General features: G+C 47.2%; 4 protein-coding genes and 1 long non-coding RNA gene across 10 annotated transcripts in view; 3 read left to right on the forward strand and 2 right to left on the reverse strand.

Moving 5' to 3' along the window:
- The first annotated feature begins 1,495 nt into the window (after positions 1–1,495).
- Positions 1,496–20,827, forward strand: CIDEA (cell death inducing DFFA like effector a). 5 transcript variants are annotated; one of them, XM_040479434.1, is made up of 6 exons: positions 1,536–1,971; positions 5,909–5,983; positions 10,097–10,241; positions 11,054–11,200; positions 18,169–18,350; positions 20,339–20,827. In XM_040479434.1, the coding sequence occupies exons 3-6, from the start codon at positions 10,110–10,112 to the stop codon at positions 20,484–20,486; spliced, it is 609 nt and encodes a 202-aa protein (XP_040335368.1). In that variant the 5' UTR covers positions 1,536–1,971; positions 5,909–5,983; positions 10,097–10,109; the 3' UTR covers positions 20,487–20,827. The 5 variants fall into 5 exon arrangements, with proteins under 5 accessions (XP_040335366.1, XP_040335368.1, XP_040335369.1 ...); XM_040479435.1 differs by having other exon boundaries at positions 5,923–5,983; XM_040479432.1 differs by lacking the exon at positions 5,909–5,983 and having other exon boundaries at positions 1,496–1,609.
- A 600-nt stretch (positions 20,828–21,427) lies between these two features.
- On the reverse strand, positions 21,428–41,728 carry LOC121033208 (uncharacterized). The gene is made up of 3 exons (XR_005791772.1): positions 41,519–41,728; positions 40,002–40,130; positions 21,428–22,894 (listed from the first exon to the last, which is right to left on the reverse strand). It is a non-coding gene; the product is annotated as an uncharacterized LOC121033208 (long non-coding RNA).
- Positions 25,160–27,570, forward strand: LOC121033207 (uncharacterized). Its single transcript, XM_040479441.1, has 2 exons — positions 25,160–26,262; positions 26,441–27,570. Exons 1-2 carry the CDS (start codon positions 25,993–25,995, stop codon positions 27,068–27,070), a joined length of 900 nt encoding a protein of 299 aa, XP_040335375.1. The 5' UTR covers positions 25,160–25,992; the 3' UTR covers positions 27,071–27,570.
- A 1,277-nt stretch (positions 41,729–43,005) lies between the features above and the next one.
- Positions 43,006–59,119, forward strand: TUBB6 (tubulin beta 6 class V). Of its 2 annotated transcripts, none has more exons than XM_040479439.1 (4): positions 43,006–43,151; positions 43,535–43,643; positions 45,507–45,617; positions 57,603–59,119. In XM_040479439.1, the coding sequence occupies exons 1-4, from the start codon at positions 43,095–43,097 to the stop codon at positions 58,664–58,666; spliced, it is 1,341 nt and encodes a 446-aa protein (XP_040335373.1). In that variant the 5' UTR covers positions 43,006–43,094; the 3' UTR covers positions 58,667–59,119. The 2 variants fall into 2 exon arrangements, with proteins under 2 accessions (XP_040335373.1, XP_040335374.1); XM_040479440.1 differs by lacking the exon at positions 43,006–43,151 and adding an exon at positions 43,965–44,035 and having other exon boundaries at positions 43,530–43,643.
- Positions 59,120–61,272: 2,153 nt separating this feature from the next.
- Positions 61,273–69,673, reverse strand: part of AFG3L2 (AFG3 like matrix AAA peptidase subunit 2) — a 36,058-nt gene continuing 27,657 nt past the window's right edge. Inside the window, exons 14-16 of the mRNA XM_040479438.1 lie at positions 67,502–67,702; positions 65,364–65,558; positions 61,273–62,096 (exon numbers count right to left, since the gene is read on the reverse strand). Coding sequence (XP_040335372.1) covers positions 61,854–62,096; positions 65,364–65,558; positions 67,502–67,702 — 639 coding nt within the window. The 3' untranslated portion in view covers positions 61,273–61,853. The remainder of the gene's footprint in view (positions 62,097–65,363; positions 65,559–67,501; positions 67,703–69,673) is intronic.

Genomic DNA, 69,673 nt, shown 5'->3' on the forward strand with positions numbered 1-69,673 from the left:
GAGTATCTGTGGAAGGAGCCACTAATGATCGGTCTTTTTTTTTTTTTAATTTTTTTTTTCTTAACGTTTTTATTTATTTTTGAGACAGAGAGAGACAGAGCATGAACGGGGGGAAGGTCAGAGAGAGAGGGAGATGCAGAATCTGAAACAGGCTCCAGGCTCTGAGCTGTCAGCACAGAGCCCAACGTGGGGCTCGAACTCAAGGACCGCAAGATCATGACCTGAGCCAAAGTCTGACACTTAACCGACTGAGCCACCTAGGCGCCCCTAATGATCAGCCTTAAGACCATGTCCAGCCCCAGTGGCACTGAGCTGAAAACACAGCTCTGTGGCCTGGGCCTGGAGAGTTCCCAGAAGGCCCTGTGGAGTCTGGGACTCTGGAAGGAAATTGTTTTTGGCTTCAACACACCTTCAGGCAAGTCAAATGAGGTATGTTGATCCCCATGCCCCTAAAGGGGAAGAAATGTGTGTTTGTTTCTGTGAGCTAAATTGAAGGATGCAGACAGAAGGAGCCATGTGTTAGGCAATGTGTTAAAACCAAGGCGAGTCAGGTGATGGGAGGCACAGGTCAGGCTACCACTCACAACAGGGCAGTCAGCAGTTACTAACAATTTCTGGAACCAGTCACTTGACCATGTGCAGGACAGTATGTACTAGGAACCCTATATCCCAGAAAGTTTCCGCCTTTGAAGGGGCTGGAATTGAGGGACTGTTTCACTCCTTAACCTGCTCGTGAGACTTCTTTGATTTTGCAGGTAGAGCTCCGTGGAATTCCTGACACGCCCCCCTGCCCTCTTCTGAGGTCCCAAACAAGCCGACTTGCATCTTCTGGTACGATTATCTGCGCAAGCAGGAGGCCGACAAAATCTCCCTCAGCCCTGGCTTGGTTTTTCTGTTGCCTCCCTTACTCTGAGAGTCTCTTCCCTAGAGCTAAAAGATTGTTAACCAAGTCCAACGGTCCGTTTACTCCTGCATTCTAAACACCCTTCTTACTGCCCCCAAATGCCCATCAGAACAGCCGCGGAGCACCTAACAGGAAGGGAGCCAATCCCCCGGCCCCACTTCCCGAGAATCTAAAGGGCGCTGTGTCCAGGTGTCTGCGGCCACTTCCTCGCCTTGCCATCCGGCTTGCTGAGCTTGGAGCGGGACGTCGGTAGGGGGCTGCAGCCGGGGCGCCCAACCCAGTGCGGCCCTGGGGGTAACTCATCCTGCACCTCATTCCACCGCCACCCCCGCCCCTCCGCCCGTGGCCCCCATGGGTTTGAAAGCAACACATCTGCCTTTTCACAGCCACAGCCACGCCGCCCAGGCTGCCTCACCTCTCAGAATGTGCAAGGCGAACAGGCTAACAACGACCTTTAGGGGACGCGCGGAGCAGCTGGTGGGTGGAGAGTCGTGGGGACCGTCCTCTCGCAGCGGTCTGCGAGAACCGCTTCCCCTCCAGGGGCCCGGAACTGGCACGGACCCGGGCGCTCTCCCGCGGGGCGGGCCGGCCGGGGCGGGGCTGGTGGCGGCGCTTTAAGAGGAGGGCGCGGGCGGCGGAGGCCGAGCCTGGGAGGGGGACCTTAGCGATGGAGACCGCCCGGGACTACGCCGGAGCCCTCATCAGGCGAGTGCAGCGCCAGCCAGGCTCTGGGCCACGCCTGCGCCCCGCGGCCCTGCGCCACCCATCCCCCTGAGCCCCCGCCCCCTGCGCTCTGAACGGTCTGCATCCCCCTGTGCCTGGCACCCCAGTGAGTCCCTCATTTCCCTGCGTCTCTCGTCCCCCGTGCGCCCGGTACTCCCCAGCACCTCTTGCGCCCAGCAACCCGGAGCGCCCCGAGGCCCCAGTCCCAGCCCACACGCCCAGCGGCTGCGCGGGGGTGCAGAGTCCGAGCCGGCCGCGCTTCTCCTCCCCCTCCTCCAGCTGGCCGCAAGTGCCAGGTGTGGCGCTCCCGAGGTGCGCGGGCATCGACGGAACAGGTGACAGTGGTGAGTGCGGGAGTGGCTGAATTTCTTGATGCTGCTGCAGCCGCCGGGGCAACCGAGGGCCCGGTCCTGGGAAACGCGGGCAACGCCTCCACGGTGCTCCCGCGCAGGGCTTCACGGGGACCTCGGGGTCGCGACGGGAGCTGGGGCGCTGCTGGTGAAGATGCTCGGCGGCTTTGGGATGGGCCTAAGGGCGAGCGCGGGCTCTGGGCTCCAAGGGGAGGGTGGGCTGAGCAGAGAGCGCCCCTCGGGCTCTGAACGCTCCCAGACCCCTGCTTGATGAGCCCACCCAGGCTTGTAACGGATGTATGGGGGGAAGCGCTCCCCCTCCTCGCCGCATCTGAGAGCGCCGACACTGCCCAGGGAGGGACCAGGTGCCTTCCGAGGCTTCTTAGTCTTCGCTCCCTTCCCGGGTCTCGCCACCCGCTGGGGGGCTGATGGCACCGCAACACTTCCCCGCCCCCCCCCCCCCCACCCAGCTGTCATTCATCCTCATATCTTGACGTATCCAAACCCGTCCTTGCTGATAAAATCCTACAAATATTGCATGGAAGTAATTCTCAAGTATAGACTTATGGAAGGGATAGTGCTTCTCTAAAGATCTTCAAAGTACTTCAAAAAGGATAGAGAAGCCCTTTGAGTTCTTTAAAATGCGGGTTTCAGAGGTGATCCCATCTGTACCAAAGAGCAGAGCGACAGGGTGGGTTGAAGGGGCAAGGTGGGGAGGGAGAATCACTTTACAAACTAGTGCGATCTATGGAGCTGAACTTGCCGTGCGCAACCCTCAAGGTTAGAAAAAGAGCTAAAGAGCTTCCAGGGACGCCTGGGTGGCTCGGTCGGATAAGCGTCCGACTTCGGCTCAGGTCATGATCTCGCGGTCTGTGAGTTCGAGCCCCGCGTCGGGCTCTGTACTGACAGCTCAGAGCCTGGAGCCTGCTTCCGATTCTGTGTCTCCCTCTCTCTGACCCACCCCCGTTCATGCTCTGTCTCTCTCTGTCTCAAAAATAAATAAACGTAGAAAGAAAGGAAGGAAGAAAGAAAGCTTCCAAAATGTAAAGGCGGTCTGTCTGAACAGCACTGGGCTTTCACTTTAAAAAACAAAAACAATGACGTCAAGTAGTAAGGAACCAGGGAAGGTGGGAAACAGACTTGTTTCCTGCATCTTCCCTAACTCATGTCAGCATGAAGGTGAGCCCTGGGTTTCCTTGTTGTTCTCCACCCCCCCCGCCCCCGCCCCCCACAATCCCACTCCCAGGGGGTAACAATTATTAGTTTAGAATCAGTCCTCTGCACTTCTCCCCCTCAAATATGCAAATATACCCACTCAGCCACTTCTGTGAACCCTGAGGAGGTGGCAGGCTGATTTAAGGACTGCTAAGAAGGCACCCTTGATTCCTGGCTGGTATTGCCTGGAGGAGGAGGAGGCAGAGCCTTCAGAATTAAGTCTGACCCTGCCCTTCCACCTGATCCCTATAACAGGATACCGAAATCCAAAGTGCATCTGTGTAAGGTTTCCACTGGGTCAAGTGTGTATGAAAGTGACTTGCTTGTGAAATGTGGGCAAGTCAAAACGTAAGGAAATGTCTACTCAAAGACACCCTCCTTCTGAGCTCGGCAAACTCTAAACGTGAGTGACTATTTGTCAGGGACGCACAGTGCAGTTCTTTCAAGAATCTACCTGCTTCCAAACGAAACTGGAAGAAAAAGGATCCATATTACTTGTTGAAAGGAAAACCCTGTCCTTCCCTGCCCTTCTTTAGAACCACGTCAAGGCTGAAGACCCACGTGAGCCACCGACAGGGTAAAGGCCATGTTTGTTAGTTACAGTCTTGCTGGACTTCTGCCTCCTCTGTGTTCCTTAATTTAAACTAGCTGGCCTTAACTCTTTTATTAGTGGAGGATTGCATTTTGCCAAAGAAAAAACTTCATCCACATATACATTGTGTTTTAAGGTCAGCAATCCTAAAGTCTTAAACTAGTCATTAGTTTGTTAATCGTCTGTGATCCCTCGAGGCCTTAGGGCAAAAGCTGCCTGAGGTCCCTCAGCACAGCTCCAGACGTCAAGGATGTCCATACCAGTGTGTGTTGTCATACGCAAAGCCACTCAGCCATTGTGTCTGTCCATGCTAACGTTCATGCCGACCTTGAAGTTGTTACAGAGCTGATATGTATTATACTGTGTGCAAAATTGCTGTTTTTGTTGCCATTTGGTAGGTACATCTTTTCTTTCCTTGAACCAGGAACTCTAGGTTTTGTATAGCTGGCATTTCAGTACACATTTTACCACTGTCTTTTTGTTATAAGCGAGGAACTGCATTTTCTACAAGTAAATCTCCCAGGTTACTGATGCTTATCCCTTCCTGGGTCTAAACTGTTATTTTAATAACATTTCCAAGTGTTCAAAGACTTCATGGTCATATACTGAAATCAAGCATTTCTCTAGGCTGATCAAGGCACAGATGTGAGCCAGCCGCCGTCGCTGTGGGGCAGACATCCCAATGTGTGTAGCCCGTAACATGGCTCCCGCACTGCTGGGGAAGGAGGAGGCATCACTGAGGCTGACGCTTCTCCAGCTTCTGCCAGTGGGTTAGACCCTGCACCGTCCTGACCTCTCACTGAGACCCAGCCAGGCCGGATGGGTCCCGTCTATTTTCAGTCCTGTCTGTTTTCAGTCCCGTCTGTTTCTCTGCATTGTTGTATTTGACATCACCACTTCCCTTCTTAAGGTGCTCCTTGTCCCTAGGCTTTGGTAGTAGTGGGTGGTTGGCTTGTCGTACCTGCTTGTGCGCGTTCTCTCACGTGGGTTCCTCCTTTCTACCTAACAAGGAAATGAAGGGCCCTTCTCTCTGAATGTTCCCCGGGGGCAGTACCTTACAGGGCCTCACGGAGCCACCTCATCGCTGCTGACCCCAAAGTATTTCTCTCTGGGGGAGGCTTTGTTCCCAGGTCTGCCCTTTTCCTTCTTATTCCACTTCTGGAATAAACATCGGTCCATACAGTGGCATAAAAACATGCTTGTTTATGACTCATGGAGGCTAGCTTCCTTTTACTGGAGTGAAGTTCACCTCTGCCGTCAGTCTGTGGCCTGGCTACACTTTGCTAAGTCGAGACTTCTCAGTTCACTTGGGGAAAAATACAAAGGCTTCTCTGTTTCCCTCACTTCTGGGAGATATGCCTCTTCACAGTTTTTAAGAATATTCTATGAAGCCTGACTACTCTTTTTGTCTCAGTTCCCCCGAAACAATCTGTTTCCTTGAACAACCTGTTTCCTGGTTTTTCTTTTCCTTTTAGTGAGCTATTTCCTTCCTGCTTATATGGTTGTCTGCACTTTCCCAGGATGGGAGGGTGACCAGTGTGTGCTGTCTAAGGCTTCTCCAAGCTCCTGTCTCAACTTTGATATATTAAAATATTGAGGGGAGAAGAGCAAGACATTTTAGATCTTGCACTAATAGCCAGTGACATAAAATATCCTATTAAGGGGACCAGGAGTGGGTTGGATCAATACCTTGCTTTCTTCATTTAGCTAGCTAGTTGTTTTGCTGCTCCTTTAGCTGGAGCAAAGTAAATATTCCTGGGGGCGCCTGGGTGGCTCAGTCGTTAAGCGTCTGACCTCGGCTCAGGTCATGAGCTCGCGGTTTGTGAGTTCGAGCCCCGCGTCAGGCTCTGTGCTGCCAGCTCGGACCCTGGAGCCTGCTTCAGATTCTGTGTCTCCTCTCTCTCTGTCCCTCCCCTGTCATGCTCTGTCTCTCAAAAATAAATAAATATTAAAAAAAAAAGTAAATACTCCTATAATAGTTGTTAAATAGGTTTCATGTACATAAAATTTCATTTAACTCCTTTTTATATTATCTATAAGATAGCCTGGATCTTGTACAATTTGACACGTCAGATCACTCATCCTCTTCCTAGAATGGCAGGATTTAATTTTCTTGTCTTCAAGGATTTTTTTTTTAGGTGTGCTCCGTAAGCCTTTTCTCCAACAATGACCCAGTGCCCGGTTAAGGAAACATAATGGGTAAGAAGAACAATATGGTGCGTATCTTTTTTTATTGAGGATGGCTGTCCTGAGGGCAGCGTGGGGAGAGGACCAGAAATGACTGCCAGCACTTGTCTAGTCCAGAAGTTAAAGACAATAAGGACTTTGTATAATCAACTGTAGTATGTAACTGGAACACTGGTGCTTACTGAGGCGTGATCGTTCGCATCCAATGAGGAGGTACAGGACCACAACTAACTAGGTCAAAGCTGTTCATGCCCACAAGGTGTGTCATTGGCCTCTAGCACCTGGACCTAAGATTCCAGCACATGAACTTTGTTCTCCCATTTCTCAGATTTTTCTCCTAGCCTGTCTTGTACTCAGTGAATGGATCGCGTGCCAATGGCAGGCTAGGTGCTGTGGGGAAGTAAAAAATGTACAGACAGACCCTGGCCTCAGTGAGTACAGATTCTAGAAGGGCTCGAGGACAACGGCAAGGAGTTCTTGCTTTGCAGGGGGAAGAGAGGCTCATGCTGGTGAGGGTCCGGGGTTCCTCTGCATCATAGGAGGCTTTTCACCTTGTAGGGCAGGCACTGTGGCGCAAAAGTGGGAGCTGGGTTCAAACCCCCGTTCTAGCTCTTGCTAACTCTGACCTTATTCATTTCTTAACTTCCCGAGCCTCACTTTTATTCATCTGACGTGCCTGTCTTGTCAAGGTATTAGGTAATGCACTAATGCGCACGGGTCTGGCATAGAATAGAACTAGTCTCTCTCTCCTCCTCATACAGACTTCACCGTCGAGTTTAAGTTTCAGGTGCCATGATTAGGTTGCCAACAAAGCCAATTCTCAGTGTAAAGCATCTGAGGTAAAATCCTCATTGCCCCATCTACCAGATCACCAGAGACAGGACTGTGAGCAGGGGGCTCTGTGGCACCAGCTCAGCAGAACGTGGGCATCTTGTCCGTCAGGTTGTGTAACCGAGGAACCTGGTGTAACTCCTTGTCATCAGGGCAAAAGTTCAGAGGCTGTGTGCCAGCCCCACCGCTGTGTCAGTTCAAGGCTTGGATTCATCTGGTGGCTCTCTGATCAATCTAATGGGGAGCCTGCATCAGAGGCCAGTGACCTGCCACGATCCCCTTGCCGTTGCCTCACTAGGAACAAATAACGCAGTGACTCTGGCGGCCTAGAAGGGAAAGGAGCTGTCAGTATTCACCGAGACCACTGTGGTCCTTTCAACCAGAGCAGCCCCAGACTGATGATTAAGTGATGTTTATTGCTTGAGGTTAGAAGTCCAGAGATAATTATGTCCTACTTCGTTTCCTTGTTAATTGAGTGACCTTGAGAAACCACTCTGAGCCTCGGTTTTTCCCATCTGGGAAATGGGGTAATACTTTCCTTGTAAAGTTGTGATGATAATTAGTTAGTATGTATAAAAAGTTAGCATAAGCTGGCCATAGCAAGTGCTTGGATGCAAGCAGTTAGGAAGCACTAATATGATGCTAGCTGAATACACTTCAGACCAAACCTGTGCTAACAATCTGGGTCTGATTCCTAGAAAGCCCCCCCCCCTTTTTTTTTTTGCCAAGGATAATATGTAGATACTCACTGAAACTGGCTGGTCATGCTATGAGCATGAACTTAACCTGATGGTTTTTGAGAGCCGGTTCATTACTACACTATCAGTTTCTCATATAGAAAATTACTTGCTAGATCATTGAATTTTCACTTATGTCCATTTGTAGAACTTCAAGTTAGACCACATACTATTGAAAACTTATTTGCCTAGCACTAATCTAGGCATTATGGGAGATACAACAAAGAAGCTTTTTCCCTGAAGGAAATTCCAATCTAGTTGGGAAAATAAAGCTTAGATAAATAAATGGCAATATGTATGTGTGGATGTGTGTGACTGTATGTGTGTAGGTATATGTGTTTGGATATGTATAAAATAAAGTGCTAAGTCCTAGGTGATAGTATAAAAGCCCCTACAATTTTAGCCTTCATGGGGTTAATCTAGACGGTCCATTTTATGTGTCAGAAATCAGTGATGTCCTCACTTTGTATCTTCTGTAAGATTGTCCTAAAAATAAGGCCCTTCATTTCATTCTTCTGAATCTCACTCTACAAGTATTTGTCCAGATCGTCAACAACGACTTGAGTGCCTGCAGTAGGTAGGATACTGTTTAGGTGTGAGGCCAGTGCAGCTGTAGGCTCTCATCCCTCGGGGCCTGGGGGAGATTAAGTGAGGTCATGTGTCACTTCTCACAGCACCTGACATGAAGCGAGAGCCACGTGAACTATTGATAACTTATGTTGATATTCTTTCCAATAATTTCTTTGTGGGTATACCCCTAAATTTAAAAAGCCCACCGTCCTGGGTGAAAACTATGCATTTCTAGACTGTTCTCCACAGAAACTGAACCAGCTCCTAGTGCCACCAGCAAGGCACATCTGTTGCCCCTTATGGAGTTACTTTTAAATCACTTCTTGCATGTGTGTTTGAAAGCATGCACTGGTGTGTCAAAGGTGGTTTTGCATTCCTTTGCCATCAAAAGCTTCATATGCTCCATGGGGCGCCTGGGTGGCTCAGTCAGTTACGTGTCCGACTTCGGCTCAGGTCATGATCTCGCAGTTGGTGGGTTCGAGCCCTGTGTCAGGCTCTGTGCTGACAGCTTGCTCAGAGCTTGGAGGCTGCTCCAGATTCTATCTCCCTTTCTCTCTGTCCCTCCCCCGCTCACACTCTTTTTCAAAAATCAATAAACATTTAAAAAATAATTTAAAAAATGAAATCTTAAAAAAGTGTTAAATAACTACTAAAGCAGTAAGCTTCTCATTTATCCCCCATTTTATATATATACATAAATGTATAATAAATATTTACATACATATTATATACATGTATATTATATATGTATATATAATATACATATATGTATATATACATGTACATATACATATACATATATGTATATATAATATGTATGTATGTATAATTTGACAACCAAAGGTTGGAGGTTTTCTCCCTCAGAAAATTGTCTTGATTTGGTTTTGTTCGTTATTTTCCCTCTCTGTGTCAGTTTATTTTATTTTTTAATAATTTTTTTATGTTTATTTTTGACAGAGACAGAGCACAAATGAGGGAGGGGCAGAGAGAGAGGGAGACACAGAATCGGAAGCAGGCTCCAGGCTCTGAGCTGTCAGCACGGAGCCTGACGCAGGGCTCTAACTCATGAACTGTGAGATCATGACCTGAGCCGAAGTTGGATGCTCAACCAACTGAGCCACCCAAGAGCCCCTGTGTTAGTTTTTTTTAATAGTGAAACTTTGAATTAATCCTTTGTTAAATGTGGAATTTACTCCAAAGTGTCATGTGACATATGGCCCAAAGTTCCTTTCCTTCTCATTATTCCAACAACAATTATTATAGTGTTCTGTTGTTCCTCATCTTTTCTAAGTTAATTTCTAAATGTTAGTTTATTGCTCTAGTGACCACTATATGGATTTTCGATTCCTGGCTTAGTTTTACAATATGTAACTTTTGTGTGTGTACCTAATTCTTTAACTCTACTTGGCTAATTCATAACCTCTTAAGACTTTTCAGCAATAGGGGTACCTGAGTGGCTCAGTCGGTTAAACGTCTGACTTCAGCTCAGGTCATGATCTCACAGTTTGTGAGTTTGAGCCCCAAGTCAGGCTCTGTGCTGACAGCTCAGAGCCTGGAGCCTGCTTCCGATTCTGTGTCTCCCTCTCTCTCTGCCCCTCCCCTGCTTGTGCTCTGTCGCTCTCTCTCAAAAATAAACGTTAGGCAAAAAAAAAAAAAAAGACTTTTCAGCTATAAAACTCATGTTTGCAAAATCGAATTCTTATTTCTTTTTTGAGTTTGATGCTCTTACCACTTCTTTCTCACATATTTACTACAAGGACTTTGAATATTCTAGTAAAATAGGCATAATGATGGCTGTGGTTTTTAATTGTTTGTGTTATTTGTTTCTTGGATATCAGGATTTTCAATGATCCCCAACTACTGATTTTCTTTCTTTCAGATGCAAATATGAAAACTGTTTTAATTTGTATACTTCAAACCTCTCTTTGAAGATTCCTTTTTTGAAGATAAGTCAAAGATATTTTTTACTTTTCTCTTCCATTTCCAGGCCCCTGACATTTATGGGATCACAGACCAAGAAAGTCCTGCTAACCCCCCTCATGCACTCGGCTCGCCCTTTCCGGGTCTCCAACCATGACAGAAGCAGCCGGCGAGGGGTGATGGCCAACAGTCTGAAGGAGCTTCTTAGCAAGGTGCCAGGAACCCCGGGGCTTTCCCATCCCTTACAGGAGGGCCCCTGACTGCGTGCAGGGCTATGGGCTTAGATAGTAAACCAGGGCAGAGACAGAAATGCCACTGTCATGGCCTTGGAGAGTCTGAGGGGAGAAGAAAAGAATGAAAGGGAACATTATTACATCTCTGTACCATAAAAGATTTAGCTACAGACACAAAAGCCTTAAAAACAGTCATCAATTGATAATACAGCCTTTCTTCTTTGACAAGGGAGAATACAGGGAAACAGCAGCCTTTGGAAATCTGTTTTTGGTTATAAAGCCCAGAGAAAAATAGTCCTTAATCTAAAACAGTGTCCTAGATCACCAAATAAGGAAGAATCACAGACTCTCTGGAGTCTGTGGAGTCAGGTTATGGAAGCATAACCCACACAGAGACACCTATGGAAAGAAGAAATGAACATCCAACATGCAGACCCTGAAGCAAGAGAGGGTCAGATGCGTGATGTGAGCCTAAGGCTCTTTAAATATCATTCTGTTGCATTCTTCATTTTATTTGGCAAAATAAGTGAGTAATTATAGAAACTCTAAATTTGATTCGGTGTCTTCATTAATCTCATGTCCTTGAGATCTCTGAAGAAGATTGGTCCATTAAAAATCTTCTCTTTTTCCAAGCCAAGACTGAGTCCGAGATGCCAATGAAGGTAGATCTTTATCTTTAAAGTTTTAGCAAAATCAGATCACTTCTGAATCTATAACTTAGTCAATGGCTTTGAGTGGTCAAAATGGAATCTCTTCCTTTATTCCATGTCTCTGATGTGTTGTCAATCTAGACCCTGGATGCCTTAGTTATCACCAGCGGACTGGTCACTTTGGTGCTGGAGGAAGACGGAACCGTGGTGGATACGGAAGAGTTCTTTCAGACCTTAGGAGACAACACACATTTCATGATCTTGGAGAAAGGGCAGAGGTGGACACCGGTAAGCAAAAACACTTGTCCAAACGGCGACCGGGCAGACTTTTTTACCCACAAAAGTGCATTCCCTACTTTGGTGTTGACTTGTCCTCTTTCTGAATATGAACTTCATATTCACCTAATAATTGGATCTGCTACCCTCAACAGGATTCTTAAATGTGTTTCTAGGGAACTTAGCATCTTAGTGAACCTGGGCTATAGGATTTAAAGCAAGCAGTTCTGGGAAACAGGTTTAGGCCAGTAAGTAGCTATGGGTCCTTTTAAAGCACACAGATTGACCTGGTGACCATTCACTGTCTCTGTCCTCAGGAGGCCAGCAAGCTAACACAGCCAGTGAAATTAGGTGTGTGTGTGTGTGTGTGTGTGTGTGTGTGTGTGTGTGAATGTACAGTGATTTAGAAAGGTAAACAGAGGGGTGCCTGGCTGGCTCAGTCAGTAGAGCATGCAGCTCAGGTCATGATCTCTTTGTTCGTGGGATTGAGCCCCACATTGGGCTCTGCGCTGCCAGTGTGGACCCTGCTTTGGGGTTCTCTCTCTCCCTCCCTGCTTGTACTCTCTCTCAATAAATAAATAAATAAACATTAAAAATAAATAAAATAAAATAAAATAAAATAAAATAAAATAAAATAAAAAACAAACCAAAAAAGAAGAAAGGTAAAGAGATGGAATAAGACTTCTATGTCCAGGAAAACTACAGATTATATACATATCTTAGAAAACCTTCCCACTATAAAACACCTAAAAAAGTAAAGCAAAATTTTAACACGTATTTTATATGCCTAACTGACCTTCCAGAAAGGAAAATCTTCAGAGTCCAAAACTTTTATGGGAGCCAGAATCTAGAGAAGTGATGTCTTACCCCTGAGCACCTCACTCATGGCCATCCACTGACTTCAGTGACTTTGGGCTGCAGTTTTGACAGGTGCTGGCAGGACAGGAGACAAAGTCTTGGGCTGACACAAGGTAAGGGGCCAGATTTTAGATGCCCACATAAAGCAGAAGAATCTTAAAGGTCTCTCCCAAGAATCTGTGGCCACCAGCTGCCCTCATGAGGTTTCCAAAATACCCAAGAGAATATCCAAATTCCAAAAATACCCAAGAGAGCTTTTAGTTTCCAGAGCCCCAGGAAGGGAGGCATCAGTGGAAGGAGTTTATTCATTGAGTTTTTGCTCACCTGGTCCCTCCCTCCAGCCCCAGTGACCCAGGGTTGACCATGCCCCCACATAACCAGCAGGAGAAATAGGTTCAGAATGAATCAAATCACAAAACGTAAGGACTTAAAACACTATAAGTGAGAGTAAGCAGAAATAATAAAGTCAGGCCTCCAAAGACCTCAGATGTTGGAATCATTGGATACAGAGTATAAAATAAGTGTATTTAAAATGTTCATGGGGCGCCTGGGTGGTGCAGTCTGTTACGCGTCCGACTTCAACCAGGTCATGATCTCACGGTCCGTGAGTTCGAGCCCCGCATCGGGCTCTGGGCTGATGGCTCAGAGCCTGGAGCCTGTTTCCGATTCTGTGTCTCCCTCTCTCTCTGCCCCTCGCCCGTTCATGCTCTGTCTCTCTCTGTCCCAAAAATAAATAAACGTTGAAAAAAAAATTAAAAAAAAAAATAATAAATAAATAAATAAATAAAATAAAATGTTCAAAGAGTAATCAAAACTAAGAAGGGACGAGAGGTAATCCAAAGGACAAGGTAGACTTGAAAGAACCAAATAGAATTTCTGGAAGCGAAAAACACAACAATTAAACAGAGACAGGCATCACTGAAGATAATAAGAAAAAACCTGGAAGATCTGTCTCAAGAAGGTTCCCATCATGTAGCACAAGAAGGTAGAGGTAGAAAACACAAAGGAAGCTGGAGACATGACTGAGAAGCTCTAATATATGTTTGACATCCTTAGGGTGTAATGTTTTTGTTGTTGCTGTTGTTTTAAACAAGGCTGTACATAAACCATTTTTTAGCTGTTGTTGTTTTTTTCTTTTTAGTAGGCTCCGCACCCAACATGGGGCTTGAACTCAAGGCCCTGAGATCAAGGGTCACATGCTGACTGAGCCAGCCAGGCACCCCTCCATAAACCATTTTTTAAATGACAATTACAACTCCATTAAGAGTTTTGTTCATCAAACGATACAATAAAGTATGTAAAATAATAAGCCACAAGTGAGCAGAAGGTGTTTTCAACATAACCCAACAAAAGATTAGTATTTGATAAATTTGGGGAACTCACAGAAATCAATTATGGAAACAATGGACACTCTAATGGAAAATGGGCAAAAAAACCATGAACTGGTATCTGAAGAATGGACAGTAAAACATAGTAAAAAATTTTCAACCTCACTGGTGATTAGGAAAACGTAAGTTAAAACCACAATAAGATACTCTTTTACATGATTAAATTTGGTATTATTAGGGTTTTCCATTTTTTAAGATGTGGAGCAATGAACTCTCTTACACTCTCACCAGCAGCTGTTTAAAACAGTTTACCTTTATCCCATAGAATTGAAGCACCACCTATGACCTGACAAGCCCTCTCCTAGACGTACAGTCAGCACACAGACACCCAGCCATGTGCTTCTACATAAATACATGTAAATAAATACACAGGTGACTATCCATTGAATGGAATATGCTTCGGCTGTGAAAATGCATGAAGTACAGCTACAGGGATCTATATGAATAAATCTCATCAACTCTGTTGAGTGAAAACATCACAGGATAACCCATTAAGCAAGTAATCTTCAAACTTTTTGACCTCAGGACCCCTTTACACTCCTAAAAATTAATGAGGACCCCAAATAGCTTTTGTTTATGTGGATTTCAGTGGAGTCTATAGATATCCATCAATCAGAGGTTCTCAGCTGGGAGCGATCTTACCCCTTGTCTGAAGACATTTTTGGTTGCTACAACTGGGATGAAAGAGGTACTGGTGGCATCTAGTGGGTGGAGATCAGGATACTATGAACTATTCTACAAGGCACAGGACGGCCCCTGTGACAAAGAGTTATCTGGCCCCAAATGCCAAAGTGCCAAAGTTAAGAAACTATAAGCTATAGGGGTGCCTGGGTGGCTCAGTTGGTTAAGTCTGACTTTGGCTCAGGTCATGATCTCATGGCTCATGAGTTTGAGCCCCACATCGGGCTCTGTGCTGACAACTCAGAGCCTGGAGCCTGCTTCAGATTCTGTGTGTCCCTCTTTCTCTGTCCCTCCCCCACTCACACTGTTTCCCTCTCTCTCTCTCTCTCTCCCTCTCTCTCTCTCTTAAAACTAAATAAACATTTAAAAAAAATTTTTAAGAAACTATAAGCTATATAGATATTACTTATATTTGAGATTAAAGCTGAGAAAATTGTAAATACGTATTTTAAATTAAAATTAATTTTAATTTTAAAATTAAATTTAATTAAATGTAATGTTGAAAATTAAATTACTAAAAATAATAACCCAGTACTGATTAACTTAGATTATATATTTTTATTAAAAAATAACTATTTTCCAAAACAAAAATATTTAATAAGTGACATCTTTTTACATTTTTGCAAATCTTTTTAATGCCTAACCAAATAGTAGAAGATGGCTACATTTTCATATCTGCTTCTATATTCAATCTGTTGTAATACATTGTTTGGGGAAGAAAGTGGGACCTCCCACAGATATGGAGTTAGAAAAGGGAGAGCATTTTAATGGTCTTTTCAGATCATTGAGGATATTCTTCTTTGATATGACACCAAAATCCATTAAGTGGTCTTTTCCTAAAGGCTGCTGCAGCGTGGAATCTGAGGGCATACCAGTGAAGTTTCCGGTTTCATTGGAACCATTGGTTTATCTTGTGCTTTGGCTGGATCGTTTTCCCAGGGATGATTTTATAACCTCATGCATCGGTTCTTTAGAAAATGTTGATTTCAGGGGCACCTGGGTGGCTCAGTCGGTTAAGCGTCCGACTGCAGCTCAGGTCACGATCTCACGGTCCATGAGTTCGAGCCCCGTGTGGGGCTCTGGGCTGATGGCTCAGATCCTGGAGCCTGTTTCCCATTCTGTGTTTCCCTCTCTCTCTGCCCCTTCCCCATTCATGCTCTGTCTCTCTCTGTCTCAAAAGTAAATAAACGTTAAAAAAATTAAAAAAAAAAAAAAAGAAAATGTTGATTTCATTGAGTGACGCAGGTTTCTCAGCTGGGTAGTAGAAAATTCCTCCACTCATGAGAGAAAGAGAACAAAAAAGGCAAATTTCACCTTGGTGTTTATTATGAAAATAGTTTTGATCTCTCAGCCCCCTGAAAGCGTCTCTGGACCTCAGGTGTCTCCAACGTACATTTTGGGAATCTCCACATTTAACCGATTATAGATAATCCGAAAATGTACAAAATTAGCAATATGATGTTTGAGACTCGTGTGTGTGCTAAAAATAAAAGGGAGTGATTCACAGCTTAGATGGTCTCCTCTTGAGGGGAGGTGGAAGAATATAACTGGGGAGAGGCTTATGGGTGATAACAGGTTGCCAACATTTTATCTGGAGTGGTGAGTATACCCATCATCTACCCATGATACATACAGATCAGTATGTGTACTAATATCCTTATCAAATATTTCATCATTTGTCCAACTGGAAAAAAGACTACAGACCAATTATAAAAAACATAAAATTTAAAACATAGTATCTCTGAAGCAGGTGAGGAGATCATGCCAGTAGATTAGAAGAGCATGCGGTGAATTAGACAAATCAATTATTTATTTATTTATTTATTTATTTACTTTAATTTTAGCTTTTTTTTTTTTTGAGAGAGAGCACGCAAGAGTGGGGGAAGGGCAGAAGGAAAAAGATTGAATCTTAAGTAAGATCTGTGTTCAGTGAGGAGCCTGATGCAGGGCTCAATCTCATGACCGTGAGATCGTGACCTGAGCTGAAATCGAGAGTCAAGTTGCTCAACCAACCGAGCCACCCAGGCTCCATCAGACAAATCTTTTAAAAGGCAATCTTGAGCTGGACTACTTTTTGTTTGAGAAATATGTTTTGGGCAGTATAATAGCCCCCAAAAAGGTCCACATCCTGATCCCTGGAGTCCAGGGAGGTGTTACTTAGCAAATGGACCTAGCAGGTATGATTAAGTTAAGGATCTTGAGCCAGGGAGACGGTCCCAGATAACCCAGGGACCAGTATCATCCTGGGGTCTTCACAGAGGGAGAGGAGGGTCAGAGTGAAGGCCAGAAGCAGAGAAAGAGGAGGGGAGAGGTGAGAAGCTGAGGAATGAGGGCTCCTCCAGAAGCTGGAGAAGGTGAGGGGGCCATGTGTTCCCGGCAGCCTCCAGAAGGAACCATACTTGGCGGCTCGTTGTGAACTGCCAACCTCCAGAATGTAAGGGTCTAAGTCTCTGTTATTTCAAACCACTAAGTTTGAGGCCAATTTTGTTTGACTCGGATGAGAACATCCAGCCAAGAACTAGTCACCAGAGGACCCCCTGCATCTTCAGTCTGAGTGCCTCTGAGGCCTGTGAGGAAGCAGCACCCTGGAGCCCTTTCAGGGTGAGGCAGGGGGGCAATCATTTCTTCTTCTTGAGCCAGCGAGTTAGAGAAATCCAGGTCACCAGCAGATTAGCTTTGTGAGGGCTGGGTTTTGATTTAAGACCAGACTTAAGGAAGACATTTAGGGGGAATAAGATAAAAGCTTCCATATGTCAGAAAGGAGTACAAGGCGGTGAGAAAGAACAGTGGGAGGATTACAGGTAAAATTCCCCCTTTTTATTCTGTAATCTTAATTTTTACTTTTATTATTTTATTTTTTATCAGAGAGAGAGCCAGTGCATGAGCAAAGGAGGGGCAAAGGGAGAGAGAGAATCTTAAGCAGGTTCCACACTCAATGCAGAGCCTGATGCAGGGGCTCGATCCCACGGCCCTGGGATCATGACCTGAGCTGAAATCAAGAGTTGGATGCCCAACCGACTGAGCCACCCAGGCGCCCCTGTAATCTTAATATCTAAAAATGATGTTTCCTAACTGCTGGAAAGCACCCCCTAAAGGGGCAGCAGAAACTCTTGTGTGTTAAACAATGGGTTTTACCGTCAATATCTCCTGTCTGTGCGGGAGGAGAGAAGGGTGGCTCCACCAAGAAGCATTTGGACACTTTTAGGGGAATTTATGTTTTAACTTCACATATAGTTGATTATTGGCATTGATGAATTTAACATTTATAGCCTCAACTGCCCCCAACCCCAAAGGTTCCGGAGACGTAGTAACTGTACTGATTGTGTAAATTTGAATACTACAAGATCTGTGTGTGAAGCAAGCCTGTAGGGAGAGTCGCCCCTGGGCTGGCATTTGTACCTTGGCATGGCTTCTTTCTCTTCTTGCTCTCTGCAAAGCTTTCTATGGGGAGGACGCTACCGTGCTCTTTATAAACCTGGGGATTGACAGAGGTCTCTGGCTTTCTCCCCTGACCTAAAGGCTCTACTGATGTTTCAGGAGGACCTAGAGGGGCGATTGTAACCCATGTCCCCAGGAGGTCTGTTTCCATCCAGGGTGGTGACTAGAAAACACAGGAAGCCCTGCGAAGTTCTCACCCTGCCCCTTTCTTCAGCCACTTGATTCTGAAACTTTCTTCCCGGCAGCCTCTTGTAAAGTGGAAATAGTGCTCCCTGCTCCTCTTTAAGCCAACGGTGCTACAGTCCTGAGACTGTCCGTGTCCACCAAACACAACCATCTACTGAACCCCTACAGTCCAGCCCCGGAGCCACACCGCACTCATCCCACGTCACTGAACTGAAAGTAGCTTAGGGAAGGATACTTTCTAATGGGTTTGGACGTGATAGCAGTATGAGCGCATTGATGGGCTGAAACCATGCCTTAGGTAATTAGCAGCTCAGTCACTAGCAGATTTTAAACCAACAGAGTCAAAACTAGCAAAAACCCAGAATTACACAATTTGCACATCATAGCCGGAGATGCTCCATAAGTCTCTTCCTCCCTCCATGGTTCTAGGGTGGTAACCACGTCCCAGCCCGCCAGCAGCCAAAGAAATCGGGAATAGCAAGAGTCACCTTCGACTTGTACAAGCTGAATCCCAAGGATGTCATTGGCTGCCTCAACGTGAAGGCCACCATGTATGAGATGTATTCGGTGTCCTACGACATCCGGTGCACGGGAGTCAAAGCCCTGCTGAGGTAACAGACATGGGGCTCAACTGGGTTCTGGAAACCGCGCCTGGGCCATCCCCAGCCTGCTGCTTTGCACTGCCAAGCGCAGCCCCCCGGGGGCCCTGACCTGCCTGGTAGCTGCTGGCGTTCACGAATTCACGATGTCATACGGTACTTTTCCTCTTACACCCAGACTTACGTCAGAAAACAGAGAGTCTTGAGCCAAGGTGTATATACATTTTTTTCTTCAGGGACCATTAAATACTAAATGGAATCAAAACTAAATAACAAATATGAAAAGGAACCAAATTTCTTTTAAAAACTAGGGCTGTGCGCTTTAAAACCTTTATTCTAAGCAACGGCAGCTAAAACGGAGCCATGGCGATTCTGACCCGGTTTGCACAGAGTAGCCACGAACCCCGGAGGAATGCTCTTTGGTATCTTCTGTATTACTGCTAACTTGAACCTAGCAGCAAGGTGGCATGGGCCTGTGCCTTTTCCACATACCCACATGCCCTGGCAAGGGCACTGTCGCCCCACAGGCTGAGGCCAGTCTGGCAGATGCGGGAGCCTGTACAAGACAGATCCCCAATCCATACCCGCACCTTTCTGAACAAATTCTGTATGTTCACCAGGAATACTCTGTGGTTGTAACCAGGCTGGACACCTGCCCTGAGGCCTGGACTGAGAGGGACATCCATGGTCCCACCCAGCTTTGCCTCTGAGCAGCCAGCTGTGTGACCTTCAACGGGTTGCTTAATGTCTCTGAGACTTGGTTTCATCATCTTTTAAAAGAGAAGGTTGCTCCTAAGTGCTTTGATTGCATAGGCTCTAAACACACCTACTCCTGTCCTCTAGTAAATTCGTATTGATCCTCTAAATAACCATTTCCTGTGGAGGGGTGGATGGAGGGGGGAGAGACAGAAGGTCTAAAAAGGTTGCAGCGGCTGACAGCAGCTTTGGAAGGAAATGCTTTGGAAATGAGACTGGCCTCCTCTGATGGGGCCCCAGGCCCTGGCACAGAGGGATCTCAGGCAGTGGCTTCTCAATGGCTTCCATTTCCCTCTCAGAACCATTAATGGCCAACTCATAGACAATTGTCACTGTGCCCGTGTTGAAATCTCAATACCTGACCCCCCGGGGGAGCTTCCTCTTTTAGCTGAGATGGGAGAAAATAGCTTGATTGATTGGTTTTCTAAAATGAGACAGGAGAGTTCTAACAACTTGGAAAAGTATGATGAAGAAAGTAAACCTCACCTAAAATCCCACCTCAACAAAATCTTTAAGAGGCAAATTCAGTCTTCTTGTCACTATTTCTTACCATCTGACATCTGGTGGCACCACAAGCAGCCACAGAAGTCACCAAAGTCCCCACATCAAAGGCCTCACACCAGGGTCCTGTTGTGGGATCCCAGGGCCAGGGGGCTCTCCCGACCAGCACAGCTGACCCCCAGGCCTTGTGACATGACCGGTCTTTAAAACTGGAACGGAATCCTTTAACTCTGGACTCGGTAGAGAGTAAGAATTCGAGTCAAAGCCACTTTTTTAATCTGAAATAACAGGAATGCCAGCCTCAGCCCTGAGGCGTAGAGGCCACAACAGGGCCGAGATGGGATGTCCCGGCCACCCTAAGCAAACTGGGTCACAGGACCAGTCTCCTTCAGCTTCTCCTTTCACACCTGACTTGCCTGATTTTAGTAACAAGCCCCAACACCCACGGTGGCCAGAGGACAGGACTCACTGTGTGCTCTCAAGAGCACCGTCAGCCTACTCAGGGCTTCCTAGCTCCTGAACAACAGGCCACGTTTGGAAGCGGCTACAAGGAAGGTGGTCTTCGGCCTCGTGCATCAGCATGTGCACTGTAGCAGGCCCTGGTGGGCTGGGGGGTGGCTCCTTCAGTGAGCGGTGCCTGCTCTGAGCGGATGTTTGGGGGGAGGTGAAGGATGCCCGCACTGTCTGCCCCTCGCTGGCCCAGAGCTCCAAGCCTGACCTGTGCCCCGTCCCCTTTGTTGCAGGAGCCTGCTGCGGGTCCTGTCCCACGCCGCCCAGGTGACCGGACAGTTGCTCATCTACATCGGCACGTACATGCTCCAAGTGCTGGGTGACATGGACGAGCAGAGCCCTCCCCGGTCACACTCCAGACGCGGGTTCACAAGTGGCTAAGGATGCACGCTGCAGGGGACCCAGCCGGCTCTCGACCCAAGTATTCGCTCTCAGATGATGAATTTTGAAGATGCTTCTGTTCTAAACCACGGGCACTTGCACAAGGCCGGTCACTTGTACTGGGGGGTGGCACGCAGGGGAAGGTGGAGGGGTGGAGGCACACGAAATGGGGGCTGCAGGAGGGGACGCCCTGAGGGGAGGAGATTCGTAGGGGCCTCCGTGGGGACAGGAAGGACCAAAGGGCAGGCTAGTGTGGTGGCCCCGGAGCCGCACAAACCTGTGTTAGGCCTCAGCTCCTCACCTCCTGCAATAAACCGATCGATTGCAAGAGCTACTTTTAATACGGGTAATTCTTCCTTGTGTCTCTTCCACGTTCCCAACAAACGGCACTCCTGCATATAAGCAGAAGTCAGCCAGGATGCCCTGTCATGTTTAAGTCCCTGTTAGTACTCGATGCCAGTAAGCTAAGGAGATGTTACTCTGGGGGTGGGGGGGGGGGGCGGGGGTGTTCTGTGGGTCTTGAATGAGCCCAGAGGGACCCAGAAGCTTCAGAACCTAAAGTTCTGGAGGGCTTCAGCCAGTGCTTATAGCCTTTTAAAGAAACAAAAACCAAAAAACAAAACGGCCCCCACAAGACTGCTTAAAAACCGCACTAGCGGACCACGTCTTCAGTTCCTAATGTCACCCAGGTTGTCAGTTGGGACCCACGGTTGTGAGTGGCAGGATGCTGACCCAGGCCACTGGGTGGCTTTAGCTGCAGGTGCTGGGGAGTGCAGGCCCCCAAGTAAGGTAGCCAGAGATCCGTCTTTCCATCTGTCTTTTTTTTTTTTTTTTTTTTAATTTTTGAGAGAGAAAGACACAGAGCATTGAGTGGGGGAGGGGCAGAGAGAGAGAGAGAGAGAGAGAGAGAGAGAGAATCCAAAGCAGGCTTCAGGCTCTGAGCTGTCAGCACAGAGCCCAATGTGGGGCTGGAACCCATGAACTATGAGATCATGACCTGAGGCCGGTCGGGACACTTAACCGACTGAGCAACCTCAGGCTCCCCTGTCTTTCCATCTCTTGGTCCTGCTTTCCTCTGGGTTGGTATCATCTCCAGGCCGGCCCTCCTCATATGAAAGTGAGATGCCAGCCCCACAGCAGGAAGTCCTGGGGTTGCATCCTGGGGAGAGGGTGTGCCACACAGGGCCATGGACCTGGTCCTGCAGACAGGGAAGGATCAGTCCCAGCCACACAGATGGGGTGAGGACAGTGTGCCCCCCCCCAAGGAAATGGGGGAGCTTCCACTAGAATAAGGGACAGCACGATTTGTCTCCTAAGACTCCAGGAGACAAATGTGCTCCTACTCAGATTTGTGAATTTCCTTTTAGGAAATGTTAGCACGGAGGCCTCTCTCCTCTCCTGGCTGACCATTCAGGCACAGTGAAAAGTCACTGCAGCGGAGAGGGCCCCACACCATCCGTGGGCCTCCTACCCACTGCCCAGGCCCTCTGGGGGGGCGGGGGGGGGCTCGGCCTTCCCTCCCTTCACACGCAAGCCACAGCCCCTGCTGCAGTCCCAGAGGTCAGCTGCAGTCCCAGAGGTCAGCTTTGCTCCGTCCTGGACGCTCACCGGTCCAAGCTGCCTGCTGAGAGAGGCTTTCCCTGGCCCCATGAGGCAAGAGTAAAAGAGCCACACAGCATTCCTCAAAACACAGCCTCTGCCTCTAGCATTGTGACAATATAGCCATTTTAGCCCCCCTTCCCCCTGCCGTTTCTGTCGCCTTCTAGAATAGGACGCTGCTGCTGTAGAGAGAGTTCCACAGAGAAGGCTGAGAGGCAGTGCCTGTGCAGTCCCTAGAAGCCTCCTCAGTAGAGCGTTTCCTATATAAGGAGGTCTCTGCCGAAAGCCCTGCCCTCCGCGGGTTGGGGCTGGGGCTGTGCAGATGCTCCAGGAGGAAGGAGAGGGCCCCACAAACTGCTCACATCTCGCTGGCTCGTCCAGCCCAGTCTTTCCAGCACCTTCCGAGGAGGAGCGAGGAGGAGCGGAGCCCGGGGCCTCTCCCTGACTGAGGGCTTGCGTCACTTCCCAAGGATTCTGCAGTCCTGGAAAGCCACCGCCTGGCTTCCAAAAAAGGAATTTTCACTGAAGTGCCTGACCCTGTTGACTCAGCTGGCGCCCTCACTCGGGGGCGGCGTGCCCTTGTCCTCACCGGCTCCACAGGAAACCCTGGCCTGTTTTGCAGGGAGGGGAATTAAGCAAAAGGACGACGAGGAAGTGCCATCCCACCATCAAAATGAGGATTCACTCAGAAGGACTACGTAGGGTTTGGGTGTTCCCTTCCTCTTACCCTGTGTGGTGCTTTCCGGGGATGGCCCGGGATGGGCTCTTGGGGAAGGCTCCCGGGGCCTCTAGGCTCCAATGCACAAGGCCTGTGAAGAGAGGCAAAAGCTGAGTTTGCAAACATCAAAGGCTTCTGGGGCCCTTCGTGAGGCTTTTGATGGGAGAGAACCAGCAGAATAAAAACCTGCTTCCTGTCTGGGCAGGGTCCCAACAGGTGCAGCTCCCTCTGGTCTCTGGTTTGAATTAAGCAACATGCACTCCAAACTGACACTTTCTTGTTCTAATCTTAGTGTTTGCACAGCCCACATTTCGTCCGCTAGCTGGGAGAAAGGTGTGGTCCCCATGGTCAGCAGGAACGGCTGTGCTGCTGGTCAGAGACACTGCTGCTGGGTTTGGGATGTCACCAAAAGCTAAGTCAAGAGCTGAATCTGCTCCAGTGGCCTGTGTCCCTTTCAAGGGCTCAAGGTCTTTCCATGTACACTCAATTTACTGACTTCTAGAAGCACAGTTCAGAAAACAGGAAATCATCCCTATGAGCTCAGAGTTCATGACCTCCCATGTCTGTGTGTACCCCAATGTGTATTCGTGTGCCCCCCGTCTCAGTCACACACAGCTCCACGTCCCCACACATCCTGGCATCTCCACTGGGTAACCAGATGAGCAGGGGACAGAGGACAGGCTTGGCATGGACTGAGAGCATTAGCATGAAATATTCCCAAAGCCATTACCTCACTGCCAGAGATGGACCCCAGTTAGAATCATCCTGCTGTGAACAGACTTCCCTGTCATAAGACTCTTTATCTGTAAAATTAGGATTAAAACGAGGTGGGCCAGGGGCACTTGGGTGGCTCCATCAGTCGAGTGTCCGACTTCAGCTCAGGTCATGATCTCACAGCTCGTGAGTTTGAGCCTCGCATCGGGCTCTGTGCTGACAGCTCAGAGCCTGGAGCCTGCTTTGGATTCTGTGTCTCTCTCTCTGCCCCTTCCCTGCTCATGGTCTGTCTCTCTCCTTCAAAATAAATAAACATTAAAAAAAATACAAAAAATGTTTTAAAAATTTTTAAATGAGGTGGGCCAGGAAGTCCATACTCCCAGACAGGTCTTTCTTGGCACAGGTTTAAAAAAATGTTAACAGGGGCGCCTGGGTGGTTCAGTCAGTTGGGGGTCCGGCTTTGGCTCAGGTCATGATCTCACGGTTCGTGGGTTCGGGCCCCGCATCAGGCTCTGTGCTGGTGGTGTGGAGTCTGCTTGGGATTCTCTCTCTGCCCCCCGCCCCTGATTGTTCATCACTTGTGTTCTCTCTCTCTCTCTCAAATAAATAAATAAACCTAAAAAAATAATTAAAAAAAAATGTTAACAGAGCGCCTCTCATCAGCCTGGAACTTTCTGATTCACCATGTTTCTACTCTTCTGCCCAGTCCTGGAGAAGGTGTCTGTCGCCTGCTGGCCCCTGGACCCCAAGTCAGCGACCCTGCTATAGGCTTTGTCAGACAAGGATCTTAAAACCGGAATCCAATTCCTCCAAGGAAAGTTCTCTTCCTCCTCACAGCATGACAACTATATGCATTTCTTCCTACACAGCAAAGGTGTGCACGACTACTCTCCAGAGCTGCCCCCCTCACAGAGAGAGCCACAGCCTGGCCCTACGCCTTGCCCACCTGGGGACACGGGGTTGCTCTCCTTCAGAGCCCAGACCTAGGAGAATGTGGCCTTTCTCCAGGAAGCCATGCCTGGAGTGCTCGTGGCCCACAGACAGTGACCTACCCCCAAGTCTGAGGGGTGCTGTTCTCACTCAGCAGAGTCTCCTGTCTCAGGCTCCCAACTACTCTGTGATAAATAAATCGTACGTGAAGAAAACTAGTGGGAACATCCCTCTCCTTCCTCTGTGAGGACTCCAGTTCCCTGTTACAACTATCTCAGTACCTACAAGGGAGCTGGAACCACCCTCACATGAACAATTACAAACACCTGGCTTGTCCTGGGGGTCCTCCCCGAGAAAAGCACAGCTCCAAGGGGGCTCCTTCCCCGATCTCAGAGAGGGGTCAAGGTCGAAATGTGCCACTGATAGCCACCCAGCGGCACAACGGGCCCCAAACTCTTTGAGCAGGTTTAAATCCCAGGCCACAGATGAGTGGACAAGGAGGGGACCTTTCTCCCCTCAACTTTGTGGGGTGGCAAACTGGGGAGATAAACCATACACACCATTCAAATGCATGTGGATTTTTATTTATTTATTTTTAATGTTTATTTATTTTTGAGAGAGAGAAGGAGGGCCCGAGAGGGAGACAGGGAGAGATTCCAAGCAGGCTCCCCACTGTTAGCACAGAGCCTGACTCGGGACTCGAACCCATGAACCATGACATCATGACCTGAGCCAAAATCAAAAGTCGGACGCTTAACTGACTGAGCCACCCAGGTGCTCCAGAAGGGTGGATTTTTATATCTGATTGTCAATTCACTGCTTCTTACATCAAGCCTCTGTTCCACTGAGTGGTCCCCCCAGCCCCAACCTCACACCCAAGGAGCGCAAGATGCTCTCGGGGGTAATATGTCAAGGCACCATACTGGGTTGTGTCCCACCCAGGCTTCCCCACAAGGTGCCCACTGGCTGCAGTCTTTGGAGCTCAGGCTGTGAAGGTCATACTGAATCTCCCCGGCCCCTCCTGCTCAGAAACAGGTCCTCCCTGGCCCGGCCAGACATGAGGGCCCCCCACCCATACAACTGTGGTGTTGAGGCTCCTGGTCTGTGCCAGGCAAGGACAGCTGCAAGGTGTGCTGGCTTCTCGGCTCCACCAGGAGGGGGAGTACAGGTCCATGCACGTCTCAGCTCCCCAGGTCTTCTGACTCCAGGATCTAGGATCCAGGATTCAGGATCTGACCCTTCCTAAAAGCACTCCCATCTTTTCTAAGTGAACCCAGCCTCTTCTTCTAGTACTTCCTTAGCAGAGCAAAGACCAGACTACGGACTGGGCACTCCCTCCCAGGGGAGGCTGGAGGGGGGGTGGTTGTACACAGAAAAACTGTCCTTGAAATCACTACCTTGGTCACAAATGCTGTGCCCCACACTCTCCTTGTCTACCTGGACATGATCCACAGGAAATCAACGAGGGGACAACTGACGTGGGATGGCATTCAAGCCTGCCAACAGCAGCCTCACTGATATAGAGTTAGTCTTCAAACAAACAACATGAAACCTAAAGGGATGTTGCTTCCACTTGTTCCTGTACCTAAGTCACCTAAGGGTGATTTACCACTCCAAATGGCACTTCGCTTTAGAAGAGATTGCCTCTCTCCCCAAGGGATGAATCGTGCCCAGATGAGAGCACTTGGCTTAGGAGGACAGCTCCTGAGGGCCAACCAGTGGCCTCAACATGAGTCACAGATGACACGATGTCATGCGTGTGTGCAGAGACCCTCCCACCGCACCCAGGATGCTCGTGCTCTGTCCTCACCCTTGGTATGAACACTCTGAGGGCTCACATCCCTCACAAAGGCAGCTTATTCTAGTTGTGGAGGGTTTTGTTAGTTTTTTGTTTTCGTTTTTAGCCAAATATCTGGGTCCCTAAAACTTCCGCCCACAGGTTCTACTTCTGCCCTCTGGAGTTATAAAGAATAAATCTTCCCTGCTTCCCCAGGCGGTGTCTTTAATCTCCGTGGACCCAGCCTGCACCCGCGTCCTGGGCCGGCTCTCCGGCCCCCCAGCACGGACCCCCCAGCCAGAAGGGAGCGCTCCTGGTGGCCCAGCCTCCTTCCATCAACTCAGACTTCTCTGCCAGGGTGGCTGGGGGCAGCTGGTAACAGTACAAGCTTTTGAAAGGCACAGGACGAAGGCAGATGGGGTTGGTGACTTGGGGGTCCCGGCTCAGAGTGCACTGCTCCAGAGGGGTCTGGGGCAAGTGCCAGAGCAGAGCAGCGAGGGTGAGGAGAGGGCATGCAGGGGAGAGGGCGTCTGCCAGCAGCCGGAGGAGCTTCTAGGGGCGGAGGGGGGAGGGGGAGGTGTCTCAGCCGCCAGTGCAGGAAGGACCTCTCTGGAATCCCTCCCCGGGCGACTTCTAAACCTCTGGGACAGCGAGAAGATCCCCTGCCAGGCTCCCCCCCCCCCCCCCCCCCCGCCGGTCCTGGGACCCTGGAAACCTCAGCGCGGTCTTTGGAGTGTGTGTGCTTATGCAGGTGTGAATGCATGCTGTGTGCATGTTTGCGCGTGTGTGTGCTCACGAGTGCTGTGTGGGCATGTGCATACTGTGTACATGAGCGCATGCTGTTAACACGTATGTGTGTGCCTGCCGTGTGTGTCTGTGCCCCTGTGTTGTTAGTGGAGAGACTTGAAACTGCTGAAGAGTTCATGTGGGAGGTAGGAGGGGAGGGAAAGCCCAAAGGTCTATTCTTTCCGTTATAACCTTATTTAAATATGAACAAACACAAAATCAGATAGGAACCCTCTATTCTGACTGCTTCTGTACAAATATTTTTTTCAAACTTACATAACAAACATAAACAAAACGGGGAAAACACTAAATTCAACTCAACAGCATTAATTTAATGTAGATGAAGTTAAACTGCATCTTGGAATGGACCTCTGACTTGCTGTATGAGGACTTTGTGTTGCTCAGATCACTGCAAAGCTTGCCTTCCTACAATACTGTCCCACCGTCTACCAGCACCTAAAACAGCATCTTCACATAGAAAGTGCCCAAGGGGCGCCTGGTGGCTCAGCTGGTTGAGCACTGGACTCTTGATTTTGGCTCAGATCATGATCTCAGCCCCCTCCCCCCACCTCCCTCCACCATCAGGCTCTGTGCTGGCAGCATGGAGCCTGCTTGGGATTCTCTCTCTCTCAAAATAAATAAATGACTTTAAAAAAGAAAAAGACAACAGAGGTGCCTGAGTGACTCTGTCAGTTAAGCCTCCAACTCTTCTTTTTTAAGCTGCCAGCGCAGAAGCCGATGCTTCTGTGGGGCTGGAACCGTGAGATCATGACCTGAGCCAAAGTCAGAGACTTAAACTGTCTGAGCCACCCAGGTGCCCCTGAGCCTCCAACTCTGGATCTTGGCTCAGGTCATGATCTCACGGTTTGTGATTTCAAGCCCCATATAGGGCTCTGTGCTGACAGCATGGAGCCTGCTTGGGATTCTCTCTCCCTCTCTCTCTGCCCCTCCCCTGCTCTAAATTAATAAATGAATAAATAACTTAAAAATAGACCTCAAAGTTCTAAGGGTCATCTGTCTTGTATGGTTAAAGTAACAAACATATTTAAAAATTAATTTTTTAATTAATTCTCAAAGTTCTAAGGGTCATTTGTCTTGTATGGTTAAAGTAACAAACATATTTAAAAATTAATTTTTAGGTGTGACAATGGTTACATTCCCAAAAAAACTCACTACCTTTTAGAGCTACAAACTGTAATATTTACAGACGAAGTAAATGATATCTGGGAAGTGCTTCAAGATACATGGGAGTTGGGGCGCCTGGTGGCTCAGTTGGTTAAGTGTCCAACTTCAGCTCAGGTCGTGATCTCACGGTTCGTGAGTTCAAGCCCCGCATTGGGCTCTGTGTTGACAGCTTGGAGCCTGGAGCCTGCTTCAGATTCTGTGTCTCCCTCTCTCCCTACCCCTCCCCTGCCCACACTCTGTCTCTGTCTCTCTCAAATATAAATAAACCTGAGCACTGGGTGCTGTATGGAAACCAATTTGACAATAAATTTCATATTAAAAAAATAAATATAAATAAATAAATAAATGTTAAAAAAATTTTTTAAAAAGTGATTGGAAATTACCGAAAATATTTGACAAATTATACTACAAATTATATCACATGATTGGCAGTGTTATAATATATAGTTTTGTTTAGCTATGAATAAAAAGAAACCATTTTGTATTTTGATGGATTGGTTAAAGTATTACTGTACTAGCTCTTGGCATTTTTTAATATTGTCCTGTGTTTGCCAGACATAGATGTTTTCCTCAAGACTCATACAATATATAGGTGCTAGTTCCAATTCTATTTTGCTAGCTCTGGTGACTTTGGGGCAGTTGATAGTGCTACAATTTACTTCGTCATCTGTAAAATGGGTATAATGCTATTTTGCCTTCCCCAGAGCACAGTTATAAGAATTGAATAAGATAATAAATGCTAAAACGGGGCAAAAATATAACCCAAACAGTAAAGTTGTATTAAATAATGGCAGGAATCAACGTAGTCCCTGATTGTTGGGAAAAATGACAAAAATAAGAACAAAAATATCTAAGGCAGGTCACAAGTGAGAAAAATAATTATAAAAACAAACACTCGGATTAACTCAATTGATCAGACCTGAGAAACAATTTCCTCCCTGCTGCTCTCAGAGAAGACTGCTCCCATGAGCTCCTGGGGAGATGGTTCTTTTCCTCTGTCCTGGTGCATAAGGTCTTGCTGGGCGCGGGAGCCCCAGGATGGCAGACTTGGCATGCTGGCCTGGCCCCAACCCCTCTCCCAGTCGTCAAGATGAGAACATGATCAAGTAGCCACTGCCCCTTTGGCAGGACTGACCCTGCCCTACAGCCTGGAGCCACCTGCGGATGACCTACAGCCCCGAGCACAGCTGCTCAGCCAGGGGCGGCCACAGGAACAAGAAAAGGAAATGCCCGTGGCTCAAGCCACTGTGTTTTGGGGCTTCGGCAGCAGTAAATGCAACCCCCAGATGCCAGAGTCCAGCGCTTGTCTTGGTTGTCTGGACCCTGCCTTTCGGTGGCGGGAGCATTCTTCCTGTTCTTCAGGTGAGACAAACATGCCCTTCTTTGAGGAACAGCTAGTACCCAACTCTACAGTGTTTTCATGGAGCGGCCAAAGGTAAAACTGTCCGTGTGTCACATGGCCCAGGTCAGTCCAAGAAGCATCTGTGGTCCCTGCCACCTAAAACATCCGAGAGACCAAACCAAATGGAAACAAGAGGAAGAGCGCAGGGCAGCAGCTGGGTCACGGCCCTCTCTCCTCCTGTGGCTGTGCCGTGATCATGTCCCCCCTTTTGTTCTGAGTAGTCATGTCAGGCAGGGCTCAAAGCAGGAAAAGCAGTCATTCTAGACAGCCCCAGCAGAAAAGGGTCTCCCACGGGGAATTAGATGCTCATGTCATCGGGATGGCTCGAGTCAGGGCTGCCTGGGCTTTGCTGCCATTGCACCTCAAGATGCCCACTGGGTCCAAGGTGGGTCTTCTGGGGTCCTGCGGGGTGGCGGGAAGAGCGAGAGGGAGAGTTCCACTTCCAAACCGGGCCCCCCAGCATCTCATGGCCATTGGCCATTTGCAGAGACAGGGAGGGCAAAAATTCAGTTCAATTTTCCAACCCCTTCTTCTAGAAGGAGGGTGGTTTGAAGGGCCCACATGAAGGTTTCTGCCCCTGTTGGTTCAGGCATGTTCCAAGTAACTTCTTTAAATTTTTTAATGTTTTTATCATTATGAAATATTTCCCTAGTTTGAAGATAGTCGTATTTGGTTTTCGTAATACGATTCAGCCCCTCATCATCATGATTACCCTGCAGATGAGGAAGCCTAGAATCTGGAATTTAGGGGCCTTTCTCACAGTCCCACCAGTGCCAGTTCAGGGCTCCAGGCACCTTGATCCACTTCTTCCTGGATCCCAGGAGCCAGTGGATGCCTGGCATGGGGCATGGCAGGTGGCAGGCACCATAGGTGCTTGGGAAGGCAACATCCTTTACATTGAGGAGAAAGAAAGACGTACCGGAAATTCAATACGCTATCTTCAAAATACCTGACCCATTTATTTTCCCACTTATCCCTGAAAAAAGCCAATTAAGCCTTTACTATAAATCTGACAAAACACACCCTTTTCTTTCTTTTCTTTTCTTGTCTTTTCTTTTAAATCAGGAAGAGGTGTATTGTCACCTGTTTGTTTAAGAAATACTTCCACATTGGGGCCTCTGGGTGGCTCGGTCGGTTGAGCAAGTTGAGCATCCGGCTCCTGATCTTGGCTCCGGTCATGATCTCACGGTTTGTGGGTTTCAGCCCCACATCAGGCTCCATGCTGACAGCATGAAGCCTGCTTGGGATTCTCTCTTTCCCTCTCTCTGCCCCTCCCCACTCACGTGTGTGTGCTCTCTATCAAAAAATAAATAAACTTACAAAAAAGAGAAATACTGGGGCGCCTGCATGGCTCAGTCTGTTGGGCGTCCGACTTCAGCTCAGATCATGATCTCGCAGTCCGGGAGTTCGAGCCCCGCTTCGGGCTCTGGGCTGACAGCTCAGAGCCTGAAGCCTGTTTTGGATTCTGTGTCTCCCTCTCTCTCTGACCCTCCCCTGCTCATGCTCTGTCTCTCTGTGTCTCAAAAATAAATGTTTAAAAAATAATAATAATAAAAAAAGAGAGAGAAATACTTCCACACGAAGCTAGGTCTAATTTGCATATGTTTCAAATTTTCTGTAATGGAAAGGGGTTTTTTATTGATTTTCAATGCTGCCTCTGTCCTAGGGCGCTATGAGTGAGGCAAGCCCTTCCTCTAACCACAGATCTGACCACAGCCCTGCCCCTCCACGTTTCTGGAGAGAAGCCCCACCTGTCCCAGGCTTAGCTTTCAGTCAGGGTGGGCCACAGGGACACCCTGGGGTCTTAGTGCAACTGAAGTCCAAGGCTCTCCCTCCGCAGAGCGTTCTTGCTATGCCCTCTCCTCTGATGGCCCCGAGGCCAGCCAGTAGCCAAATCACCTGTGCGTCACACTGTGCCGTCTGCCCAGCCCTGCCGCCTGGACCCTGGCAATGGCAGGGTGGAGCTGGCCTTACCTTGTTCTAGAAACAGAAAGGGAACCAAGGGCACCCACATCACCCCAGGCTGTGACATGAAAAAGGCATTTTTTTTCTATTGGTATCCTCGCACTACATTTCCAGCGTCCCTACAACAACAGTCAGGGGCAGGGCTGGGCATCCTCAGCTGTCTGGGCGTCACCCACCTGCTGTGGCATTCCTCAGGCCTGTTGCTGCCTGCCAGGCCTGGCCTAGAAGGCAGATGGCCACATAAAAATAGTCGGGGAGCCCTTGAGGTGCCACTTCTCCAGCTGCTCTGTTGAGTGGAAGCCAGAGGAGACAGGGGACAAGGCATGGCCTCCATCAGGACTTCGGAGCAGAGGCCGGCTGCTCAGTGCATCCATGTGGTGGGTCAGTGCAGGCTCTGGTCCAGAGAGGATGCACAGGAAGGGCAGGGCCAGAGAGAAAATCTCACCCCACAAGGAAAGCCTCGTGACCCCCTGCTATCCCTGGAATAAGCACTGGACAAAATAATCCTTCCTGTTTCATCAGTTTCCAATCAATTCTACTGCAGCTGAAACAGTTCTGTTGCATTATGCCAGTGTAAATACAGCCACTGATTCCGGGCCCCATTTCTTCTTTAAGAATAGGATCTGGGGGCACCCAGGTGGCTCAGGCCATGATCTCACAGTTCATGAGTTCATGAGTTCATGAGTTCGAGCCCTGCATCGGGCTCTGTGCTGACAGCTTTGAGCCTGGAGCCTGCTTCGGATTCTGTGTCTCCCTCTCTCTGCCTCTCCGTCCCTCTCTCTCCCTCTCAAAAATAAAATAAAACATTTTTTAAAAAAGCTAGAATCTAGGCGATGGGGAGTCACTAATCAGCAGGCATAAAGTGTCAGTTGAGCAAGATGAGTCAGTTCCAGACATCTGCTGTACAACCTTGTATCTACAGTCAATAAATGATACAGTGTATGCTTTGCGAAGAGGGTAGATCTCACTGAAGTGTTCTCCCTACAATATAGTAGAACTTAAAAGAAGACAAGAAAAAAGCAACAGATAGAGTCTAAGAAGAAGCCCGCGGCCAGGACAAGTTACTTGGCCTCTCTCAGACTTGGATTCCTCATCTGTAAGAGAGTGAATAATACCTGCCTGGGGAAGGACAGTCTTTACATGAAATGCATTGAATAAAGCATGGTGCTCCCTGCCTGGAGCACCGGGGACACAGCATCAGATGGCTTGATCTCTCCCGATTAAGTGAATGAGCCATATAGCCTATACTTGGCAGTTAGTCACAGATACACTTTGGTAAGGATAGAACAGAACCAGGAGACGAGCTGTCAGGGTGAGTGGAGAGTGACGCTTTCTGAATCACCAGGCCAGGCCAGCTGAGAAGCGAGGGACGGGCTGCCACAAAATTCCTGAGAACAGCTGAGGCAGCTGGGAGCTGGTGGGCTCCCGTTTGAACTGAGCTGAACTCTCCAAATAGCCTTCTCTTCCCCTAGACAAGGAACAAGAACGGCCCATTGCTTTGGTCCGGAAGTTCAGGGTTTGCAGGCATCTTCACGTACCTCACCTCGGGTGCTCCCAGCAAGCCTGTCAGGTGGAAGGGCTCACCCCATCCCAGAGCCCTGGAGCAGTGGCCGCAGGGCTTGTGGGAAGGCAGAGGGCTGGACCCCGCTGCCCCACCTTCCCAGACCCCCACCACCTAGATGGAAACTCAGCCTAACCAGAGCGGCGGGGGATGACTAGCAACAAAACTCAGGCAAAAACTCACTGATCAGCTGTGAACCGTTATGACTCTTTTTAAATGTTTATTTTTGAGACAGTGAGTGTGCACGTGTGTGCGCGTGCGTGAGCAGGGGAAGTAAAGTGAGAGAGAGGGACAGAGGATCTGAAGCAGGTTCTGCAGTGATAGCACAGAGCCCCATGCGGGGCTGTGAGATCATGACCTGAGCCGAAGTTGGACACTCAACCAATGACCCACCCAGGCACCCCCTGACTCTGGTTTTAAAATGCTATCTCGGGGCACCTGGGTGGCTCTTGATTTTGGCTCAGGTCATGATCTCACAGTTTCTGGGTTCAAGCCCCACATCAGGCTCTGTGCTGATAGTGCGGAGCCTGCTTGGGATTCTCTGTCTCTCTCTCTCCTTCCAACTCTCTCTCTCTCTCTCTCTCTCTCTCTCTCTCTCAAGTAAATAAACTTCAAAAGAATAAAATGCCATCTGAATTTGTATTTAATTCTGAGAAAACCCTGGTGGAAACCTCTTTGTTTAAGGAGGCATTACTAAATTTTTCACGATTTCCTGTCATGACATTCTGAGTCCTCCCTTCAGAATAGGAAGGTCCTCTGCACTGGAAATTTTCTTACACTCTTATTTTCTTCATTTACCATCACTTACTGGCCGCATTTGCATGTTAAGTAGTATGCTGAGTATTGTGGACACCAGATAGGAGGTCTAGTCTCTAACCTTGGGAACTTACAGTCTCGTCCAGGAGGTAAGACTGCTAAATGTGGAACACCTGGACAATCTGGTCATGGGGACATTCAGTGAGCACACGATACTGGCCCTGGTGCAGACACACAGGGCAGACTGGAAGTTCATGACATGCCTGTGTGGCGATGTCATGTCCAACCGGAATCTGGGACCAGAAGAAAAACACATCACATTATTCCAGCCTGGAGATGGGGACGATGCACATTAAGTTAATCCATCCCACAGGGGTAAACAGCAAAAACCTGAACGTTCCCGTGTGTGCTTCTAGTTGTGAAAATGCAGTCGAGGTTTAAATATCTTTGCTGGCACCATGTCATTATGTAACAGCTGAGTTAGTGAGAGGAAGGGCTGGGGAAGAAAAGATGAACGGGTCCAAACAATCCGGACCCATCCTGGCGCAGGGAGAGGCAAGCTGACACGTGCCGGGAGGAGGTGAGGGAAATGGCCTGAGGGCCTCTGACAGAGGTGACAAGCAGAAGTCCCAAAGGTGGCTGGAGCACATTGCCGGGGCTCCCAAGCAGAAGACACAGGTGTAAATCAGACCAACAAACAGAGGTGACGCTGAAGGGAACAAGAAACAAGCAGCAGGCGCTGCAGGGGGAGAGTCTCAGCTCCTCAGGAGGCTTGGGCTGCAGAGAGAAAGCTCAGAGGCTCAGGCTAGGGGGACTCAGCAGTGTCCAAATCACGGGGAGACAAAATTCCGTGGCTGAGCCAAAGGTCAAGGCTCAGGGCGGGGATAAATTCAATCTTTTTCCAGGAATCAACGGACGCAAGTTTAGGCCCATAAAATTTTTATCACAAAAAATGTATCCTGGCATGCATACAAATGCTCACTGGATTCATTACAAACAAGATGCTAGAAACTATGGGTCAACCTCAGGAGGAGAAGCCGGAGGTCTCAGGAGGTCCCCAGGAAATCCCACTCCTTGGGACTTGCAGCTCTTTGCCCCAAAGCTGGGTTGCACCATGGTGGTCGTCTTCACCACTGGGGACTCCCAGCCTTTCTAGAAGACCCCTCATCTCATTAGAATGGGCCCTTTGAGTCCTGAGCATCTAGCCGATCATTCTCACGCTTTCTGGCGGGGGGGTGGGGGGGGGTGTCTGATCTGCCTGTACAAGTAATTCTTGTTGCAATTCTCCTTTCAGTGACGTCTCCCCCAGACCTGCCCTCTCACACTTCTGGGCAGACTCATTCATTCACTTCCATCACTTTCTTCCTTCATATTAACATGAAACAAATTGTGCCAAGTCATTGAATAGTAAGAACGATGGCCATCATTATTTGTTCCCAGCACGTCACATCGGTATAATTGTTACTTCTTTGTCTGCTGCAGAGGTTACTAATACTTCATGACGATTACAATCAGAATCCATAGCACAGTGTCTGGGATGTAGTAAGCATGTGACATTTGTTGAAGAAAAGAGTGAGTAAATCAATGAATCATCAACACTCAAAATAGCATCCTACGACAGAACCAGACAACAGACTGATACGGCTGTGACCTTGGAGCTTTGATACCCCAGGCCTTGCCAGGGAGCGGGTCCAGCGGGGCAGAGGGAGAGCCCAGGGAGAGACAGGCGTGGGTGCTTCCACTGGCAGATATGTCAGTGGAAACGCGTGGCCCGTTTTCTCTGTTTCTCCTTCTCCTTTTACCCATGAAAGTCCGTCTGCCAGTCTGTCTCCTCCCGTTTGTCCTCTTCCTGCCCTCTCTTTTCCCTTACTAACACATAGAATTCAACACTTACTGTTATATCACCAGGTAAATATTTGTTTGATTTTAAACAAAAAGGAATTAAGTATTTCTCTCTCTCTCTCTCTCTCTCTCTCTCTCTCTCTCTCTCACACACACACACACACACACACACACACACATCCTTTCAAATCACATAATCACTTAAATCAATTTGTAGGGGCACCTGGGTGGCTGTTAAGTGGTTGTTAAGTGTCCAACTCTTGATTTCGGTTCAGGTCATGATTTCGCGGTACCTGAATTTGAGCCCCACATCAAGCTCTGCACTGACAGTGTGGAACCTGCTTTGGATTCTCTCTCTCCCTTTCTCTCTGCAACCCCCACCCCTTCTCTCTCTCAAAATAAATAAAATACACTTTAAAAAACTATAAAAATGTTTTGAAAAATCAATTTCTATTTTACTCAGTCCAAACTTAATTTTTTATAGCCCTATAAAAACAAAAACAAAACAAGGTTGTCTTCTGCAACTCTAGGGCTGAGAGATTAATCGTTTATAAGGTACCTACTTTAAGCCAAACATGCTGAGTGCCTGTCGTATGGCAGACGTCAAATGAAAAGAACCTTTACATTCCCAACACACAATGCGCCCAACAATCCTGTAAGACTGGAATTATATTCCCCGTTTCCCCATGTGGCAGACCTGAAATTAAACCCTCTGACCAATCTCCAAGCTCCATGATACACTAGTGCAAGTCACTTCACTTTATTAGTGGGAGAGTTGAGTGTCCCAAGGAGAGGACACTGCAGAAGTCACATAGAAATGGAAAGAAAACTCTTTGCAAATGAAGTCCCAGGAGGAAGGGGAGAGTAAAGTGACCTGGTGGGGTCTATAGAGTTGTGTCAGGGAAGCTTCCTTCACCCCAGGGCAGACTCCAGACAGACCTTTCTCAATGGCATGCAGGGGGCGGGGCTCCCAGGGATCCCACCTCTCTAAACGGGGCAGGGCCCCACACCTTCATTCACACACACCAGACCTCAAGTCTCTGCCAGGTGCGCCTCCAAAGCATCTCTTCTTTAAGGGAAAAGCACAGGTTTTGTCTCTCTCTCAAAGAATTCCAGGCATCCCGGGACTGGGAGAGGAGGTTTGGGGGCTCGTGAGGATCTCCCTCCTCCACTAAGAGATTCTCACCCTCAGGTTGCAATGAGCTCTTCTTCCCGGCAGGGAGACTCTCTGGGCCTCTCTTCTGGATAGAGGACTGACAACATGGATCTAAAGCCTTGTAATCATAGCATTTGATCCAGCAACTGCACTTTTAGGAACAAATCTTCAATTCTAAATTCAAAAATATTGCACGCACAAAGATGTCTGTTGAAGCATTATTGAGAGTAGTGGAAAACAGGAAACGACCCAAATAGCCAAACAGAAGGGAATAATTGAAAGAATAATTAGAATAATAATTAGAATACTCTATAAGATGTTGCACAGTTAGTAAGGATGGTTTTATGAGGCAACAAACAAACCTGAAGAAGCTATGTTTACAAAGTTCATTGTTTTAAAGCACACAGGCAACGTGAACCTAATGAAGTTTAAGAAAACTAGTTGTAGAATAAAACATTGCCAGGAAAGGTTGCTGGAAGGGAGGTGGGCAGGGGATGGGCTAAATGGGTGATGGGCATTAAGGAGGGCACTTGTTGGGGATGAGCACTGGGTGCTGTATGTAAGTGATGAATCACTGGGTTCTACTCCTGAAACTAATATTACACTATGTGTTAACAAAAAAAAAAAAAAAAAAAAAAAAGACTGCCAAGAAATGTGTCAAAATGTCAATTAATTAATTAACTAATTGATGGTGTTTGGGGGTGGATTTTGTCTTTTGTTCACTTTTCAGTCTTTTCCAAGTTTTGTCAAGTTTGTCTATTACTACCCCACCCCTTTTTAAAATTGTGGTTTAAAGAAAGGGCTTAACATGCAATGTACCACCTTCACCCTTGTTAAGCATACAATTCAGCAGCATTCAGGACATTCACAATGTCATGCGACAACTCTCCAGAATTTCCATCTTGCAAAACTCATCTACTAGTTTTCAATGGAAAAATAACATAAAGATTATTTTTAAAAATATAAACTGCCCAAGACTAGTCCTGAAAATTGCCGTGGTGCTTCAGCTGGTTTTAAAAATCCCTAGATGGGGGCGCCTAGGTGGCTCAGTCGGTTAATCATCTGACTTTGGCTCAGGTCATGATCTCACCACTCCCTCATGAGTTGGAGCCCTGCATAGGGCTCGGTGCTGACAGCTGGGAGCCTGAAGCCTGCTTCAGATTCTGTGTCTCCCTCTCTCTCTGCCCCTCCCCCACTCACACTTTGTTTCTCTCTCTCTCTCTCTCTCTCTCTCTAAAAAATAAATTAAATGGGGCGCCTGGGTGGCGCAGTCGGTTGAGCGTCCGACTTCAGCCAGGTCACGATCTCGCGGTCCGTGAGTTCAAGCCCCGCGTCAGGCTCTGGGCTGATGGCTCGGAGCCTGGAGCCTGTTTCCGATTCTGTGTCTCCCTCTCTCTCTGCCCCTCCCCCGTTCATGCTCTGTCTCTCTCTGTCCCAAAAAAAAGAAAAAAAAAAAAGTTGAAAAAAAAAATAAATTAAAAAATTAAAAAAAAAAAATCCCTGATGAAGGCACCTTTGGTTACTTCCCCTTGCCTCCAGCCTAAGTCACCTGGCTGGGATATTCCAGAACCCCTTCTCCTGGGCAGCTCCCCATGAGGGCCTCTGCCTCCTCCCAGCACTTCTCTTCCCTCCTCCACAGTGCTGGGCTGATTGCTGTGGCCTCAGCTCCTAACCCCACACACCCTGCAGTGTGTGTGTGTATGTAAGATAAGGGGCCAGGGTGAGGGAGAGTGAGGGGGGAGGTCCCATGAGTGTGGCCTTGGGGTCCTGGGGGAGCCCTAGATGTTTGCACTCAAGATCTTTGCATCTGGTCACTCCACCCCCCACTCATGCTGCTGAGGAAGTAGCTGAGGCTTCCAGATCCCAGGGTCAGATCCCAGAGTTCTGTCACCTCACACAGAGCCCTTCCTTCTAGAACATACTGAAGACTTATATTGTGCACAGTATCAGGGAAAATGGTCAGTGTTAGAGCTGATTCCATGACTCGGAAAATAGCAAAGTTAGGTTGGCCTGGGTAAAACCATTTGACTACAGCAAGACATGCTGTCCATTTTTACCTCATTGTCACACAACATGGCAACAATTCCATTCCCATCAGATAGATGTCACATCATGTTTGTTATACAGTTGATTTACTACACTCAGTTCTGTGCACGAATGTCTACTCTTCATTGTGTGCTTCATGGATATACACTCACTGCTTTCTTAGAAATAGGTGAAATGGGACAATGAGGTCGCATTTTGATCAGCTGGCTCTTGAATGATTCAAGTTAGGACAGGTATTGATCAGTTACAAGAAGTGAGAGCTACAAGGGAATTTTAAGATCATCTGGTCTTACTCTCTCCCTGGCTAGTGAGGAAACAGATTTTATGTAAACCTGGAACTTCCAGGATGCAGGGTTAAGAGTCACAGTTAACTTTCCGATCCACTTCCCATGTAGAACAGAACAGGCAGCCCCACACCACATGCTGTTCCTGTCACACTCCAGGGAATTAGCGATTCCATAAAAACAAAGATATCTTCTAATCACACATCCCAAACCTGTCTCCTCTAGCAAAGGTATGTAAAACAGGATCTTTATCTTTGTTCCCAACCCAACACAAAAGCGGCCAGAGGAGGAGCCTGGGTGGGTGTGCCCCGTTATCTGATCACCATTGTCCAGATGAACTCATAGAAACTCAAAGGGGGGTTGGGGAGGGGGCTGCAGGTGAGAGTTGGGCCCAGCCTTCTCAGTTCTTTGGCCCTTGGCTTATCCATCTGCCTAGAGGTGTCAGGCAGCTTTAGCAGCTTACTGGCTCCCAAACCAGCATGGCACCCGGAACACGTTTATGTTGGTGGGACTGGATTAGATCCAAAGGACCTGTGCCCCTAACTGCCCAGTCAACATTGCGGGGGCACCCCAGAGCTCTAGAATGAATGGGGATTCACATCTTCTCTCTCTCATCCCACTTGACTTAGAATGGGTTAGAGAGACTGTGCCATTTTCAAAGACCTGTAGCCTTTGGCAGCCCTTCCTGGACGTCTGCTTCCTCTCTTAGAGGCCCTTTTTCTCAGCCACATGGAACTTTGTACTCATCCATCCCTTCTGTGTGCCCATGAAGGGAAAACAGCTCCCTATCGTACCTTTGGAGGCAGCTTTTTACCAAGGGAAGCTGAGACTGTGGCCAAGACGTCTGTGTCCTCCGTTCACTAGACTATTTCATTCACTGTTCCTTCCTGGCCACCATCACTGCATCTGAGAAGCTTACCAACCTGTGGGAGAGTTGAGAAGATAATACAATAATAATATAACAGCCATTGTTAACATGTTGCCACACACAAGAGGGTCCAGGCCTTGGGCTGCACCTCTTCCTGCATGGCCCCTGGGTGCCCACTCAGGGCCCAGACCACTGCTTCAGCACCTGGGATGGGAGGATGCCCTTCGCAAACATCCCAACCTGCTTCCAGGATTCCCACCCCCCCCATCCCCCCCCCCATGGTTGACAGGGACATTGATGTGTAGGAAGGAGTGGCCCAGGGATGGCTGTGTGGGGGTTGGGGGGACTGGGGTGTTCACAGGAGCACAGGAGGCTCTTCCCAGTGTGGGATGGAGGTGGAAGGGGAGAGGGGGGACAAACTGAAAGTTAGGGCTGGAGGCTGGAGGCTGGAGGCTGCAGGCTGGGAGCGTTTACTTGGAGTCAATAATTCAATTGGGCAATGACAACAAGCAGCCTGAATAGGTGCTGACTACTCAGGAGAGGACAGCCGGCTCATCTCAGGCTTAACGTTTGATGACAGAGTGTGGGCAAGGCTGTGAGCCCCTCACTTGCTTTCCTGGCATTGCAGAGGGTGAGGGAGGGGGTCAGGGCCAGAGACCCCAAGGTTAAAGAAGTTAATCCTTAAAACTGGAAACATTTGTAAAACTCCAGAAAAAAAAAAGTTTCAAGTTCTCCCCCTCTTTCCAAGCACAGACCCACATTCGGACTTTCCCAAAGTGTTCATATATCTAAAAAGAAACTGCTGGTGCGGGGAAAAGAGCATTGTGGCTTCCTCTTTGTGTGGCATTTCCATTCGGCCTGGGAGGGGGTCCAGTCCAGGCCTTCCGGAGTCTCCCTACCTAAACTGCTCACACAGGGAAACTCATGCAAAAGTCTCTGGGGGCTGTACATTCCAACTGAAGGTGCCACAGAATCAGAGTCCCTCGGATAATCCTTTCGTTTTCCACATGAATAAACTGAAGCCCAGAGAATTTGAGTGAACACAAAGCTAATTGGAAACGGAACTGGAATTGAAATCCAAGTCAACCTGACTCACGCCGGTAGTCACTCCTTTCTACCACACAAGACCGCCTGGAAGAGGAAGGATAGCACCCCAAGCGCCTAATTCACGCCCAGAAGTAACCTTGATTCCCCAAGGGAATACGCTGAGTATCTGCTGCCCCGGCACAGGAGTGAGTGAGCCCTGCCAGCTGGAACTGTCCATAGGAACGGACTGGAGAGAGTTCTAGGTGTGGGTGTAGGTGGTGAGCATGCAGCAGAGGGGCCCAGGCTGGGTGGGGCAGACACTGGGGGGAAGGGAAGAACCAGGCAGCTGAGCAAGGAGGGTAGGGGCCAGAGCCTAGAGAACCCGGATGGCAGCCCCTAACAAGTGGGGACTGTTACCTGCTGGAGGGTGTGAAGAAAACAGGTGCCCAGGGCGGGGGCTGTCCAGCAAACACTGGGAAGCAGGAGGAGCAGAGTTCAAAGACAGATCAGGGCTGCACCAGGTTATGAAAGAAATATGGAGCCATGCCTTGCATAGAGAGTTGTCTCCTAGTCCCCAGAGAGGGCTTGGTTCATTTGTTTGGAAATCTGCCTGCCTTCTGGTGGCCCCTTGAGGATGGACAAGAGAGACCTGTATGATTAAACATTCCTTCTAACGTCCTCACTCCTCCAGAGCTGCGTTTACTCAAAGAACATCCGCAAAGGCACACCTCCCTCCCAACAGCAGAAGGCAGTTCCTGGCACCCAGGAATAGAGAAGGCTACGGAGCCGGCAGGGGTAGAACCTGGCCCTCTACGCTCTCCTGGGGCCAAAGAGCTTTTCATCGCTGATTCCCAGTAGAGAGGCTTCCTAGACGACTGTGTGGGGTGCGTGTGTGTGCGTGTGTGTGTGTGTGTGTGTGTGCGCGCGCGCGCGCGCGTGTGTGTATTCATTGCCAGATGGAGCCAGGTATTCACTTTAAATCCCACTACAAATGATTCAGAGTTGTCGAAATGGAATGATATCTGTATTTCCAGACGGAGAGGCGCGAAATCGAGGACATAAGAACAAAAGCCCGCGCGGTTAGATGTGTGTGTGTAGGGGGTGCGGGGGACGAGTGTCACAGTCACACTGAAAAACTCCACTTTCATGTCCCAAAGCACTTCTCCCGGCAGGGTTTAACCCCGCGGCGCGGGAGGGGAGCCGGCGGGGACCTAGCGCACCCGCAGCTGCAGAGCGCCCTGGGCCGGCCCCGCCAGGTCCGCGCGGCCCTGGAACCTGCCCCCCTCCTCCCGAGCGACTCTGGGTGGGACCCCGTCTGCCCTCGGCGGCTCAGCGGGAACAGCCTCCCTCCGGGGAGGGGCAGCGGGGGGGGGGGGGGGGGGGGAGGCAGCAAAGTGGGACACGGAGGGGCCGGGGCCCTGTCCTTCCCGCCTGCCTCCCCACTTTTAAAGTCTCCACCTTCTCATGCTATCTCGGTTCCCAAACCCGCTTCGGTGGGCGCCCCAGGGACTGGCTCATTTCCCGGCCAGGCCAGGCTTCCCCAGCAAGGGGTCCCTCGGCTCCCCTTTCTGTTCTCTCTCCTAGGACTGCGCGGCGTCGAGGCGGCCCCAGGAAGAGGGCCCAGAGGGAGGCGAGCCTCGGTGGGGCACCGGCGGCGGGGTGCAGGGGGAGGTAGGCCTGGGGGACGAGGAGCGGGAGCCCGGCGGAGAGTAGGGAGGCGCCAGGCCCGCCAGGACCGGAGGAGGCGCGGCCCCAGAGGGCGAGGCCAGGGGTGGGGGCGCGCGAGGAGCTGGGGAGCCGGGGTTGAGCGGGGACCGCGGGGGCGGAGGGGGCGCGGCCGGGGAGGGCGAGGCCCGCAGCTATTGGTCCGGGAGGCCTGGGTGGGGGGGTGGAGAGCGAGAGGAGGGTCGAGTCCCGGGGAGCGCGCCGCGGGCCCGCAGTCTCCGCCGCGGTCCGAACAGCTAGTGCCCCGAGCGCAGAGCCGGCGCCCGCCATGAGGGAGATCGTGCACATCCAGGCGGGCCAGTGCGGGAACCAGATTGGCACCAAGGTGGGCCGGGCACTGGGCTTCCCTGCGGGTGGGCAAGCTGGCAGGCCTAGGGTGTCGGGGCTCGACCCCTCGGTGCCGGCGCTCCGGTGCGCACCCTCCGTGCCCCTCGGTCCTCAGAGTCCAACCCTGCCCTGCGCGGCACCCGGGAAGTGCTCGAGGAGTGGCGCGGCCGAGGAGGGGGCGTCACAGCCGGGGACCCCCTGCCCCTCACCCCATCCCCGCTCTAGCTGGGAGCGGCCGCCGGCGGCTCTGGCGCGCCTGGAATTCGGCAGCCGGGCCCCGCGCGCCCTGCCCCGCCCGGCCAGCCCTGGAGTGAGCTGCGGGGGAGGGCGCCCTAGGCTCCGGGTTCTGACCGTCTGTCCCCCTGCCTCGCCCTTCCCAAGTTTTGGGAAGTGATCAGCGATGAACACGGTATCGACCCGGCCGGAGGCTACGTGGGTGACTCGGCGCTACAACTGGAGAGAATCAACGTCTACTACAATGAGTCATCCTGTGAGTAGCGCGGCGCGGCCGGGGCCCCGCCCTTCCCCGTCGGACCCGGTGGTCCCCGCCCGGACCCTGGCGGTCCCCTGCCTGGACCCCGGCCGTCCCCTTCCCGGACCTCGGCCGTCCCCGCCCGGGCCCCGGCCGTCCCCTCCCAGACTTCGGCCGTCCCCTGCCCGGACCCCGGCCGTCCCCCGGCCATTTGCCCCTCCGATCCTGGCCATCCCCCCGGCCCCCGCCCAGGATCCTAGCCATCTCTGCCCGGACCCTCGGCCACCCCCCTCTTGGACCTCGGCCATCCCTCTCCCTGACTCGGCCTTCCTCCTCTAGGACCCCGGCCATTTCGCGTCTTCTCCGCCCGATCCCAGACTGGCTCTCTGGATGCCGCCCTCCGCGCAAGGGTAGTTTGCTCTCGGAAAATTTCCCGGGATATAGCAGGATGCCCGGTTCCTTCCTCACTCCCCATGGGGCGGGAAATCCGCCGTCAGTTTATTTCAAAAAGCCGAATTTGGCCTATCACGCGGCTCTGAACTCTTGAACCAGACAACCCGTTAGCTGGTGTTGTGAAATCACTTACTGGGTCTTGTCCGACTTTCTGTTTTGCTTTTTTCTTCAGTTTAAAATGTATCTCTTAATGGAGATTCTTGGCTAAAAATTTGAAAAGCACTCCGTTAAGTGACTCCTCTGCCCCTTTACCAACCTCCCAAAACTCTTAATGCTCCCTGGAAGCTGAAGTTCTGGGTAATTGGTGAAGTTGGGTAAAAACCGCAGGCTGTCGTTTATCCAGGGTTGGGAATCATTTCACCCTTGCCCTGGAGATCTACATATATATTGTGGCTACATGTATGCACTATTTCTGTAACAATTTTATTATAAAAGTGGAATTGTGCCCTTCACAAAACAACAAAAAATGAAGATGTTGAAAAAACACTCAGAAAATGACAGATGCTGCACTTCCATATACGTGACACATAGCCCCAGAAATAATTACTCTGGTTTTTGGAGTCATTTGCTATTTGTCCACACAAGAGCTGGGAAGAGCAGTATACATAAAGCACTGGGTTTTATTCACTTAGCAGCTGTAAGAAAAGGCCTGGATCAGCAGGACATAGAATATGAAATTTCCAGATAGCACTAAAAAATCCAGTGATACATTGCATTTCCTGTTAACCCTTAGGTCCACTTTGTTTATATCCTTGCTTCAGTGGGGTGTGTGCATTAATAGGACTGGAGTTGTAGAGCAGAGCCTATGGGCAGTCATATTAACCCCATCCTCACTAGGGAACAATTTCCTGCCCAAGAGGCATGAAAATGTGCTTGCTAACAATAGGGCTGCACAGCAAATCTCATTCATTAGAGTGTCTTCCAGAAACAGCCTGTGGGCTGGCACCTGCAACAAGGTGCTCAGACTATAGCTTGGATCCATTAGTGTGTACGTATGAGGGACGTGCCGAAAAGTGGAAAGAATGTCACAGCAACACAGCAGTTTGCTGCAACAGATACAGTTTATTTCCATGGAGCTAAAAAAGTAAAACCACCCAGCAGGAAAGAGGTGTCAGGGTGAAGTGGAAAATACAGAAGGCAGGAAGTCAGGAGACCGGATTTCTCATCCTGCTTATTCCTGGAACTTCCTCGCTCTGCCCATTCACGCTTGGGCCGGTTCCCTCATCTGAACAATTTAAGGTGGGAATGTGTTGTCCAAGGCCCTTCCCAGTGCTAAGATTCTGTGATTCGAAGAAAGCCGAGTCTGTCTCTAAAGAAACCCTGTTTTGTAGCACCCAGGCAGCTGTGCTGGGGGGACTTGCTACAGGGAAGCCCATCACTCTGGAAACCAGAAAGTAACCCTTGTGGGTGGGCTTTGTTCTCTTCCAGCTCAGAAATACGTGCCCAGGGCTGCCCTGGTGGACTTGGAGCCGGGCACCATGGACAGTGTGCGGTCTGGGCCTTTTGGGCAGCTCTTCCGGCCTGACAACTTCATCTTCGGTGGGTTCTATCTTTCCTGCTTGCTTCTGCTTCTCTTTTTTTTTTTTTTTTTTTTTTTTTTTAACACCAAACTAATTTATGTGCAAGATTAAAAGCATCACGTGGCAAAGAAAAGCTTAGAATGGAAATCAACAGTCCCTAGTGTCATCATAGGGTGCCCCTTTTTAATTTCTTGTATTTTCTTTAGGAAAGTAATGTCTGTGTCTCTAAATGAAATTCTTATGTTGATAGTTCTTTTATTTTTAAGTTTATTTATTTATTTTGAGAGGGGCAGGGGAAAGGCAGAGAGAGAGAGAGAGATGGAGAGAATCCCAAGCAGGCTCCACACTGTCAGCGCAAAACCCGACATGGGGCTCCAACCCATGAACCATGAGATTATGACCTGAGCAGAACAAGACTCGGTCACTTAACCAACTGAGCCACCCATGTGCCCCAGCCGATGGTTACTGATTTAACAAATTTTTTAGACATTAACTTCTTTCTTCCACTTATAAATTGCTATCATAATATGACAGTGATAATTTGTTTTGGTGTGTTACTCATTTTTTAACTTCAGTGTTTTTAGACCTATATTTTTCTTCCATTTCCTATAGACAATTATTTTGCTTTCTTTCTAAAGGCTGGCACCATGTGAATTTTGCTTTGTCAGAATTGGGCAAATCCTTCCCTCCTTCTTCCACCTAAAACATGATAAGATAAAGCACCTGTCCCTCTACACACTCCTAAATAAAATTATATAACATTAAGTGAAATGATACTGTTAAGTGCTACCAGCCTCCATCACCCTGTAGCCATGGTGTTTAGAGTCCAGGTTACTTGACAAAACATTCAAAGGGGGAATTTTCAAAATATTCAAGAAGAGACAGCATCTTGAAAGATTTTATTCCACTCCTTTGTAGCAGAATCACTCTGCACCTGTTGTAAAGGTGACTCAGCAAGATGAACGTTCACAGAGTTTACGAATCCTCTGGGTATCATCTACTTCCCTGTCACCCTGACAACATACACAACCAATGAGACAGGCAAAGCTTCCAATAAAAACTTCTTCAAGAGTTGGACCATAATTGACCCTAAGCAGAGACTCTTCTGGACCCTGCTGCCCAATGTGGTAGCCACTAGCCACATGTGGCTATTTAAATTAAAGTTAATAAAAAATTAAATAAAATCAATTCATTTCCTCCATTGAACTAGCTACGTTTCAAGTGCTCAATAATTACATATAGCCAGTGGCTGCCATATTGGATATGGAACAGTTCCTTCATTGTAGAAAGTTCTATTGGATAGCAGTGCTCAGGACTTAGTAGAGATACTCTACCAAATTGGGGGAGCGAAGAGAGAAAATGGAAAGACACTGTGTAAACATGTGGCCATACATAGCCATTTCTATCTTGAGAGCCAAGGTAGAGGCTACAGGATGGTGGTAGATGTGAAAATCTTCCACTTGACAATTGTATTTTAATGTTAGATACCACACATTCACTTCACTTATGTTCTTTTCTCAAAAATTACCAATGTAAGAGTAAGAAATATGCCTGGAGGGAAGAATACTACTTATCAACCGATATACCTCAATCAACAAACACAATTTCAGTGCCTGTAAAAGGCAAAGTGTCTTACAAGCAAATGAGAGACTCCTAAGGCTGATCTGTGGCTTAAAGTTACTATGGTATAGAAATTAAATGTATCAAAGATCTACTTTTCAACCCCTTTTCTGGAAGGGATAGAGATAGTTTCACTGAGGGTAACAGATAATCCTTTGTCATTTAAACCCTATTTATCTAGAGTATTCTCATGCAAAGTGCTTGATACATATGATCAACATCCTAGGAATGCAAGGATGGTTCAACATTGAGAAGCCATCTAATAGATTAAGAGAAACAACACCTTAATAGGTGCCCAAAAATATTTGATAAAACTCAGTATGTGTTCCTGACTTGTATAAGACAAAAACACTTCTGCACAAGCTGGAAATAGAAAGAATTTAAGAATTACCTACTAAGGGGCACCTGGGTGGCTCAGTTACACGTCTGACTTCAGCTCAGGTCATGATCTTGTGGTTTGTGGGTTTGAGCCCCACATTAAGCTGTCTACTGTCTGCGTGGAGCCTGCTTTGGCTCCTCCTCCTCCCTGTCTCTCTGCCGCTCCCCACATGCTCTCTGTCAAAAATAAAGAAACATTAAAGAAAAAAGAATTATCTACCAAAATACATAACTATGCCATACTCACTGGTGAAACATTAGAAGTATTCCCAGCAAAGTCAGGTATGAGAAAAAGATGTCCACTGTCTCTTCTATATTCCATGTTTTGAAGGTTCTAGCCAGTGCATAAAGACCAGAGAAAGAAAAGAGATACAAACCATTTAAAGGAAAAGACAAAATTGTTATTTGAAGGTGGAATGATCCTCTTGGATTTTCCAGATAGGCTGTCCAATGAACAGTGATTAGCATTTATAAGACCTCCGTTAAGGCAACCAGACACAAGATAAAAAGACTCAGACATTATTGCTATGAGTGACCAACTGTCCTGATTTGCCTGGGACTGGGAGGTTTCCCAGGACACTACACTTTCCAGTGTTGAAACTGGTGAAGTTCCAGGCAAACTGGGACAAATTGATCTCCTTAAAGGCAATAATCAACTGTAAAATATAATGGGAAAATACCCTCTTCACACTAGGATAAGAAAAGTTATACCTAGGGACAAAATTTACCAGTAATTGGGAATGAGGAGGAGTCATTAAAACAAGACATTTTTCTCCCAACAGACTGGCTAATAGTTTAAAATCTAACAGCTAGTGTTGGTGAAGGTGTTTGGGGGAAATGACAGTTTCAAGCATTGTCAGAGAACAACTTAATGGGTTCAGCAAATCAAGAATTTTGATTCAACAATTTCAGTTTAAGGAATTTGTCCTACAGAAATGCTTGCTCATGCATCCATGGGCGATGCATGTTGGTTTCTAGAAGAGCTGAACCCCTTTGCCCACCCCCACCCCCTCGCCCTTACCACCAGCTGGTGTCAGTCTCTGTCAGTTCAGTGGACTGCTCCCTCGGGGCCTTGTGATAAATAGACTTGGCTTGGAGAACAATATTCTGTATGCTCGAGAGGAAGTAAGGATGACTGCCCCCTGTTTGCTTAATACAGATCAGTGCCGTCTTTCACTTTCTCTTAGTAAGTGGGTCTAGATTCTTAGCAGATGTAGACTCTTTGTAAGCCCTTTGAGTGAAATTAGCCAAAAAGAGAGAGCGCTGAATGGGGACAAGGGAAACTTGGTGGCTAATTTCGGCTCTGCCACCTCTGCTGCCATCAGTCCCCTTCTCTGGGCTCCTTCAGTTTTACAGTCTGTGGAATGAAGGGCCCCCAAGCATCTGGGCCTCTGTAAGAATCTGAGGGAAGCAATAGCCTGTGCCTGCCACCTGCACAGAACTACACCCCCACAGAGAATTCTGCTCGGTTTCTTCCCTTAAAGTTTCAATTAATTTCTGGTAAGAATCTGAGAGGATAGCTAAGTTGTCTTTTTTTTTTAATTATTATTTACATTTTAGTTAACATCCTGTGCAATATTGGTTCCAGGAGTGGAATTCAGTGATTCATCACTTACCTACAATACCCAGTGCTCATTACAAGTGCCTCCTTAGTACCCATCACCCATCTAGCCCATCCTCCACCCCTCCCTCTATCAATCCACAGTTTATTCTCTATTGTTAAGAGTCTCTTGTGGCTTGTTTCCCTTTCTTCTCTTACTCCCTTCCCATACGTTCATCTGTTTTTTTCTTAAATTCCACATATAAGTGAAATCATATGGTGTCTTTCTCTGATTGACTTACCTCACTTAGCATGATACATTCTAGTTCCAACCACGTCATTGCAAATGGCAAGGTGTGTGTGTGTGTGTCTGTGTGTGTGTGTGTGTGTGTGTGTAAAGAAGATGTGGAATATGTAATATATTCAGGAGGATAGCTAAGGTTTCTCAAACCTGAATTACAGTTGGCTGAATCTGCCTCAGTCTCAGTAAGTGTTACCACACAAAATTAATAGAATTCATCAAGAAAAGTATATAGTTGACCCTTGAAAAATGCAGAGGTTAACGGGTGCTGACACCCTGCATGTCAAAAGTTTACTTACAATTTTTGACTCTCCCCAAACTTAACTACTGTTGACTGGAAGTCTCAGCGACTATATAAGCAGTCGATTAACACATATTTTGTAAGTTGTGTGTATTCTGTAGTGTATTTTTACAATAAAGTAAGCTAGAGAAAAGAAAATGTTATTAAGAAAATCATAAGGAAGAGGGGCGCCTGGGTGCCTTAGTCGGTTAAGCATCCGACTTCCGCTCAGGTCATGATCTCGCGGTCTGTGAGTTCGAGCTCCGCATCAGGCTCTGTGCTGACAGCTCAGAGCCTGGAGCCTGTTTCAGATTCTGTGTCTCCCTCTCTCTCTGACCCTCCCCCGTTCATGCTCTGTCTCTGTCTCAAAAATAAATAAACGTTAAAAGAAATTTAAAAAAAAATCATAAGGAAGAGAAAATACTTTTACAGTACTGTACTTATGTATCAAAAAGAACGTGTGCATAAGTGGACCCATGCAGTTCAAGCCTGTGTAGTTCAAAGGTCACCTGTACTACTTTTTTGATGGGCAGTACATGGTAGGAAATTCAAAAGAACTGAAGGCATATACAGTGTTCCTCACTCCTCTGTCCACTTAGTTCCCTCCCAGGAGGCCGGCTCCTGTTGCTGACCTCGGAGGTGCCCTTCCTGAAGCTTGTGCACAGTAGAAGCAAATACATGAGTCTGTGAGTCTGAATATGTAAAAATATGGTAAAGTTTTATTTATGTAAAATGCATGGCTTTCCTGCTTCTAGGAAGGATATGAAACCGCATAAAGACAGCTTTAAAATGTGACCAGTTATTTATTTTCTACCATTTATTTATTTTTGAGAGACAGAGTGCAAGTGGAGGAGGGGCAGAGAGAGGGAGACACAGAATCTGAAGCAGCTCCAGGCTCTGAGCTGTCAGCACAGAGCCCGAGGTGGGGCTCGAACTCACATACCGCAAGATCATGACCTGAGCTAAAGTCAGATGCTTAACCAACTGAGCCATCCAGGTGCCCCAAAGTGTGGCCATTTAAAACACAGAGTGAACTGTGAGAATTCATTCACTTGCGGCTGAGAATTCATTTAAGCTATAGGTTTCTGGCAACTAAATTCAAAACAGGAAGCCCAGTAAAGGACACGGTGGTCGTCATCATAAAAGGGAATATACCACTCTTTTAAAAAGGAGATCCCCCTTCTTTCTACATTATTTGTATTTGGTTTTTTTTTTCATTTTTACTTTGCCTTTTTCAACGAAAGCTAATAAAGAACCACATTATTAAAAACCAAGAACTAGAGTAAAAAAATCATAAACTTTTATGATTTTAAAATCAATAATTTTTAATAGTTACATAATGTGTAATTATTTCATAATGGCCAATAATCAGGGAGTCACTTCTTACCTAATTTTGCTCTAAGAAAGAATATAGTAAGGGGCTTGGGTGGCTCAGTCGGTTGAGTGTCCGACTTCAGCTCAGGTCATGATCTCACAGATCGTGGATTCGGGCCCGCATCAGGCTCTGTGCTGACAGCTCAGAGCCTGGAACCTGCTTTGGATTCTTTGTCTCCTTCTCTCTCTGCCCCTTCCCTGCTCACACACTCTGTCTCTCAAAAATAAATAAAATGTTAAAGAAAGGAAGAATATAGTATTCTGGCTCAGTCAGTGGAGCATGCGACTTTTGATCTCAGGGTAGCGAGTTCAAGGCCTGCCTTGGATGTAGAATTTAAAAAAAAAAAAAAGAAAGAATATAGTAATATAGAATCTGGATATTTGCATCTTGGTTCACATAAATTGGTCTGTGTTTCTAACTCTGATCACAGAATAGATCCTCAAAAGTAAAGTTATTGGGTCAGAGCCTATTTGAACGTATTTAAGCCCATTATATATATTGCTTTAAATGGGTTAATGCCACTAGCAGTGTTTGAGGGCACAATTTTTGCTCTGCTTTTGCCTGAGAAATGTATCAACTGAGGGTCTCTGAGCAATATAATTGAAACTGCTTTATAGGAAATGGAAAAAGATCTCTGAATTTGGAGAGTCTGTATAAATTGCACAGATTGTCAGTTTAAGAAAAGAGAAACTTACACTCACGTAAACAGGACTGATACATAAAGAAACCTGAAAACCCAATATTAAAATACAACTCAGTAAACCCTGTTCCCATAGGGAGGGGCGGTTAGCTGAAACACACACACACACACACACACACACACACACACACCTTATTGCTTCTTGAGGGAAAATAGAAAAAAATTATCCAGTTTTACATTGTTTAAATTTAAGATGTCAAACTTATACTTGTTACATTGGGCTTTGTGTAACATTGGTATGTTTTATTTCTTAAAATGGGTGGTGTAGGTATTTATTATGCTTCATAAGCTTTTACATGCCTTAAGTCTGTCATGAGAAAAATGTTGGCATGGATGAGGCATGGCTCTTGTTTATGCACTTTCTGGAGGTTTCTGATAGGACTCAGGAGACCAGCCACCTCCTCTGGCTCACTTGCCCCCCACCCAACCCAGATGTCCGGTCAGGGTCAGGCCTCCCTTTGGCCATCACTCCCATGCAGCCAGGACCTGTTGAACTTTTAGAGTCTTTATGAAACTGATTCAAACTATTGAAGTCGTGGGAAGCTGGTTTCTCATGGCAGCAGCTTCAGTGATCGTGGAGGTTTTCTTTGGCCTAATGTATTTGAACTGAAGACTGAGACAGCCTAAGAAGGTCTGGTCTTGTCTTTCTAGCTGTCAGTAAGTGGGACAAAAAAGATTAAGAACAAATTAACACAGACCTACGATGACCAGCTAATGATCTAATTCACTGTCCTTACAAACCTTCAAGAATGTTAGAAATGACATTTTGCATTTAAATTGTCTCCAGGATTGTTTGATATCTTTGCTTCTTTGTTAGAATATGCATCCTTCATTTTGATTCAGAATATTTAAAAATTTTTAAGATCGTACTGCTGTGAAATAGCTTTTATAGTAATTTTTAAAGCTGACACTATTTTTACTTCAGAATTGTGAGTTTTTTAAATGAATGTTCTTATTTTGTTAAAATGGCACACTCGTTAGGAGGAATGGAGAAGTGTCCCCAACGTATAAACACACTATGCTGTTTGACAAAATAGTTGTTTTTAAGTCACCCTCCAGTTAATAAAAGAGGTAGAATTGTCTTTGGGAAATGGCTCATCCCCCATTAGCTTTAGAGCTCATTTTTTCAGAGCTGGCAAATTACAGTAAACCAGTGTCATTCCATTTCTAGGTATAGATGAAGTGTTGTTGTTTTTTTAATTTCTATTTATTTTGGGGTGGTTTTAAAAAAACAGACTTGAAGTAATATATAACTTTGAAAGTGAAAGTTATCTGCATTTAAGTTTTGCACATGAATATACTTGACAAAAACAAACCCTTTTTCTTAATGAATCACTGGTCGTATTAGCGGTCATGCCCAGGGACAGTGAGAGAGAGTTTTGTGGGAGAAAATGGAGTAACAGAAAGCCTCTTTCTGCACATGTAACTTTCCCTTCCAGTTTCGGGGTTAGAGGGCTTCAGGGAGCACTTGATCCCTCACCCAGTGTGAGCAGGAGGTAAACCAGAGGGTAGACTCAGAAAGCCCTGGGGACCTGTTGCCACCCGCCTGCAGCCTTGTGTTCTACGGTCCCGAGCCACTGATTAATGTCACAACATCTCATTACAGAACATGTTCAACTCATGACCCCCAAATATTTGGGAACATCTGTTGCTACGAGACAGTGGCAAAATATTTTCAGAAGTCACTAGCTTCTTTTTTGTCAAGAGCAGAGAAAACCTTGTGGCTAATCATGCTGTAAATACTGAGGAAGCCAAGTGAGCTGTGTGAGCTGGATGAGGAGTCAAGTTCAGGGAGCTTGACTTGCTGTGATTGCACGTCTGCCTGCAGCCACCTACCTGCTGCCGATTGCTGGTTTCTACTCTGTTTTAATGAAATCATCTCCAGCAATTTGACAATTGCACTCATGTTCTTTCCTTCGTGAAGGTGCGCCAGTCCTAGACTGAGCTCCATGGACGAGCATGGGTCCCCGCCCTTGTTCTTCCTGGTTCCTCTGGTGCGTCTGGCCGGACTGCTGCCTGCTAGCTTGGGTGGGGAAAGGTGGACAGCAGTTAGTGGGGGCACAGGAAGGCAACGACCATTTTTGAGCCAGCTGGGCAGGAAAACAGACAATCTGTGTTTGTAAGAGAGAACGCAGTTGCCTCCTGGACGAGGAAGTGGCCACCAGGAGGGCTGAGGTGGCCGGTGCTCTTGGGATGAGCTGCAAGCATGGAGGGGCTTGCCCCGTGCCCGTGGGGCACATGGAACATGGTGCTGCCATGCCTGTCATCTTGGTGCCTTTGACCAGCCAGACAGGGCAAAGGCAACAGGAGTGAGTGGCTGATCTCCCTTATGAGGTGGGGCCGAGACAGACGAGCAAGGGGCCACCTGCGCCTCCTTCTGATGGGCAGTCCTGCCCTCCTGGACACATCGCTACTTAATATTGAAATGTGTTTCATGTTTTTGACACAAAGTTAAAACTGCACAGTTTTCTTTTCAAATACACAGGGGTGTAGGGTAAAACTGGATCCCTCTCATCCCTAGTGCCGGTGACCCTGAGATTTTATTCCCCGGGGCTAACTAGTGCTGTACATGGTGCAGATGTGTCCCACCTGACCTTTTCCCACATACACATGCACACACACGTGCACATGCGCACACACACACACAGGCAGTTGATTTGGTTTTCAGAAAATGGGATCATGCTACTCATACCATTTTGCAGCTTTTTAAGGAGTTCGTTAACATAACGGGGACATTCCCTGTGACTGTCACCGTGCCTTTCTGCTGCACGGGTGTCCTCATGTAGTAATCCCCCCACTTACTGCTGTTTTTAAAACTCCCCGTAAAGGCACATTTTCATATTTTAATTTTCTCTCGATGATCATAAGAGACGTGTTTGTTTCGTTAAATTTTTATAAGCAATATGAATGTGGAAAGTTCACTCTCCTATTATCCCATCCTTCAGAGACAACCACAGTTACTGGGTCGCTGTGTATTTCTTCAATTTATTTCCTAAATGCAACTTTAAATGTTCTAATAAAGTCTAAAATATTCGTTTTGCTAGCTAGGTAAAACATCTGCTTGGCCCAGGACTCAAAGGGAGCAAAAGGGCGCACAGTGAAAACGTGGTCTCATTCCGACCCCGAGCTGGTGCCCATCCAGGCTCCTTTCCAGAGGCAGCACTCCAGGATTTGTGCAGTCACTCTGTGCCTATAGCAGTAGATACATACCTGTTACACGCATACAATGACAGCCAACTGCATACACCATTTGGTACTTCGGGGTTCTTTTTTTCCTCCTTAGCAATATACGCAGGACTAGGGCTGATGGCTGATTGTATTCTGTCACATAGATACCATCATTGATTTACGTCCTCTGTTAAAAGGTATTTCGGTTGTTTCCTTTTTTCTTTACTATTGCAAACTGCTCCTTGGCGAGTACTTGTCTGCATGCCATTTTCCACGTGTGTGGGTGGATCTATCCAGGCAAATTTGTAGAAATAAAATTGCTGAGTCTAAGGGGACTAATTCTGATACATATGCTAAACTGTTCTCCATAGAGGGTAGTCCCTGTTATGCCTCTCCGCAGTCTGGCAGTGTGGAGGGGCCTTCCCCCAACTCTGGCCAACAGTATCAGCAAGCTTTTTGATCAGTTTCAGCTTCACAGGGAAGAAACTGAATCTCCTTGTTTTCATGTGCATTCCCCTTGTGAGGAATACATCAGATATTTAAGTTTTTTGAATTTCCTTCCCTGTGAACTGTTTCTGTCCTTTGCCCATCTTCCTAAAAGTTTTTCCTTACTGATCTGTAGGCCTTCTTTAGATATTTAAGGCGGGTGTCTCTCTGTATGTGATACAAGTCACTGGTAGTCAACACATTTTAAACTTAAGAATCACAGGATTTGGGTTGTTTTTCTTGTTTTACAGACGTCCACTTAACACCCACAGTGTTTAGCACTGATAGAAGCTGTGGAAAACGCAAGGAAATTTGCGATAAGACTCATTCCTCCAAAAGTAGGCCCTTGTGTAAGGCCACGCCCACAGTACACTGCAGAATCCAGGGAGGCTGGCAGCAGACCTCAGTGAGAGGGCCCTCGCCCCACAGTGCGTGAGTGCCTCCAAAGTGCCTGCTTGTCTCACCTGACGCAGCACTGGGCTGCTCCCGGGAGGCAGCCTACGTGGTGTCACCGCTGCCCGGCTCAGCTCCCCACTGGTGTCTCTGGCGTCAGGTATGGACCTGCCCACCCGGAGCACAGAAGCTGGTCTCTGGACGGTGGTGGTGGATTGTTGCCACCAGCTGGGTAGAGACAAAAATCAAGTGAACATCTTTGGAATAAGTGGGCAGAGGTCCATACGGTGTGATTCCTGCGCTGGCTTAGCTCGGAGCGGAAGGACAAACAGGCCTTGGTATCTCTTCTTCCTCTCATTTTCTGTGTCCACTTGACACAATCCAATCACCTGCCAGCTCCCATGGCACATCCTGGTCCTTTTCAGAAATTCCGTACGTAGGGAAAGTTTGATAAGGATGCTAACAAATTTGTTTTTAAATTTTTTATACATGATCCTTTTCAAAACTAGATTTGAATACACCTGCTTACTAAATACACAAAACGCTTTTTAATAACCTTCCTTGCTTCTTAAATAACTTTTAATTTTAGCTATATATTACATTGCCTTGTTACCAGTTAAAATAATGAGAAACAGCAGTGCCTTGTTTCTATAGTTTATTATTAAATAGTTCTAGGGGTGCCTCGGTAGCTCAGTCAGTTAAGCGACTGACTTTGATTTCTGCCCGGGTCATGACTGCACAGTCGTGGGATCGAGCCCCATATGGGGCTCGTGCTGGGCGTGAACGCTGCTTGGGATTCTCTCTTCCCCTCTCCCTCCGCCCCTCCCCACCTTGCGTGTTCTCTCTAAAAAAAATTTTTTTTAAATAAAATTGATAATATTATCTCTCACCATCCATCAGAGGAATAAAACCAGGCATGGAGGTGGGGGAAAGGGACCACATTCATCATGAGCCTGAGGAGTCAGCACCAAGCACTGACTTGACTACTTTTCATGATTTACCCTACAGTGTGACCTAGAATTTAGTTCTCAGTGGTTTGTCTAATAATTCTTTTTTTTTCTGTTTTCTCTTTTTTAATAAGGTAACTAGTTCTAAATATGGTGGCCTGGAGGTCCCATAGAAAAAAGCAAGTGGGGTGTTAACAGTATGTATAACAGCGTATTTACAGGGTAGTAACATGCGGATTTCTTTTTTTTTTTTTTCTAATAATTCTTGAAGTGAGTATTAACGTATTGATTTAGATTGAAAAAGTCTTATAATTTTTTTTTTTTTCAGAAAGTGAGTCCAGTTTGGATGATTGCTCTGATAATTAGGACTGCCCTTGCCAGTCAGAGTATATGGCTTGTATTTTTTATAACCCGAATAAGCTAAACTCCAACCTAAAAATTCTTTCCAGTGAAAATATATATAAAACATTTAATTGAGAAACTGTATTGGCAAAGTTGTATTGGAATATTTCCATTTTCCCAACTCGATCCAAGTACATTGGATTAAGGAAAGTGCCTTTAAGTAAAATGGTCTCCGCCTGTGGTAAGCCCTGGTGGTAAAGCCTTTTGGTATCTGCCAGAAACAGAAGAGAATGAACCAACGCAGGTTGTTTGCAGCGCTGCTTTCCACGGAATTGAGTTTGGGGCTGAAAGAGGTGTTTTTCCCCCGACCGTCTTAAAAGTGTGAACAACAGCATCACCACCCCGACCCCCCACCCCCACCCCCCCGTGCAGCCCTACTGAAATTGTGTGCCACTCTCTTGTGCTTTGTCCCAGGACAAACGGGCGCGGGCAACAACTGGGCGAAGGGGCACTACACGGAAGGTGCCGAGCTGGTGGATTCGGTGCTCGACGTGGTGAGGAAGGAGTGCGAGCACTGCGACTGCCTGCAGGGCTTCCAGCTCACGCACTCGCTGGGCGGGGGCACGGGCTCCGGCATGGGCACGCTGCTCATCAGCAAGATCCGCGAGGAGTACCCCGACAGGATCATGAACACCTTCAGCGTCATGCCCTCGCCCAAGGTGTCGGACACGGTGGTGGAGCCCTACAACGCCACCCTGTCGGTGCACCAGCTGGTGGAGAACACGGACGAGACGTACTGCATCGACAACGAGGCCCTCTACGACATCTGCTTCCGCACGCTCAAGCTGACCACGCCCACCTACGGCGACCTCAACCACCTGGTGTCGGCCACCATGAGCGGCGTCACCACGTCCCTGCGTTTCCCCGGCCAGCTCAACGCCGACCTGCGCAAGCTGGCCGTGAACATGGTGCCCTTCCCGCGCCTGCACTTCTTCATGCCCGGCTTTGCGCCGCTCACGGCCCGCGGCAGCCAGCAGTACCGCGCGCTCACCGTGCCCGAACTGACGCAGCAGATGTTCGACGCCAAGAACATGATGGCGGCGTGCGACCCGCGCCACGGCCGCTACCTGACCGTGGCCACCGTCTTCCGGGGCCCCATGTCCATGAAGGAGGTGGACGAGCAGATGCTGGCCATCCAGAACAAGAACAGCAGCTACTTCGTCGAGTGGATCCCCAATAACGTCAAGGTGGCCGTGTGCGACATCCCGCCGCGCGGCCTCAAGATGGCCTCCACCTTCATCGGCAACAGCACGGCCATCCAGGAGCTGTTCAAGCGCATCTCGGAGCAGTTTTCCGCCATGTTCCGGCGCAAGGCTTTCCTGCACTGGTTCACGGGAGAGGGCATGGATGAGATGGAGTTCACAGAAGCAGAGAGCAACATGAACGACCTGGTGTCCGAGTACCAGCAGTATCAAGAAGCCACGGCCAATGATGGTGAGGAAGCTTTTGAAGACGATGAGGAGGAGATCAATGAATAGAGGCGCCTCCCTGTCTCGGATACCACAGTTCAGATGTTCTTCCTTTAACTCCAGAGCATTGTGACCCTAACGGCCGCCACATGGTGCTCTGCTCTGTGTGGGTCCAGGCCCCTCACCAGTGCTACAGAATTGCACTATCAGCCCTCTGGAATGAAGCAAGTACATCAGAATAGCAGAGAATTGGCAGGCCTACCCAATCAAGAGATCAGACGACAGATTTTCTACTGGAAGACTTGAAACAATGAACGGGCCATCGATGAAGGGCTAAATGACTTGACCTTGCCTTCTGTTTAGTGTTCGACCATGCTGAGAATTAGCAAGGAAGCCAGAAACCCTGTTTTTCATCCTTTGTGATGAAACCTAAAGCTGTGCAGTGTTGCCTTATATTGAGAATGCAGTCTGGAACTTTAAAACAACCTATTCGTAATAAAACACTAAAATTGTTTCTTTGCCTCTTCCAGCCTTTGTTTCCAGTAGATTTGTTACTTTGTGTTGTTATAAGGGTTACTTGGGTACCCTGTCTCTTCCTGGGGTGAAGTGCCTCTGCCACTAAGTGAATGAACTCAGAGGAAAGACTTTCCTTGAACTGCAGGCTTTTTAAGGGTGGCAGCATAAAAGCAGCACACACACAAATAAAAGCCCATCATCCCCATTCGCAACCAGCACTTAGACCTCCCACAGAATCTTTCACCTCCCTGTGTCATGTCCTGGTCAGTCCCAACCTTCCCTAATAGCTGGGCTAAGATTTGCCAGAGGAGCTACAGAAAATGACCTGCCAGCTTCCAGCCAAAGCCAGGGGGATGTGCAAGCTCTTGGTGGGTGAGGGGGCACCAGGCAGGGCCAGCTTTGAGAGCTGTGTGCTTCCTTCCAGGAGCACTCAGGGCCAGGGCAGAGACTGAGGGCTGTTTTCTGTATAACAGATCACCACCTTACAGTTTCTAAAACTTGACACAACTTCTGTAAGAGGTCTTGTAAAGCCAGACTCCACAGGACATGACCAGGCTAGTCCTACTAATTAGCAGACATCGCTGTTCACCTTTGTCTCTGGTTTCTTTCTTTCAGCCCCTTTGAAGTTAGCTGTGAACATGTGACTTTGCTTTAGCCAAAAGAATGTGAGTGGCATCTCACTCCAGGTGGAAGTGTCTAAATGCTAGTGCTTGACCCTTAACTCTGCCTCTGCCGGATTCCTCCATCAGTCTGGGCCTTAGTCACCGCGGAGCACAGCCCTCTTGTCCTTGTCAGACAAGGAGCGAGAAAGAACTGTTATTTGGAGCCATTTCCATCTGAGGTGACCCCACAGTGTAACCTAGCTCCCCCGCGACAGAAGGCCTGAGCTCTGTGATGCCATGGCTTATACCCAGTAACTATATTCTGGGCTAAGCCCTAGCCGTGGGCAGACAGAAAAGTAAGCATTAAACACAGCAGCATGACTTGGAACTGCAGTGAAGACAGACCTCACTTTTGCAGAAATCTGAACTACTTTGTGGGTCAGGCTCCACATAGGACCCGACACGGGCAATGCTCACCACAGTGCTGTGGGTCTCCTTGTGCAGACCAGGAAACCCACAGGTGGCCGTGCTAGCTACTCCAGGCCATGCCGGCTGCCTTCTCAGACTCCACAGGTTTGAGTGCAGCTTTCGCATTAGACATGCAGATGCGGGTTACCATTTGACCAACCATCTCATGCACAGCTTTGTTCCTTTTCTTCCTGAGCCAAACCGGACTCATGTTTGGCACAACCCACCCTATTCCACTCAGGGGCCTCAGAGCCAAGGCCTACTGGAGCTCCACGCGTGCTGGCACTTCTCCTTGCAGTGGTACGAGGAAGCATAGTCTCCTCGTTGTGTAGAGAACAGCACACTCAACACCCTGACGGCCAAGTGAATCATACAGCCTTCGTCACTGAACTACCTACCACAAGCATCCTGAGGGAGGGAGGCAGTGAATGTGTTACATCTGCAGGTCACCGGGCAGAGCAGCTGAGGGACTCAAGTATGAGCTGAGGAGGGCTCCCAGGCTCCTGTAATGCTGAGTGACTGGCACCCACACAGCTGCTTCTGTGGTCCGGCGAGCTGGAGCTCGGCATCTCTGGGCCACCTGGAAGAGCGGTCCTGGGACAGAGCAGCATGCCGTCACACTTCCCACACTGTTGGTCCAGTGCTGCTCCGGGAACGCCATCTATGTCTTAAGTCTAAGAAGTCGTCGTTCCCACAACATACTTAACTGCATCAAGAATACACAAGGCAAGCTGTAATAACAAATCCATGTGATGGCTTGGGACAGTCTGCCAGGCCTGCTATGGTCACACACTGACTTCCAGACCCAGGTGGTGTGAACAATGTCTGGTCATGACCAGCCTGGTGAGAATGTAAACCGATGCCATTGTCACAAGATTCTCGCACTGACTTGATATGAATGTACTTTATATCCAGAGTTCATCATTTCAGAATGTACAAATCTAGAAGTTGCCAGGCATCTTGTGGGAGCTGGTTAAGAACCAGGACTGAGGTTCTGGAGGATTTCTCTCTCCAAAGTTAGAACACTTAATTCCTTTCCATTATGTTTTCTAAAAGAAAACATCTCGAGCACAAAACAGTGACCCTCTGTTGAGTTCCGAAGAAAAAAAGTACAGTATGCTTTATTTTTGATGTAAAGAAGCCATATTTACATAATACATTCATATTTGTAGATATGTTACAGCTCTCTGTAGAAAACCATTCCATTAAAACAGCAACGTGAGATCTGCATTCAATCTTTAAAGTATTAAGTCAAATTAAAATATTCTTATCAGGACTCCAATGTAATTTCACAGCTCATCCACAGAGGGAAACTGAAGGGAAACAGGAATGAAGAGTGGGTGACGGCAAGAGAAAAATACACCCTCTCCCACACTGGCAAGACTCCACGATGGTGGATCCCCAACACAGCAGCTGGCACCACCCAAGGGGGGAGGGAGCAGCGCCAGGGTGCCGTCTCCACGCTCCCAGCCACTGTTGAGGGCCTGACAGGCTCGCGGACACATTCTGGGCCTTCAGAAAGTCACCCTGCCACCCTGGCTATGACTTCAGAGGCTGAGGACTAAGGACTCCTCTTCCCACCATTTCAACCAGGTCAGCAGATGGTTCTGATCAGCCTAGCAGTGTCCTTATTTCTCTGAGAAAGCCAGAATCGACCATAAGACAACAAGCTAAAATGGCCTCCCTCCTCGGATCTGGTTGGCGATTTTCTCATCCCGGGGCTCCTCTTTCTCCTTTTCCCGTTCTTTGTTCCAGTCTTTAAGGCCCTCTGGAAGCGAAGTGTCCTCATCCAAGCTTCCAGTGCCTTCCACAAATTCTTCATAGGTAGATTTTTCTGCAAACGGTCTGGGGCCCAAAAGTTCAACCATGTCATTCTTATCTAATACTTCTTTTTCTAATAATAGAAGAGCAACCTGAAATACAAACAATTCCCGTTAAACACAATTACTCAGTATAAGTCTTTTCAAAGCTAATCATTTTTATTTATAGCTTAGCCCCATTCCAAAATAGGATTTAAGACCACTGAAAAAACGATACATAAGGTCCCATGATTTTAGAGTAAAATATACAAAATATTGGAAAAACAATTGCTCACCAGTAAGGGAGCAGCTAAATACATTGTGATACATTCACACAATGAACAATTATGTACCTATAAGGAAGAATCTCTCTGTTCTACATACATCATGGGAAGACATATTCAGGGAGAAAAGGTAGATGCACACCTTTGTATGGTATGCTACATTGCTTTTAAAAGGAGAAAGATATTTATCTTTTTCTGTGCTTATATGTATACGTAAAGAAGTTCTGGAAGGATACACTAGTGTCTAGGAGGGCGAGTTGGAGGAAAGGGCAGAAATAGGTAAGCAGGAAATTTTAAAAGTTAGTCAGAAAAAATAAAGACAAGAGTAGAGATACAAAAGGAAGCCAGGAAGGTTTATATAAAAACATGTACCTTGAAGTTCTAGTCATTTGTATGCTCGAACTACAAACCTGACAGTACCCCTTGTAACAGGCCACCAAGAAAGAGCCACCTGAGCAGCTATGTGTATGCGGGGGAGCGAGGATGGTATCAGGGGAGCAGGGCAGAGTGGTTCTATTAGAGCATCTGACCATTACAAAGACAGTGAAACGGGTTAAAATATAAACTGACCTATAGAAGATATTTAGTTCCTGAGGTAACTCCCTATTTAGAAATTTAACTTCTCCGTACCTTACACTAAATGCTATGTGTTTAAAAGATACTATGTGTTAAAAGATAAAACAATTTTTGTGTTTTTTCAATTTTCAAAAACTTTATTATGGAATACTGCAAATATGCACAAAAGTTGTAAATGGATAACGTATCCCCATGGAGCCGCTATCAACGGTTAATCAATTTAGGGCCATTTTTGTTTCATCTACTCCCCAAATTATTCTGAAGAAAATCCCAGCTGTCGTTTTGTCTGTATATATTTTTGTTTCTAAGAGATAAAAACTCTTAAAAACATAACGAAGTTTTCTTCTTAGATCACCATTATTTCTCAATTTGCCTATTTACACAGTTGTGGGTAACCTACTTAAGTTGAAATAATGTTACTTAACATCTCCATGTACTAGTTTCTTCTGTAAAATGGGATGACAATGAGGATTTCAGAGAGAAGTTCATGCACCTTAGCCAGTACCTGGTGCACATGAGACGATGAGTGAATGCTAGCTGGTTACTCTTATTCTCCTAAAGCTCAGCGCCCACGGATTATCCTATCAAAGGAGTACAGTGAGGCCCAGAATGTGGAGGGCACTAGTCGGAGCAGCAAAGACTCCAACCACCTCTCCTCTTGATGGCTCCCTTTCTCCCGGCTGGCTCAAACATCACTCTTAGCAGATCTAATTTTCTCAAACGGGCTGGAAGGTACTTCAGAACTCTGCAGTGTTTCGAGATCCTCACTCTGTTGAACAAATTTCCCCTTCCCAAACAAGTCTTTGTTACCACTGTCAGTACGTGCATTATACACGCAAAAGGATAACTGGACCCACTGAAACTCCCTGGATCTACGGTGTGCGTGTTGGGATCCTCCCCTCGAATCCCTGTACACAGTGTCCTGCAGCCAGAGGTCTTCAGTGAGCTCCTCCACTGTCTTTCACAGCTCAGGTCCTTCTTTCCCACAACTGCCTATTGGGGGCACCACCAAGAGATCCCATCTCCAGCCTGGACCTCCTATCCAGGTCTCATCTGCAAATGCCCATTGCCCACGTCTCTTGGGTGTCAAGACTGACCCTGTCCTCTGTGTTTGCCACTAGGAGTCATCTCAAGGGCTTTCTTCTTGTTCATTCTGTACATTTGACCAATAAATCTCAGTTTTTCAGATCTGTCTGTGCCTTACTTCTGCTGCTACTCCCAGTACCATGCCAGGAATATAGAAGAGACCCACAGCAGCCTCTGAGCTGGTCTCTCCCACCACCCTGGACTGGCACACTGCTGCCATACTCTCCTTCAAATGATGACCTTCATCACTTTCACTTAAGACTCTTTAAGGACTCCCTAGTATAAAACAAAGGGGCTGGATGAGATCATTTTGAAGGTCACTCTTATTTCTAAAACTGTTTCTAAACTTTCTAGCTAGTTTATGAGAACCTGGGCAACTGCAGCCCCCTCCCCCCAAATATCTGCTCAATCCTGCCCTGCTCCACACACACTTCCTGCTCACCAGGCCTCCATGCGGCCGTGTCCTTCTCTCTGCTCCCCTCCTCTCCTGGTTCACTGTAGCTTGACTTCTAGGTAAAATCTTGTTCTATCTTCTACAAGAAGCCTTTGCTGTCCACTCTGATCTTCCTTTCTCAGAGCTCCCGGCTATGCCTTCCAGTGTCCCAGGGTGCCAGCTCTCTCCACCTGCACTGAGCACTTTTGTAAAAAGACATCACAGGTGCTTCTGGATTGGCTAGCATGGGGCAGGTTCACAGGAGGACTCTCTGTGAAGACCTACTGATGGAATAGCAATGCTGGAATATTCTTTACCTGTGTCAACCCCTCATAAAAGGCTTTCTCATTTGTGCTTCAGGAGTGTGGAAAGTTCAAAGAACGAAAAATTTTAACTTTGGTTGCATGGATTCTGAATAATTAAGGGTTTACTGGATGCGAGAAATCCACTGAATTTGGGAAGAATCCCTCCCTTTGGTAGGTGCTATCATATGACGTACAACAGAAAATACAAAGCACGTTTATTCACAAAGCTCATAATTAAGCCAAAGGTAATCTGCATGTGCAGACTCCTACTTATCTAGTTGGGCTAGCTTTTGTTTGCCCTTTCGTCACTACCTGTTTATTCCAGGGGTGAAAATCAGTGGTAAATTCCCATCTGTCTGCTGAGTTCCTTTCTGAGGAGTACGGGTAAAACACACGGTAGGGAGGAGGGCTGATTCAGTTGTGTATTTTGTGGTTATGAACAGTCGTGATTAATCCTGCACTCATGTTCCTAAAAGCCACAGGGGCTGGGACTGTGTTCTACTTTTGCTCACTACTGCATTCCCACCTCCTCACAGAGACAGAGCAGAAGCAAAGTCAGAATAAAGAAAGGAACCAAGAGTTAGCCAGTTCCAGGAAACGCTAATGTCTATAAACAAACCCAAATAGTCAAGCCATCACTTTAATCTTTTTTTCCTTCAAAATCATGTAGTGAATTATTCATACAATTAGCACCTACCTTCTCCACATCAGCTTTCTTTTCCGTGAGAAGAGCCACTGTTCTTTTATAAGCATCGTTAATAAGTATTCGCACCTCATCATCTATCAGTCTTGCGGTAGCTTCACTATAAGGTTTCTCTAAAACCATATCACCCTGACGTGGGAGGTCAAAGGAGATTTGGCCGACCTTTTCGTTCATGCCAAACTGAACAATCTGAAAAAGAATACGTGATTAGTGGTGGGCGTCCAGTTTGTGGACAGGCTGATTTATAAAATGGCAGTAAGTCTTTACAATGGCGTTAACTCCGCACATTTCACTTCACTACTCTTTAACCTGGCAAAATCTACAGGGCATCCCTGGATTGGCTGAGTGGACAAGGGTGTTCTGTGTAGACAGTGGTAGTGATGTCTTCAACTAGAAGACACAAGACAAGAAGCCCAAAGACAACATCTACGAGACCTGCAAGATACTGCAAGAGAAGCCAGCCTCTGACAGACCCAAGAGGATAAAACCCAAGCCCTCCAGGCTCTTCCTGTAAAGGGAAGTGTGCCAACCTGAGAACAAGTGATCCTGGAAGGGAGTTTACTTTTTCCTGTTCCCTGAAGCCCTGGGGTCCAGTCTGGACCCCCCAAAACTAAAAAGCCCCATGTTAAGAAGTTTCTGGAAGTAAAATCCAAATGCACTAGAAAAGAGAAAGCCAAGATGAAAGTAGGGAGCAGGAACAGAGCCAAGAGAACTCAGAGAGCAAGATGCCATGTTCTTAAAACCTTCATGAAACAATAGAAAAGGGAATTCTAAAGCTAGAAAACTAGAAAAGCTAGCTTCTCCCTCTTAAGAGGTCAAGAAAGCAAATTTCATATAAAATGGGCAACAGAAAAATGTCTAAGAAGTTGTCACAAGAAAAAAGGAGCAGAATAACATCTCCATACATAACGACAGGAGGACGGGAAGACACCCATAAAAAGATGAAAACTGTAACCTGCCACTTAAGAAAGCATGAAAGAAATAAGGAAAATAACATAAAACATGAAAGAGTAACATAAATCAGAATCAAAAACACTTAGATGAGGTGCTAAAACACAGAAAAAAGTTACATATGAAAGAAAACACTATTTTAAAAATGAACATTAAGGCACAAAGAACGCAAGAGCAAACAACCACAATAATGTCCTGAGAAACAGAAGGTAAAGAGGACAACTATTAAAAAAACAAAACAACAAAAACAAAACCGTCATTAAAAAAGACCTGAGAAAGTGACAGACCAGAAGAAGGGCTGACATACGGGTAACAGGAGTTCCCAAAGAAAGTCATTTATATCAAGTTCCAAGACAGCAAAACTTTGGGGAGGTACACACAGGGATAAAGAAAATTTGGGTAGGATGATAACAAGCCAGGAGAGTGGATGGTCCCACAGGAAGGGAGGGGACTACGAAGGGACGCTCTTAGGAACAGCCCAGGGTACAGGCAGTGTTGTGCCACGGGATCACACAGGCTTATAAATGGAACTTTAAACTATGCATACGTACTTCGCAGACTCTTAGTACCATAGATATCTCCTGCCTTTCCAAAGTTCGCGTTGTGCCACTTGCTTTCACAAAAGACCCTACGGCAGTACCTGCTTTCACCAACCCAAAGAAATTGGAAGAGGACTTTCTTTCACTTTTATGAAAAGAAGTGAAAAGAGCATTCAGCATTTGTTTTGCAGCAAGCTGTTACACCTTAGGTGTGCTACAAACAGGGAGTGGCACAGCCAGGCTCCCTTAGCAAGACATGTCCTGAGCTCTAATAGCCTCCCAGCGGTTATTTTTTGGGTGTGGGAACATTCAGAAAATGCTCCATATAAATTAATAGTAAGTGCTTCTTTGCTTTGAGCCATTTCAGCTTCCAAAAGGTTTCATAGGAATGCTCTACTTTCAGATAGTGGGAGAAATCTGTAAACTTTAAATACTGTGCTACCAAAAACCAAAAAAAACAAAAACAAAAAAAGAGTTTCTTATGAAAAAGTTTTGATTGCTTTAAAATGGATTTAAGAATTAATTCCTGCCTGAAAAGCCTCAGCCAAACACAACAGTATTGTTTCAGAGCCAACCACAAACATCCATTTCTCCTGCAAATGTGAGAAAGCAAAAAAGAAACACTCCATTTCATACACTTACTTGAGCATATGCACTCTGAGTTACTTTTCGCAAATCATCTTGAGCACCAGTTGTAATTCTTCCAAAGAAGATTTCCTCTGACACTCGGCCACCCAGAGTCATGCACATCCTGTCCAAGAGCTGCTCTTTGGTGTATAAGTATTGCTCTTTGGGTAAATACTGAGCATAACCTAGTCCTTTGCCCCGTGGGATGATGGAGACCTGGCAAGTAGAAAATATACAAAATGCTGACAACTCAGAAAAACACAAAAAAACAAAACCAAAAATGTTGAGGATTCTACCACCAAATGTTGACCACAATGTTTATCTATACGTAGATAAGGTCACTGATGAAAAATAAGCATGACAGCTGGGAATTTCCGTCAGCCTTGGCAGGAGGAGAGCTGGCAGGAGGAGAGCTGGCAGGAGTGACCGCTCAGGGAGGATATTTTCTTAGGATAACTTCACCTTAGAGTTCTAGACAGTATTTCTTGTCTTTCTATAAGACTCAACTGAAATTATTCAGTCTTGACAAAAGGACAACTGGTGAGTGATGACTCCTTCTGACAGCTCAAATATGGCCTAGGCACCATTCAACTTGAGTGAGCCCCAGCCACAACCTCCTTTACCGGACAAAGGGGAAGGCAGACCTAGATGCTCAGCAGGCTTCATTTTCTCCTCTAAGTGTTTTCTGCCGCTGCGTAAACTCCTTAAAATTAAAAAAAATCAACTTTATTGGGGATAGTTTATATTCAGTAAAATGTACCCATTTTAAGTGTACAGTCCAATGAGTTTTGACAAACCGAACTTCCTACCACAACAAAGATACAAATCCTTTCTCCATCCTGCAAAGTTCCTTTGTATTCCTTCTGGTCAGTCTTACCCCACACTTCCCCTCCAGCCCCAGGCAGCCGGAGATATGCTTCCAGTCCCTATGGATCAGTCACCATTTCTGGAACTGTATACAAATGGAATCATACAGTATGTACTTTACTGTGTCTGGTTTCTTTTATTGTTTCTGAGATTTGCCCACACTGCTGTGTGTATTAATAGTTCATTCATTTTTACTGCTGGGTAGCATTCCATTGTACAAACATACCAAACATCCATTTCATTCTTGAGGGACATCAGGGTTGTCTCCAGTTTATTGCTATTATGAATAAAGCAATAAAAGTCTTTGTGTGGACATGTTTTTATTTCTCTTGGGTGATTATATACAGGAGTGAGATCATTTGGTTGTATGGAAGAATTTGTTTACCCTTATAGGAAACTGCCAAATTGTTTTTCAAAAGGGATATATCACTTCACATTCCCATCAGCAGTGGATGAGGACTCCAGCTAGACTGACATCTTAACCAACCAACACTCAGGACTGACTTTGTAACTTTAACCATTCTGATAGTTACATGGTGGTGTTTCATTGTGGTTTAATTTGCACTTTCCTGATGACTAATGGAGTATCTGCATGTGCTTAATGTCTATATGTATACCTTCTCTTGTGAAGTATAGGCTCAGATCTTTTCCCCATCATTTCACTGGGTTGCTCATTTTCTTACAGAATTTTAAGAGTTTTTTACATATTCTAAATACAAGTCCTTTGTCATATATGTACTGTAAGTATATGACTTGTCTTTCATTTTCTTAACAGTGCCTTTCAAAGACAAAATATTCTCAATTTTGATGATATCCCACATAACTTTCCTTCTGTGGTTCATGCTTTTTGTATACTAAGACAGTTCTGCCTAAGGTTACAAAGATTTTTGACCTATGTTTTCCTCTAAAAGTTTATTGTTTTAGTTTTTACAATCTATTTCAAATTAACTTTTTACATATGATGTAAGGGTCAACATTAGCTTTTTCCCCCACATGAACACTGAGTTGCTAGAACCAGTGTGACAATCCTCCTCACCTTAAATTACTTTGGCACTTCTGTTGAAAATCAATTATTTAATTAGTTATGTGTGATTATTTAATCAACAAATCAATTATTTATGTGGGATGGATCTATTCCATCCCAGTGAACTGTTTAGTCCCTTCCGCAATATTAGTCTTCATTACTGTAGCTTTATTCAAAGTCTTAAAATTGGGAGTGTAACCCCTTCAAACTTGTTTTGGTTTATTCTAGTTGATATACATTTCCATATAAATTTTAGATCTGCTTATCAATTTCTATTAAAAAAAAGTCTGCTATAT

The sequence above is a fragment of the Herpailurus yagouaroundi genome, unplaced genomic scaffold, assembly GCF_014898765.1.
Source record: "Herpailurus yagouaroundi ecotype Mexico unplaced genomic scaffold, PumYag 142, whole genome shotgun sequence".
Taxonomy (NCBI): Eukaryota; Metazoa; Chordata; class Mammalia; order Carnivora; family Felidae; genus Herpailurus; species Herpailurus yagouaroundi.

Coding starts and splice junctions, on each gene's coding strand:
- CIDEA (XM_040479432.1), top strand. CDS start 1,572: ATGGAGACCGCCCGGGACTACGCCGGAGCCCTCATCAG. Junction 10,242..11,053: donor TGAAGGAGCTTCTTAGCAAG/GTGCCAGGAACC, acceptor TTGTCAATCTAG/ACCCTGGATGCCTTAGTTAT. Junction 11,201..18,168: donor AAGGGCAGAGGTGGACACCG/GTAAGCAAAAAC, acceptor CCATGGTTCTAG/GGTGGTAACCACGTCCCAGC.
- LOC121033207 (XM_040479441.1), top strand. CDS start 25,993: ATGAAACCTAAAGGGATGTTGCTTCCACTTGTTCCTGTACCTAAGTCA. Junction 26,263..26,440: donor GTGCTCTGTCCTCACCCTTG/GTATGAACACTC, acceptor CTGCTTCCCCAG/GCGGTGTCTTTAATCTCCGT.
- TUBB6 (XM_040479439.1), top strand. CDS start 43,095: ATGAGGGAGATCGTGCACATCCAGGCGGGCCAGTGCGGGAACCAGATT. Junction 43,152..43,534: donor GGAACCAGATTGGCACCAAG/GTGGGCCGGGCA, acceptor GCCCTTCCCAAG/TTTTGGGAAGTGATCAGCGA. Junction 45,618..57,602: donor GCCTGACAACTTCATCTTCG/GTGGGTTCTATC, acceptor GCTTTGTCCCAG/GACAAACGGGCGCGGGCAAC.